This window comes from Adiantum capillus-veneris, chromosome 28 (assembly GCF_014529385.1).
Source record: "Adiantum capillus-veneris isolate H3 chromosome 28, ASM1452938v2, whole genome shotgun sequence".
In the NCBI taxonomy this organism is placed as follows: domain Eukaryota; kingdom Viridiplantae; phylum Streptophyta; class Polypodiopsida; order Polypodiales; family Pteridaceae; genus Adiantum; species Adiantum capillus-veneris.
This window is the reverse complement of record NC_140958.1, coordinates 44,409,008-44,481,096: the sequence shown is the minus strand read 5'-3', so window position 1 is coordinate 44,481,096 and position 72,089 is coordinate 44,409,008. Positions and strand designations below refer to the sequence as shown.

Genomic DNA, 72,089 nt, shown 5'->3' with positions numbered 1-72,089 from the left:
AAACGACAAATGAAAGAATTTCATGACCAACATGCGATAAATAAGGAGTTTCAAAAGGGCGACTATGTGTTAGTCTATACCTTGAAGCAACACTTTAAGAAATTGAAAAAGCAAGGTAATGACCCATCATTTGTGACCAACAACATATCACCTAGTGGTGCTGTAAAATTTGCAACATTAGAGGGAGAGGAGACATCTAACTGGATCAATGGTTTTAGATTAAATAAATACCATCTACCTCTCACCATTGACATGTTGGATAAGATTCATGAAGCAAAGAAAAGGAAGCAAAAAGCTCAAGCCATTTGAGACCAAGCGAAGGAGGAAGCAAGGTTACGGATTCTAAAGCACAAGGACGACATAATCCAACTCCACTTCGGCAAGTAGAAACACCAACTCCTCCTATCAAAGCAGTCCAAAATGAACATAGCTGGCTTGGAGGTAAGGATGTATGCATCAATGTCTAGCTTGCTGATGGAACAATAGAAAGAGCACTTGTCGATACTGGAGCACGCGTTAATGCCATGCGATATTCTCCATATCTCAAATTATTGAAGTCCATAATAGAACCAACAAAGATTAAACTCCGAGTAGCTAACAAAGGAAAAATGGCTAGTTTGGGACAAGCAAATGTCTCAATCAATATTGATGATGACCACTGCCCACATCAATTCCACATCATGGAAGATAAGGATCCGAATGAAGAAGTCATCGTGGGAGTTTCATGGATGTACACTTACAAAGTAGTCCCCAATTGGCAGGATGAAACTCCAAAGTACAACCTCAACATATGTTACACCCTTGGCACAAACAAATCACATTTGGAATGTACAACCAGAGTTTGAGGAGCCAAATCCCACCATCCAGCCACAACAATCTCCAAACATCCAAGGGAGGCACATCAAACAAGTTTAGGTAAAGAAATCCTTATTGGAAACCAAGCCAAAGCAAATATGGATACCCAAAGAATTACTTTCAAGTGAGACTTCTAAATCACATAAACCAAGATTCCAAGGAGAGGAAACCCCTCAGAGCAAGCCAAAACAGTGGATGGATTCCAAACAACAACAAAATGTTTCATTAAGTTCAACCAAGTACAAACCGATTCCCAAATTCATGTCAGAGAAGCCGACAAGCAAAAAACCGTCAACTTGGCAATGGAGACCCAAACAATCAAACCGCCAACCATCTCCGAAGTCTCCACAACCAATCTTCAAGTGGGTATCCAAATTCAAGCCAAGAAAAATCATCAACAAGCCAATAGTACTCACTAAATCAACCATCAAAGAACGGGCGAGTCGTCTTCAAAAGCTTTTGTTTGAAAAATGCAGTTTAGATGAAACCTCGTCAGCGAAAACCACTAACAATCTGTTCAATACCAGCATCTTGCACAACATAGTGTTATCCATTTCATCTCTTCCATAAGCATTATAGGGACACATTCCATGGCCTTGCATAGACATGTTGTTCGCGCATAGGCACATTACACAAACCTTCGTCCAGGACGACTCAAAATGGGAAGGGGGGAGTAACGGTAGCTGGAGCAGCATATTGCAAGATCTTAAGCTGCAAGACGGTGAGATATATAAAGTATGTAAAGTGTGTATTCCCGCTTAATTTTTTTCTTTTGTATCTACTTTTAATTGAATTTGACTCTTATCAGGCATAATAATGAGCCACATTGAAAAATTTTGACGTGTGAGATGCCTAGAGTGAGAGTATATACATATCAGTGTGAGGAATAATTTTGGCAAATTTTTTGGCCGAACAGTAATATTTTTTTGTAATTTTCCTTCCTTTTTAACCTAATAAATATAAAAAATTAATAAACAAAGTCAAAATTCAGGCCAACTTACAATGGACCGGAATTGCAAAATCAAGACCAATTAACGACAAGGTGTTCAAATGATGAGCCGTATGAGCCAAAGGTGGTATGTCATGAGAAATGTGAGCAAGAAAGGTAAGTATGCACATTGCATTCGGGGTAAGTCGGGCACATATAGTTGGGCACATGTAGTCAAGATGGGCAAGTTAGACCTCATTCGCATTCGATCAGTTCACAGAGAGACAGAGAGAGAGAGAGAGAGAGAGAGAGAGAGAGAGAGAGAGAGAGAGAGAGAGAGAGAGAGAGAGAGAGAGAGAGAGAGAGAGAGAGAGAGCACTTCGCTGCGGTCTTGCCTGCTACAACCACACCGGACACCCACACTTCACCGGATTGGACAACTATGATCCTCTTAAGCTCTAAAACACTTGTGGATTATCAAACCACAAATACTTGCACAAAAAAATAGAATCAACCAAATCAGGGAAGGAATTTGTGAAAATTGTGAGAGGGATTTTGGATAGCTTCACGGGAATGATCCATTCACTGACCAAAATTTGTATATGCATTCACAGTTTTCAGATGGGATGGAACATGGATTGTGATCCATGTCCCCCTACCTCAGAATTCAAAAATGAATAATGCAAAATGCTCCCCTTCAAATTGCCAGTACATTCTATGATCATAGATTTGAAATGTTGCTGAACATGGATCGCCATCCATGTCCTCCAACATGCCACTATCAAATGACATGAGAAGACACTCATCAAGCTATGTCATTTATAGGTGGTGGTGGAGGTAGCCAGACTGCCCTTTGATGCTGACGTCACCCAACAGGTGAACACATTTCATGCAGATAAAGGGACATCAATCATAAATGGGGGATCATTGAAGCTGACAATAGGAGAACTGTCTCATGTTTTCAAGATTCCAGATGCAGTCAAACCTATCCAACCATTGTTGATGCAGTGAGTAAGTTTTCAAAAGAAAAAAAATAGGCAAAGAAGAAACAAAAGGATGGTGCATAGGGGATTCTATTAAATATACTAGAATTCACTTCTATATACAAGTTCATTGCAAAAGCAATTAGCTTGAAGAAAAACCCGACATACTTGTTTGAAAAGCTGTTTGCCATGTTATTCGCTAGAATATAAGACCTAGAGGCCAATATAAATATAAGTCAATTTTTGTATACGAGTGTGGTGCAACAAATTGCCAAGGCCAAATCCAAAAACCTCTTCAAGGCTTGATATGTCTGATAGTTTCTCTACTGGGGGCGAACATGGCCCCAGTTCTTCAATCCAATGTTCAGACTGCCACCTGCGATAAGGCAGCAAGGAAGAGAGCACCAAAAATCACTTTGACATTGTCTGGAGATAATGAAACAAAGGACACTAGTGAAGGAAAGGTTGAAAAGACCGAAGATATTGCAACAAAGCCACCGATGGAAGATAAGGGGAAGGGAACAGTACAAACAGGGATTAAGTGGCCATCAACTCAAGATGAGCCAGGGGCATCAAGTAAGAAGCCCAAAACAACTAAATTGTTGAAGATATTCCAAGCCAAAATGAAAAACCGGCTAGCACGATTACTCCACGAGTTGATGCCAATAAAGGACAAACCAGTGCATAGTAGGAGCCTAAGGAGACAATTTGTGGGGTGTCAATTCATGCAACCAGTGCCAAACCAAACATTAAGAAGAATCAGGTATTGGGTAGCATTTTAGAGCCAGATCCAGGTACCAATCCAATGCCAATAGTCGAACTGGACAAGCTCCAACGCCTCTAGAAGCAACCACTAAAGGGAAGACTGGCTAGTTATGAAGAAGCCAGATAGATCTACACTAACATATGCATTCCCTATTACAGTTCATGAGATTGATCAAATTGATCCAGAGATCATCACACAAGGATGTGCTGCAGCAATCCAGTCTGGGTGGAATACAATTGTAAACTCTGTAGGCCCGATGATGGAGGCTCAGGCATATGTTTGCATCACAGAAGTGGATAATCTAAAGAATGAACTACAAAATGGTGCACATAGTGGTTTAGACTATTGTCATGCTTCAACAGTGCAGCATTTCCATGTTAGGCGGGCTTGGTCCCTCTCTCTTGTCGTGAGTGGCAATAAGCAGATCATTAATATTAATGATGAAGGCAGGCCTATTATCCTCAGAAAGGTGAGGGACACAAAACTGAGTTACTAGGGGTGTCTCCCAATCAAAGTGCCCCAGGTCTTCTTGAGCACAATGTCGGTGCCCAACATTACCAATTATCACTTGTATTTTTACTACAGCGCCCAAAAAACCATACCCAGTAAATTGTAGTGAAGATTGACACCATGAGACAAAAAATATATCTTATATCCAAAATAAGTAAATAGCACAAAAAGCACATGGAACTTAAAGTTTCCGATGTGTGCAGGTTTTGGGGGTCTTGATTAGCCCTTTTCTTTGGATTTGGATGATGCACTCCGTCCTCCTGCTATCACTTATGTTTCTTCCTCGGGGTATCTGCAATTACTCATAATGTCTCCACATCCTTTGCGTCCTCCACTTTATACACGGTTTCCAATCCTGGGATCACAATAAGGTTTAGGGGAAAAAGATCAAAATCTGCTTCTTGAACCAAAATGAAACACTACGGATATGCACTTCATTACCTTCGTGGTTGTCGGTTGAGAGCTTGTTGGAGTCATGTCCAATGGTTTCCTTGCCATGGTTCTCAAGCACGAAGGGTTCAGCCTCGGGTCCTCCACTCTATCCCCACTTTTTACAACAGCTTGCCATGCTGAAAACCCTCAGATAGCTCTATATTGTTCTTGTTAAGTTCAAACAGTGTCATAATAATCCATATAATCAATATCTAATTCTCCTAAAAGATTTTCTCATGTTAAACTGATCATTTAATATGGGGAAGTACCAAGGGAGAAAAAGCTAGATTATTGGTTAAGCTGGCAGACCGGCCACAGTAGGGATCCAAAGGGGGCCAACTGCAAAAGAGCAATGTGCAAAAATCGGCTTAATAGACCCTAAGGTTCAGCCCATTAAGACTTCCAAAATGCTAAGGTTCCAAAATTCAAAGGTTGTGTCCAAAGGCCAAACAATAGGGAAATTGGATACTTTGTGTGTGTCACAAAAAGTCTTCATAATCCCTACATAGTAGGGGGTGAGCCTTGCAAGTAGGGGTTGAGAGAGAAACTCTCTCTCTCTCTCACACACACACACACACATGCACACACACACAAGCTCCCTTTACACAAAGGGAATGAGGGACACATGTCAGCTCCCTAGCCCAAATGCCCACAAGGTGTACTCAATTCCTATTGAATGGCCTTGGAGGTGGACCAATGAGAATTAAGCTGTAGTAAATTTAGTTTAATTAATTTAAAAACACTTAATAAAAGAACCAATAAGAATTAAGCTCTCTAGAAGACTATTGGACAGTCTCCCAAGGGGTCCAATGAGCATTCAGCAGCCCAATGGCTTGCCTCATTCCTATTGGCCAGGAGGCAAAGGGTCCAATGAGAGTTTAGTTGAATTAAATAATTACCTAAATCTCTCACAAAAGGGGAAAGGGGGACACATGTCAGAAGGCTATCACTTATGCTGCTTAATTTCCATTGGCTAGGCCTGGGGAGGTCCAATAGGGCTGTAGCATGAGCATTTAGCAAGGGGGGTCGACCAAGAGAGAGAGGGGGATGATTTTTGCAAGGCATTATCACTCACAAAATCTCATGTCTTAAGCAAAGAAGACTCTTTCTCCTTCTCAAGCTTTAATGGAAAGCTTACCACCTACTCCAAGCTTGTGAGAAGGGAGGCCTACATCAACAACTCTTGGCTTTGTGATGCAAATCCAACCAAGAGCCAAGCTTCAATGCATGCTCATCTCCTCTACCATGCTAATTACTAAGCTAAGCTATGCTAATATGAGTGATTATGTGAGGAAATTTACATCTTTCTCGTAACAATACTCCTTCTTCCTCTCAATCTACTCTCATACCCCGCTAGCTCTCACCATCTTCAAAGGTGTGCGAGGTCTTGGGTCTGAGACCGTGAGGGAATTGATGTTGTGTTTGATTAGTTCATGAAGTTTCCATCTTCGTTGCACTAGCTAGTATTGAAGGAACACAAAGTGTTGTATTGTAAAATGTCTCTCTTGATGGGAGAAACCATAATACAAAATGTCTAGTGCATGAAGTTTCCATCTTCATTGCACTAGCTAGTATTGAAGGAACACAAAGTGTTGTATTGTAAAATGTCTCTCTTGATGGGAGAAACCATAATACAAAACCTTTGGAGGGGGGACCGGCTCCATGCAAATCCGGTCCTCAACTGTTGTCAATTGCTTAATTTCTCTCTCTTTTGAAGTATTGTTCATGCTATCTAACTAGGTGTTATGATTTTTGTTGCTCTCTCCACCCAAGCACTCTTGTTATTCTCATTAGGAAGCTATTCTAATGAAATGCTCACTATGTTCATGTTATTTTCCTCTACAGACAAGTTACTAGACCATTAAATGTTACAAACAATTCTGTATTGTCATCGTCAAGTTCAAGAAGACAAGAACTTTTGTTAGCATTGGTTTTTGTGAAGAAAAAAATCATGTTAATGGACTTATCTCATGACAAGTGGATTTAAGTTGAGTACAGTGAACCCACCCTCCGGCTCTCTGTATGCAATTTTGAGTGCCCAGCACTTGGCAATTTCTAGAATCTTTACTGTGCACAATGGGTGAGTGCACTCTGCCATAGTGCCGCATAGAACTGCAAAGCAAAATGAGTAATATTTGTGTTGACATTTCAGCAAGAAGACCCTTGCCATGTGGTCAGCTGATAGGGCTTTCCCACATGCAACACAGTCACCCCTAATACACATAAATGATTTCAAAACAGAGCCTTTAGTCGGCAGTGAAGGGATAATGATGCCTCTGCCTGTGTTAACCCTCACGGATCACGGACACCCCATCACCTACGACGGACGTGTATTATGTATTTGGTAGAGTCAGGTACCGGGTTTGTCGGAACAATAGGAAAAGGGTAAGAGTGATCGCCGATGAGAGGCGCACTCTAACTGGGACATTCAAGGGATTAGTTGGCTAAGCATGGGCGCCCAAGTGTGAATGGGGTGAGCTCATATAAAAGCCAACTAAACCTAAAATTCATTCATTCTCTCATTTGTGCAATAGAAGAGTGCTCTTGCTCCATCTCCATCTCCATCTTCTTCTTCTTCACCTCCTTGTGTGTGTGTGTGTGTGTATGTGGGAGAGAGAGAGAGGGAGAGTGTGTGCGATCGAGCATTACGAAGGCACGACGGCGGCGAAGCGGTTGAGCGCGGCACGACTGCAGCTTCTTCTTCATCGCGGCGAGGAATCCACCACGAAGGCGAGCGTAGAGCGGTGAGTGACACACCCTTTGCTCTCTTGAGCTTGCTAGTTTAGGCTTGTTGTGTGCTTGGAGCCATTTGTGGCTCACACACGGTGTATCGGCAAGTCCCTTGCTTCGACAGTGCGGCAAGGAGCGCACATTTTTGGCGTCACTGCCGGGGAAATGCCCTACACTAAGCTCGGTTAAGCACTTTACGCTTTCTTGTGATACAATTTCAATTGAAGGATTTGTGAAGAAGGAAGGTGTGGTTGTGTGGAGAAGGATTTGTGAAGAAGGAAGGTGTGTGGTTGTGTGGAGAAGATTTTGGTTACACTGTACTGTCTTTTTTGTTTTCTGTAAAGAAGGAGTTACAATTTTTTTGCAATGTACTCTTAGAATTAAGGTATTAGCTATGGAATGTTAGTTTTGTAAGGTTCAATGTTAGTTCTGTAAGGTTAGTTTTGTAGATCTGTTGGCTACTGTAGTACTGTGTAAACAGTGTTAGAGTGTGTGTGGCAGTATCTCTATTAGCTGTAAGTAGATAAGTTAGGTGTAGGTTAAGTGTGTGTGTGAGCGCGCGTGCGCGGCGCGGCCGCGGCGACTTATTTCTTTTTTAATTAACTAAAAAGAAGGATCGGGCTGGGGATCATTCCCCAAGCCTAAGCTCAAACCCAGACCTTAGTCCTCAGTTTTAAAATATAGTTTATACACCTTTTTATATTTAAAAACTATTTTTAGGATTTCGAGGACTATAAAGACTATGTTTAGGATTTCGAGGGCTTCACGTAGCCGAATAGGGAGCTGTAAAGCACGGCACGTTCCTTTAGCCAAAACGCTCGTCTTGAGATATCACACGCCATATTTTGTGGCTTGGGTAAAAAAATAACCAAGAATAACGAAAAACTTGGGTTATAAACACCTTAAAAAAAAAAAAAACTAAGTGAGCGGCCTTCACAGGCCCTCACCAACGTGCTTAGAGTGTGAAAGTCATATGAACCTACGCTCTGGACGAGTGCTAGAGCACGAGTATATTGGTAGTGCCTCCATTTACGTGGGCACCCATTATTCCTCCACCCTAGGTTCTGGACCTTCGGCCGGGACTCAAGGTAGCGCGACCCAAGATCCTCATATCGCGTCTAGTGATTCTTCCTCTGACTACGAAGTCATGGAAGGGTATCCTACACCAAACCCTGATAGTTCAAGTCAAGACATGCATGCCATGGGCCCATGGCCCGGGTCCAGCGTGTTTAGCCGCTTAAAAGAGACCCTTAGTAGAGCTACTCGCTCCGAACATGCGGTTAATGCGGTTAAAAGAGACCCTTAGTAGAGCTACTCACGCCGAACATGCTTCTACCTTAAGAGTAGAAGAGAAAACGATCTACTCTACTCTTAGGAGACGGTTCTTAAAAGAATACATACGAGAGGGAGTACTTTGGGGTGTAGCCTCTCAGCTCCAGAAAGCCCAACGAGAAGAAGGTGAATCCGTGAGAGACTTCATTAGTCGCCTAAAGAATTTGAATTCTCGATGCAATCCAAACGAGCGATTCAACAACAACCAATTGCTCAATAGATTCATTAGAGGACTACGACATGAAAGTATCTATAATGGCCTAGTCATTAGAGGTATCACTACTTGGGAAGCAGTCACCATGAATGCAATCCAATTGGAGGATAATTTAATGATTGCAGGAGAAAGAATGTCTGCTGAGCCGAAGTCTAGTAGCTCGCAAGCATCAGGGCATGAGCCAATGAAGATAAAGCCAATCATGAAAGAGCAAACGATATCTGAGATGACTTTGGCAGATCTCACAAAGGCCATCCAAGAAAGCCTTAGGGGTAATCGTGCTCCACAAAACACTCATATGTATCCAAGAAGGGAGCAACAATGGTGCTCAATTTTCTTGGGCCCACATACTACGAGTGAATGCCCTACTTTCAGAGTAAAGTTTAACGGGACTTGTAACGCGTGTGGTAGGTATGGCCATCAAGAGAAGGATTGCCTAATGCTTAAACACATCATGGAAAATAGACCACCTATAGCTTGGACAGACTCACCTCGAGTTCCTGCATTGATGCCTACCCCACCCATGGAGCAACAGTTGCCATTACAACACATGGTCCCTAGAACCCAAAATGTGGTCCAAACCACACCGTTGCCACCTCCAGTGCTAGGACCGCAACCCCCTCATCCAAGAGTTACACCTATGAACCAAATAGGTTGCGAGTCATCTAGTACTTATGTAGATTGCGAAGAGGACATAGACTCTAGTATCACCTATGGAGTCGACATGCTTGAGGAGTGTCCCATGCACTATATGGAAGACCATTGGGGACAAATCAAACCGGTATATCAAGCTACAGCGCTAGCAGCAAGAGGCCAAAACATTAATAGTTTTGCCAGGAGACCACCTCTTCAGTACTACAAATGTGGTGGACCACATCGAGTAGCTGAGTGCCCCATTAGAATGCAAAAGAATGCTGCACTAATGCAAACAAGTCAAGGGAGTGCATTGGCAATGCCAATACTCATTTGTAATCGTTGTGGCATAGATCATTTGATCGCACAGTGTCCTAACAATCCAAACGCACCAAAAATCACACCATTGAGCATAATAGAGATTGTTGATGCGACACCACCAACTATAAACATAGCACCAGTGAATGCACTCACACGGTCGATGCTCCAAAAGCAAAATTACATCCTCGAAGAGAGAGATGCTGCATCCATTGGCCGAGCGAGAAAGAAGAAAACACGAAGAAAGAAATCCCTTAATGCATCTAGCTCAAAACCTAGTTCAAAGACTAACATAGGGACAGGAGAGGATCCCGTGTATATGAATGACCCTGAGGATGACTCAGATTCGATAGAGACCACGGAGACCAAAACTGTTACTACAAAGAAAAAAGCCAGTGAGGAGGATCACGAGAGGGAATTACGACGAACACCAAAAGAGTATTCAAAGTTAAACCACCCAATTGCGAACCCCCAAGATAAGCCACAAGAGACAAAAAATGAGGATTGCAAGAGAAAGATTGGAACCTATCCAAACCCAACAGTGGAAATTGAACGAGTCCAACAACTAAGGGGTTTGGTGGAAGAAACTCAACGAACATTAGAACCTGAACCCAAACATATCCAGATGTCGGACACAGTGTTTCCCACACAAGTTCAACCTCACAAGAACTACAGGCCGTTAGCTATGCCCAGTATCATTCGGGAAGAGAGTGAGGGTAGGACATCTGAAAGTGGACACACACCTTTCCTACTAGAGAGAATGTTTGGTGAGGGAATGCCCGACCCCCTTGAGGAAGTGGAGATTCCATCTTCACCATTCTCTTTTCAGGGTCCTACGTCCCACAATATGCCATTAAATGTTGCCAAATTGATGGATTTCATGTCTTCAGAAGTTAGAACCACTATCATGTCCAAACTATATGAAGACCCCGAGCTAGTCTCAGCTCTTCGAGCCTTCCTCAATGGAGAATTACATGCCGGATTACCACAATTTGCACATATGAACAAACCTGACTCGGTAATGAATGATGAGGAACATTTAGCACCACCATCTGACCTAGCGGGACATGAATCTGTAATTGAAGTACCCGTTAACAAGCTGGGGCAATACTTTGGAGGTGATGAATCTAATGCTACTCTACCAATCACTACTAAAGGATTAACTGTAAAGGGGGTCCTTGACGGTGGTGCGGGAGTCAGCATGGTGACAAAGAGTTGTTGGGAGTCTATGGGGCGACCTCACCTTGAAGCCACAAGCGTAGTGGTAAAAATGGCTAATGGATCTATTGTTATGCCTATTGGAATGCTAAAGGATCTCAGGATCAAGGTCTTGGGACACAAGGTAAGGTAGACTTTCATTGTTATGGATTTTTCCAAGCATCCTATGTCATTTGAGATGATCTTAGGGCGTCCATTCATGAGGGAAGCAAAAATGGTGCATGACTGGTCCAAAAACCACGTCTACTTACAGTTCCAAGACTCTGTCATTCGAGTTGATCTTTTAAGTGGTCGAACGCATCCTCTAGGAAATAAATTCATCATTGATAATCGATCAGACACAACAATTCACTCAGCTCCATTACAGTATTGTTACACATGTAACGAAGACACGGATATTGGGGAGAACTCTCCTTATATGGATATCCTACCCGGAATGGCTGAGTCAGACAATGTCGATTGGGTGCACCTAGCGGCAACTATAGATACATGGGGAGCTAGAGGAACAACCTGGGTAACACCAGATGGGGAAGAGATACCACACATTGCACCAGTAAACATGTTAGGTGTAGCGCATGTAACATCCGATGATAAGAAAGAGGCACACCTACCTGAGAGTGAAACTGATGATTCCTCAAAGGCTTCAGGCCAATACACATCGGAAACGGAATCTCAGGAAGAAATGGATTCAGAACCTGAAGAAACATCAAGTGAACCAAGTATAGAAACTGAACACTCAAGGCCTAGTACGACCATCTATGGTAATTTATATGAGAGTGAAGAAGATACAAGCGAAGACCTATCAGGCGAGTCGAGTTCAAACATTTACCAAAATCAAAACCTTAACAAGAAACAAAGGTCATATAAGAGACGACGATATCGAGCAAATGTGAGAGCTAGGATAAACAAGGAAAGATCTATTGCAGAATGGCTTAGCTATCTAGGGGCATGTGATGCTCATCGAAAGCTAGTAGACAATTGGGGTGAACATCTCCAGAGTGTCATGTGGTGCAGCCCGCGCCCCATTGACCTCGCTCAATTGGAGGTTACAGAGCCGAAGTTGAGTCGAACTATAAGAAGACGTCAAAACTGAGAGTTAGCTCAACAACAAAAGGAGGCAGAACTAAAAGAAAGGTCTCTGTCAGGACAAGAGCCTGCTGACTTACATACGGCTCCTGAACATTTTAAATCTTATACCACGGGGGAGCGAAAGGTTGTGTATGCCAAAGCCCAATGAATACCTACCAATGGAAGCAGTGGAGTCTATGATGGTCCACCGGTAGTTAAAGAGATAGAATTAGAAGAACCAGGTGAGGAGTCTAAACTAGTCTTTATTGCTCAAGACCTTACCGAAACTGAAGAGGCGGTACTTAAGGAGCTCCTCAAGGAATACAAGGATATATTTGCTTGGACATATCATGACATGAAGGGCGTCCCACCTTCTGTGGTGCAACATACGATTCCCATGATCAACACTGCTAAACCCGTCCAGCAACAACCCTATCCAATGAATCCTAAGTACGCCAAAATTGTACAAGAGGAGATTGAAAAACTCAGAATGGGTTTCTCCAATAGTCATTGTGCCAAAAAAGAATGGGAAACTAAGAGTGTGCGTGGACCTCAAGAAAGTTAATGCAGCCACTAGGAGAGATCATTATCCCTTGCCATATTCAGAACATGTGCTTGAAAGAGTTGCGGGCAAGGAAGCTTATAGCTTTTTAGATGGGTACTCTGGTTACAATCAAATCACAATTGCATTAGAGGACCAAGCTAAAACTGCTTTTATCACAGAGTTTGGAGTGTTTGCATTTCGTGTTATGGCTTTTGGCTTAACGAATGCCCCTGCTACATTCCAACGATTAATAAACACTACGTTTAAAGAATTTATAAGGGAGTTTTGTGAAGCTTTCCTAGACGACCTTTGTGTTTATTCTTCTTGGGACAAGCATTTGTTATATCTACGAAAAATATTTGAAAGGTGCAGATTTTATCGCATCTCATTGAACCCTTTCAAATGCCAATTTTGGGTTAAGCATGGAGTCATTCTAGGGCATATAGTGTCCAAGAACGGGATATCCACAGATGAGAGTAAGATTAAAGCCATTGCCGATTTGCCACCACCTACGCACTATAAAGGAGTTCAAAGATTTATGGGCCATGTTGGTTATTATCGAAGGTTTATTTTAAACTTTGCCGAGATAGCGCGTCCATTGTACAAGCTTCTTATCGAGTTTCACTGGACGGAAGAATGTCATCAATCTTATGAGTTATTAAAGAAGTCCCTAACAAGTGCTCCAATCCTGCGAACACCTGATTGGAATGTACCTTTTCATGTGCATATTGATGCATCAAATTTTGCTATTGGGTGTGTTCTAACTCAACCAGGAGAACATAAATTGGACTACCCTATTAGCTTTGCAAGTCGCCAATTAAATGATGCCGAGATGAACTACACTACTACAGAGCGCGAAGGTCTAGCTATGATTTACGCAGTAAAGAAATTTCGCTATTACCTTCTTGCTACCAAGTTTGTGTTTTATGTTGATCATCAAGCATTGATATATTTGGTAAACAAGCCGTGTTCCACAGGTCGAATTACACGATGGTTGTTAATTCTTCTTGAGTTTGACTTCACCGTTGTTGTGAGGCCTGGGAGGAAACATGTCATGGCGGATCATTTATCTCGTATCCCTAATGGCGAAGCTCCTATGGGGGTTGATGATGAATTGCCAGATACTCCTTTGTTCATTGTTGAGACAATGCCTGAATGGAGTGAAAAGATTGTTAACTTCTTAGTTAATGGTTTTCCACCCAAAGAACTGTGAAAAGATATAGCTCGAAAATTAATCAAGGAATGCGAACCCTATTGCTTATTGGCTGGAACTCTCTATAAGAGAGGAAAAGATGATGTTCTTATATGCTGTGCCCGCGAGGATGAGTATTTATATATTCTACAAGAGGCACACATGGACGTAGCTAGTGGTCACTTTTCAGGAAACTTGACTTCCCGAAAGATCTTACAGTCAGGCTATTGGTGGCCCACTCTGTTTAAGAATGCATCACTTTTTGCAAAGGGATGTGATAAATGCCAACGCTTCAAGAAGCCACAAAGAAGTGATAGGATGCCTCTACATCCCATCAAGGTAACCCAACCATTTGAAAAGTGGGGCTTAGACTTTGTAGGACCGATTAGTCCGGCTGCACGTAACACGCAATCACGATATATCATTGTGGCTACCGACTATGTAACCAAATGGGCTGAAGCAAAAGCAACACGGAAGGCGGATGCAAAAACAATAGATAAGTTCCTCTTTGAGAACATTATCACACGTTTTGGATGCCCCTTTGAACTTGTGAGTGACAATGGAACTCATTTTATAAATGAAGTAATAAAAGAACTCACATCAAACTTCATGATATCTCACCACAAGTCTACACCCTATTATCCCCAAGCAAATGGCCAAGCTGAGAGTACCAACAAAACTCTCATCTCCATTTTGACAAACACAGTTGAGGCTAATCGCACTGATTGGGACCTAAAGCTTACATCAGCTTTATGGGCTTATCGTACTGCGTATAAAGTTGCTATTAATTGCGCACCGTTTAGAATGGTGTATGGCCAAGAAGCAGTTATGCCATGGGAGTTTGTCATTCCTAGTCTTCGAGTAGCTTCTCAAGAAGGTTGGGATGGTAACCCCTTAGTTGAGCGATTATATATCCTGGAAAGGCTAGATGAAGAGAGACAATTAGCTGTGCGAAATGCTCTAGTGGAGAAGGATAGGAGAAAGAAGTGGTTTGATAGCCATTTAAAGGATAAAGACATCAAGGTTGGTGATAAAGTTCTTATGTACAGGGTACGTAATGAAAAGAAGAAATTGAAATACGCTGGTAAGGGACCATATCGAGTGTGTGGAATTACCCCGCAAGGTACCATTCGTGTGGAGACTCTAGATGGAGTTGAAACCATTGGATTCCTTAATGGGAGTAAATTCAAAAGATATTATGATCCTCTAAGCCAGGAAGAGTTGCAAGCCATCCATCAAAAGAAGGCTGCCAAGAAACAAGCAGAGCTTTAAAAAATCCAAGCAAGAGTTGAGGCTCAAGAACGACAACAACGTCTTAGATGCCAACGAGAGGCTAATCTGGGAATCACGCAAGCATTTTTTGAGGACACAGATGACGACTCATTAGAATCTGAGCCACCCCTACGATACCCAATTGAGCTAAATAGCCCCTATGGGAAAGTACTATACAATGCCTTATTAGATATGGGAGCTAAACACAATTTGTTATCCTATGGAGTTTGGTGTCAATTAGGGAAACCGACCCTATTCCCGAGTACGATGCAAGTCAAGGGCATTAATAAAAAGAAAACTGCTATTTTTGGAGTCCTTCAGACCCCTATTGTCTATGACAATGGAAGCATAGTGCAGAGGTTTCTAGTCATGCCCGCGGGAGCTATGGAAGGCAACGTAAACCTGGGACGCACGTAGATGTTGGCATCCAAATGCACTATTGATTGGGATACTGGTAGTGTCACGACGCGACCACTGACTCTTACCCCTATCATTCAAGCAAAGTCACCTGCGTTGCAAACTCTAGCAAAGTTGAAGGATAGCCAACATTCACAAGCCAAGGTGGTTAACTCGTCTTTGCCAGCTACCCATGAACCTAGCACTTCAACACTTGTAGTTGCAGCAAGCAGTAATATTGCAAGTACTCAACCTGCACGACCTAAGAGTACATATCGATGGGTCCCCAAGGCCTTACTTCCAACTACCTCAACCCTCCCATCCATTCCAAGAAAAAATTTCCCCGGAAAACCAAGAGCGCACCCTAGGAGAGTCAAGACCAAATCACAATGGATTCCAAAACAACTATTAGAAGCCCAAGGCTACTATGATGGAAATGAGCAAATTTGGGTACCTAAACGTAAAATGTGTCCTTCCCTATCGACAACAAACCCATATGAGTCAAACACTGTAACACTAAAGCCAATGGCAGACCGTGGGAAGGGAAAGATCACAGAATGCTACACACCTAGTCCAGAGCTAGTTTGGGCTCCAAGGCAAAATCAATTTATTCCACCTAGATCAGGAAGGGGGGAGTTCCATGAAGCTTCTAGCTCCTCATGTAATACATCCATAGAGGTAAAAGCTTCTACACAGCCTCCATCTATAGTAGTGGACCTCCATGAAGCTACAAAAGAATCCACACCTCCCAGTGTTCAAGAATCACCTGATGAACCACTTCAAGTTCGATCCTGGGAGAGTACCTTACCACCCTTGCAACTTGACGAGGCACCTAGGGTAATAGAAAACTACTGGCAAAAATCCTCACCTATTACCAACTGGAACAATTGGTTTCAAAGGGTGACGACATCATTTCAAACGGTATGATCTACCCAAGGAAGGGGGGAGTGTTTGTGGACATCCATTATTCACTTGCTTCCCTCTCAACCTTTCTCCCTGACCTCTTAATCTCCAATCTTAGGGAATGTATATATAAAGCCTTATACTCACAAAAACAACATAAAAAAGTAAAAGAGCAAGAGGCATAACACAAAATCATAAAAACAAATTATGCACAAGAACACGCCCCTTGTAATATTTGCACTCTAACCATCATCTATTTGCGTGTACAGATATGGCTAGTACGCTAGAGTCATCCACTCCTGCCTTGGGTGAGAGGTACCCTCGTTACTTTTCACAAATATTTCACATGGTCTTTCCAATGCTTGCATGTGAATGGGATTTGATAGGTACGCTAGCATGTGAGAGGAATTTTGAGGAGTTAGAATGGCTGATACGTCTCTTGACCACGTCTGATCCATACTTAGTAGAGAGCGTTTCTCCCATTGCACAAGCCTACCCTTTTGACCAAGATGACTATAGGCGTATAGTGACCTTCTTAGTAAACATGGGCACCTATGATGAAGAAGAAAATTTACAGGACTACACGGATGGCACATATGGTCTCATGGATGATGACTTTGTTTATCTCGACGACGAGGATAGGGGTTTAGCCTTAGGGTTTCCCCCCAACCTCTACAATATTCTATTCCCTTGACTCTCTAGGGGGAGTGCAAATAATTAGGTTAGGGTTCCTTATGTTTTTTGTTGTGTTCAATAAGTGTTGGTACCTTTTCCCACTAACGTGCCTCCTGGAGGTATTCCTTTTGTTTCCTAGTGTGTACAGGAGCGTGTTGCTATTGATAGGATTTGGAGCTTCATGGAATCTTTATCTCGACTCACTCTTCAAATCAAGCGCGACCATCGACACAAACAGGTGTTTCTTGTCCATTAGCATTGCCCTTTATCTTTTTTGCATCTATGATTGTTTGCTTTAATTGTGATTGGTAGCCTAATATTCACCGCATTTGCTTAGTATCAAACATTTAATTCAATGTAATTTTTTGTCATAATCACTTGTCTAGGTTTAAAAATCAAGCAGTCCGACTAAGCTAGTTTGACCAAGTTAGGTGTTAGAGATCTTCTCTTAATACCATGGGGAATGCCTTCCTAATAATCAATGGTTACTTAGGTTCTTAATCCGATTTAGGCAGCATTGTGTGAAATGTACTAGGGCTTTCTAGTGGGCTTGACCCTATTGACCTTTAGCTTAAGTATTATAAAGGGAGTTTACTAGTGTGATGAGCCTGGGGAGGTGTATCAGTGTTATATGACCCCCCAAAGTTACAAAATTAAAATGCTGAAAATGAACAAACAAAAAATCAAAGTGCCACACTGTAAAATCTTAAGCTGGAAGAGAAATCTCAGCTTGATTTGGTACTTCACTCACATGTATTGCCTATGGTACTAGAGCCCTAGAGGTTCCCAGTGTGGGCGCTTTTCCTTGAAAAGCAAAAAACCAAAGGCATACAAAATAAGCACACACATCAAATTGAATCACTGTGAAAAGACTTTGGGGGGTCAAAGAAAAAGTAATTAGTCCGGCGATGATTTCATGAGAAATTCCTTTTATGGTAGCTTAACTACAAGGTCTTCTAGATATAGCCTCTAGTCAGCCCTCGAACATGAATACTTGGCTCTCGCGATTAAACAACTTAATTGACCACAGAAAATTAAGAAGCTTACCCATGGTATTAATATTCGATCTCTAGTGCCTTTCGACCGTCAAATTAGCGACCCCATACTTGTTTAATTTTTTACCTTTACATCTGTTTATGCATTTGATTACATTGCAATTTAATGTCCATTGCCAACAAATTGTTTGAAATTCTTTTACCAATCAATTTGTTTACCTAAAACTGCATATGCTTTTTAATCACTTATGAGAATGCAATTACTGTGCCAATGTTGTTTGATTTTGCAGTGACTGAAGAAGGCTAAGGACATTCATCTCAAATGCTCTTCCACCTCGACGAACGAGCTTCAACTCAATAGCTTCCGAGGACGGAATCTACATCAGGAAGGGGGGCATGTTAACCCTCACGGCTCACGGACACCCCATCACCTACGACGGACGTGTATTATGTATTTGGTAGAGTCAGGTACCGGGTTTGTCAGACCAATAGGAAAAATGTAAGAGTGATCGCCGATGAGAGGCGCACTCTAATTGGGACATTCAAGGGATTAGTTGGCTAAGCATGGGTGCCCAAGTGTGAATGGGGTGAGCTCATATAAAAGCCAACTAAACCTAAAATTCATTCATTCTCTCATTTGTGCAATAGAAGAGTGCTCTTGCTCCATCTCCATCTCCATCTCCATCTTCTTCTTCTTCACCTCCTTGTGTGTGTGTGTATGTGTGAGAGAGAGAGAGAGAGAGAGAGAGAGAGAGAGAGGGAGAGTGTGTGTGCGATCGAGCATTACAAAGGCACGACGGCGGTGAAGCGGTTGAGCGCGGCACGACTGCAGCTTCTTCTTCATCGCGGCGAGGAATCCACCACGAAGGCGAGCGTAGAGCGGTGAGTGACACACCCTTTGCTCTCTTGAGCTTGCTATTTTAGGCTTGTTGTGTGCTTGGAGCCATTTGTGGCTCGCACACGGTGTATCGGCAAGTCCCTTGCTTCGACAGTGCGGCAAGGAGCGCACAGCCTGATTGGATGGATGTATCCATAAATGCTCTTTGAAATGTCAAGGCTTCTAATTCAAATTCCAAAGCCATATTCCTTTGCTCCCAACCATAGCATAAACAACATCGGAGAGTAAGATCATTTCGTGCTTGGATGGACTTAAGTTCACAAGCTTGAATGCTTCTATTCAAATTCTTCTAAAGAATTCAAAGCAAATTAAAAAATGCTTGACAAATCTTATCAAAACACTTTTTAGGCATTTCTAAGCGTTTTCTAACCACTTGTTTAGCACTTTTTAACCACCTATTGAGCACCATTGAGCACTTCACAGCACTTTCTAACCACTTGGTCACCACTTTCTAAGCACCTAGTTACCACTTTCTTGGCAACATAAAGCATTTCAAATCACTTTCTAGGAACCTATTTAGCAACATTCAGCACTTCAAAGCACTTTCTTACCACCAAGTCACCAATTTGTACTCCTTGTGAGCAAAGAAAGAGCTTCAGAGTACAGATTGGTTCCTTGAAAGAACTTTGAAGTACTTTCTAAGCACCATTCCACATTGTGGAGCACTTCAAATCAGTCTCTTCTCTCAATCTTTACCACTTGGTATAACCACCTAGTAAGCAGTTAAGAGCTGTGTCAAAGTACTTTCAAGGACTCTTTCAGCACTTTCTCACCACTTTCTGACCACCTATTAAGCCCTTTTAAGCATATTGTAGGCACCATTGAGCACTTTAAAGCACTTTCTTAGCACCTGGTTACCACTTTCTTGGCACCATAAAGCATTTCAAATCACTTCTGACCACCTATTGAGCACTTTCTTACCACCTAGTCACCACTTTTACTCCTTGTGAGCAGTTAAAGTGCTTCAGATTGTAGATTGGTTCCTTGAAAGCACTTTGAAGTACTTTCTAAGCGCCATTCAGTATTATGGAGCACTTCAAATCAGTCTCTTCACTCGATCCTTTTCACTTGGTCAAAACTTTATAACCACCTAGTAAATAGTATAAAGCTATGTCAAAGCACTTCAAAGTACATTCAAGGACCCTTTCAACACTTTCTCAACACATTTTAAGCACTTTCAAGCATATTTTAGGCACCATTGAGTATTTCAGAGCACTTTCTAACCACCTAGTTACCACTTTTTTTGCACCATAAAGCATTTCAAATCACTTTCTGACCACCTGTTAAGAAACATTGAGCACTTCAAAGCACTTTCTTACCACCTAGTCACCACTATGTGCTCCTTGTGAGGAGTTTAAGTGCTTCAAAGTGCTGATTGCTTCCTTGAGAGCACTTTGAAGTACCTTCTAAGCACCATTCGGCATTGTGGAGCACTTCAAAGCAGTCTCTTCACTCAATCCGTACCACTTGGTCAAAACTTCATAACCACCTAGTAAGCAGTATAGAGCTATATCAAAGCACTTCAAAGTAATTTGAAGGACCCTTTCAGCACTTTGAAACACTTTTCTTACCACCTATCAAGCATTTTCAAGCATATTGTAGGCACCATTCAGCACTTCAAAGCACTTTTAGGTGCTTTTAAGGAATTTGTAAGCACTTTCTAGGCACCAGTGAGCACTATGAAGCTTTTTCTAACCACTTGGTCAACACTTCCTACTCCAAGTAAGCAGTTTAGGCCTATCTCAAAGCACTTCATAACATGAAGCACTTCTACTCTGAAGTCTAACCACTCAGTCAACACATTCTACTTATCTATCGAGCAATTTAAATTTATCACAAAGCACTTCTAGGCTCTTTTAGCAACAAGCTTGCCTGCAAGGAGTCTAAATATTCTTTAAGCCGGCCCGAATCACTAGTGGCACTTGCCTTGGATAGCATCTTGGTGATAGTTATGACCTCTGCCTCTTTGCAGTCTACCTCCCGTGGATCAGAATCGGGTGAGGTCTTGAGCACCTCTAGCTCCTTGTTTAGTTGGTCCAATTTTCTAAAAAAGTCACAATAAGCAAAAAAATGCCCCTCATTTCTAAGCCACGGGTCCCTCTTTTCCTACAGATGCACTTTCACCTTGCCCAACAGCCTTTTTTGCTCATTCTCCGGGCCACTAAGTCCCTCTGCCATGCTCATCACCAGCTGAATATACATTGGCGTCTCTATTGCCTAAAATGGCTGCAGCTTGCAATGACACCTGTCAAGTCATAATTGGTGCGGAACTTGTTGATCTTCCGCTCCGAACCCCCTTTTTGCATCTTGCAATTTTCAAGGACATTGCCACCAACCTTGCCCATGCAATCCAATGTCCAATCGGATCACTCACTACTATTGGACACCTCTCATCCACAAGACTCCCTGCAAATTTTGCTAGAAGCTCACCATTGGATGGGGTTGCTTGATATAGCTTCTGTTACAAAAGCCGGTACTTGTCAACGAACTCATCCCTCACATGGTTGAAAAATAGCTTTGTGCTTTTCTTGTACAAGCACTTGAAGACACTCCTCATCGGGGATATATTTATATGTGAGCTCTTTAGGTAGCTTCCCCTCTAGGCTGAGCCCATACTCCTCATGCAGTTCCTCGGCCGAGAAGCAAAATCTTGATAGCCGCAGCTCCAATGCTGCAAGCACCAGAAAATAGAGCTTGTTGAAAGACCAGCTTTGCAAACACTCAAGAAAAAAACAATGCAAAACATACACATGCATACCTTTCGATGTCTTTGTTGACACCTTCGAGTTGGATGCAATGCATTCCAAAGTGCCAGGCATAACCTTTACCTCCACTTTTGATGGATTGCTTCGCGTCGCTTGCTCATTGGGTGGAGGGGTTTGCTATTGAAGCTCAAGTTCGGACATTGTGCCCTTCCCGGTCTTGTGCCTTGGTAAACCGCGTGCAGGTGATTTTATCTTGCAGCCTATAGCTTGATTGTACAGTAAAGAGGATGAGCTTATGAGCACGCAGATAAAGACTAATGCCTACAGCTCCAAGTGCTACAATATGATGCATGCAAAGCTTGACTTCGGTAAAGCAGAAAGGCAAAACGGGACATGCAGACAGGTAAGCCTCAGCAGTTGTAACATTTAATGTCCTAAAAACTTGTGTGTAGCGGAAATTAGCATGAACATAGTGGGCATTTCACTAGAATAGATTCCTAATGAGAATTACAAGAGTGCTTGGGTGGAGAGAGCAACAAAAAGCATAACACCTAGTTAGATAGCATGAACAATACTTTCAAAATAGAGAGAAATTAAGCTATTGACAACAGTTGAGGACCGGATTTGCATGGAGCCGGTCCCCCCTCCAAAAGGCTTTGTATTATGGTTTCTCCCATCAAGAGAGACATTGTACAATACAATTCTTTGTGTTCCTTCAAGACTAGCTAGTGCAATGAAGATGAAAGCTTCATGCACTAAGCAAAACACTTAGCAAACACAACATTAATTATCCCCGTTCTCAAACCCAAGACCTCACACACCTTTGAAGATGGTGAGAGCTAGCAAGGTATGAGAGTAGATTGAGAGGAAGAAGGAGTATCTTACGAGAAAGATGTACATCTCCTCACATAATCACTCATATTAGCATAGCTTAGCTTAGTAATTAGCATGGTAGAGGAGATGAGCATGAATTGAAGCTTGGCTCTTGGTTGGATTTGCATCCACATGCCAAGAGTGTGTTGATGTAGGCTTCTATCTCACAAGCCTGGAGTAGGTGATGAGCTCTCCATTAAAGCTTGGGAAGAGATAGTCTTTTTCTTGCTTCTCACATAGACTATGTGAGAGTGTGTGTGTGATAATGCCTTGCAAAAATCAGCCCCCTCTCTCTCTTGGGCGAGCCCTCTTGCTAATTGCTCTTGCTATCCTCCCATTGGACCTCCCCAGGGCTACTAGCCAATGACTATTAAGCAGCATAAGTGATAGCCTTCTGACATGTGTTCCCCTTTCCCCTTTTGTGAGAGCTTTAGGTATTTTAATAATTCAACTAAACTCTCATTGGACCCCTTTGCCTCCTGGCCAATAGGAATCAGGCAAGCCATTGGGCTGCTGAATGCTCATTGGACCCTTTGGGAGACTGTCCAATAGTCATCCAGGAGACTTAATTTTCATTGGTTCTTTTTATTAAGTGTTTTTAAATTAATTAAACTAGATTTACTCTAGCCTAATTCTCATTGGTCCACCTCCAAGGCCATCCAATAGGAATTGGGTACACCTTGTGGGCATCTGGGCTAGGGAGCTGACATGTGTCCCTCATTCCCTTTGTGTGTGTGTGTGTGTGGCTTTCTCTCTCATCCCCTACATGCAAGGCTCGCCCCCTCCCAAGTAGGGATTGCAAAGACTTTTTTGTACACACACAAAGCATCCAATTCCCTTAAGGTTGACCTTTGGACACAACCTTTGAATTTTGGAACCTTAGCATTTTGGAAGTCTTAATGGGATGAACCTTAGGGTCTTTCTAGCCCATTGTTGCACATGGCTCTTTTTCAGATGCCCCCCCCCTTTGGATCCCTATTGTGGCCGGTCTACTAGCATATTCTAGCTTTTTCTCCCCTCTCTCTTGAAATCATAGTCGTCCTCGACTATGGTGTAGAGAAGATAAAGCATATTCATGAGTCCTTTTCTTAGAGGGTAGAGGATCCCTATGTTACCCTACGACATCATTCCACAATGGATGACTAGTCCATTTGGCGCTTGAGAGCCTGAGGCTGCCGCAAGCATGTCTGCACATTAGTCCTATCAATCTTCCATAGTAGAGTGACAAGCTCTACTTGGTGTTTGGGAGACGTCGTCTCCGCAAACTTGATCTAAGCATGCATACTAGTTCATTTTTGGGCACAATAAAGAAAAGAGAGTCTAATAAGACAAAAACTTTGTTCATTTTTAACATTTTGTACATTTGCTTACTCATGGGAAGCATTGTAAGCATTGACAAGGTTTAGGTTATCCTTTAATTGTATGCCTTGAATCCATCTAGCATCTTCAAAAGGATAATTCTTAAACTTAATAAGATATCGTCGGATAGTCTTACCGCCTCTTAGTACCTTGTCTTCATGTCGGAGAATGGACTCGGGCTGCATCACCTCCTCTTGGTCCTCGATCTCCGGTGGGTCTTCAATAGTTGGTTCTTGAGGTGGCTCTCCTTTGTAAGGCTTTAATAGGCTCACATGGAAAGGATTGTGTATGAGCCAATGATTGGGCAACTTGAGTTGATAGGCCATCTCATTGATTGGCCTAAGAATCTGGAATGGACCATAGTACCTTTTTGCTAGTTTAGCATAGTACTTTTGGTGTCCCGTAGGATTCTTGCCTGTCGTGTGCTTTATTCGAGCCTTGGGAAACTTAAATAAGACCCAATCATTTTCTTTAAAGGCTTGGGCTCTTCTGTGCTTGTCAGCAGCAACCTTTTGCCTTTGCTGTGAGATAGAGATAGCATCCTTAATCTTTCAAAAATATTCTTGTAGGTCTCGGCTATACTCATCTGCAGCGAAGATCTTCCCATGTACCTTAAGTAGCAAGGGACTTTTTGATCTTCCCTCAATTACCTCAAAAGGTGCTTTTCTCGTGGAAGTATGTACAGTGTTATTGTAAGCATACTCCACTAAGGGTAAGTACTTCTCCCATTGGGATCTTTGATCTAATTCTGTTACATAGGCTTTTAGTAGATCGAGAATTGTTAGGTTACCTATTTCACTTTGGCCATCCGTTTGTGGATGATAGGCCGAAGAGAAGTTTAGCCTTGTCCCTAAATTCTCAAAGAGACCCTTCCAGAAATTACTACTCATTCTAGGGTCTCTATCCGACACTATGGACATTGGCAAGCCATGGTACTTGAAAATTTGTGAAATGAAGAGGGTTGCCATTTGATGGGCTTTGATAGTCTTTTTGACAGGTATAAAATGAGCTTGTTTACTGAACCTGTCTACTATCGTCCATATTCCCGTATTCCCATGGATAGACTTAGGCAATCCAAAGATAAAATCCATGGATATGCTCTCCCATGGTGAATTAGGGATTGGCAAGGATTGAAGCAATCCAAGTTGCTTCCCTCTATCAAATTTTGTCTTTTGGCATACCACACATTTAGAAACATACTCTTGTATGCTCACTTTCATGGTAGGCCAATTGAAATATGTTTCAATTCCCTTTAAGGTAGACCGAATCCCTCTATACCCCTCATAAGGTGGAGCATGAGATTCATACATTACTTTCTCACGTAGTGAGTTAGTAATGCATAGTCTATTGCCATCGAGAAGATAACCATCTTGTAAAGTAAATGGTTCTTGTTTCTTCCCTAATGCAAGGGCTGAAATCACATCTCTAAAATCGGAATCAATAGCGTACTCATCTATCATTGAAGATAGATCATTGTGAGTTGCTATGGAAACCGCATTCACTCTCGGTCATCTTGAGAGTGCATCAACTACTTGATTATGCTTGCCAGCAATGTGAGCAATATGAAAATGAAATTGCGAAAGGAAATTTGCCCACCTCATTTGTTTGTCAGAGAGCTTGGTCTGCGTCATGAAGTACTTAAGACTTTGGTGATCCGTTCGCAGAATGAAAGGAGTCCCCAATAAATAGTGCTTCCATGAGTCTAAGGCATGTAGAACTGCAAGGAGTTCCTTTTCATAAATGCCTAGAGCTTGCTCAACAGGGTCGAGCCTTCGACTTTCATAGCCTATGGCGTACCCTTCTTGAAGCAAAACAGCTCCAAGGCAATCACCACAAGCATCACATTGGACCTCAAATGGTTTTGAGAGATCTGGTAGTGTAAGCACAGGTTGAGAGATAAGCTTTTCTCTAAGCTTTTCGAAAGCATTGTTCTCCTTAGCAGACCATGTATACCTAACTCTTTTCTTTGTTAGGTCATGTAATGGTCCCGCAATTTGTGAGAACTTTTCTATGAAGCGTCTATAGTGTGCACACATACCTATAAAGCTTCTTAGTTCATGAAGATTCCTTGGTTTAGGCCATCCTTTTATTACCTCCAACTTTGATGGATCCATTTGGATGCCATCTTGAGAGATAATGTGACCTAAATACTAAATCTCTTGCAAGAAAAAATCACTTTTCTTTCGATTAACATAAAGTTTATTCTCTCTTAAAACTTGAAATATTACCTGGAGGTGTTTTTTGTGTTCGTCTAATGAATTAGAGTAGATGATAATATCATCAAAGAACACTCCAGTGAAGGTTCGATGAGGCCTGAACAGCTTCTCCATCAAGCGGTTGAATGTGGCTGGTGCATTGGTCAAGCCAAAAGGCATGACAATGTATTCGTAAAGACCAAATGTGGTGTGAAATGCAGTCTTTACAATGTCTTGATCAACTATCCTTATTTGATGATAGCCACTGTTTAGGTCAATCCTACTAAAGTAGGTCGATCCTTGTAGCTTATCAAATAGGTCTTCTACCCGTGGAACGGGAAACCTATTCTTGATAGTGATCCTATTTAGTGCTCTATAGTCCACACACATACGATATGTGCCGTCTTTCTTTTGCACTAATAGCACAGGTGAGCAAAATGGAGATGAGCTAGGCCTAACCATGCCCTTCTCAACTAACTCATGCACTTGCCGCATAATCTCCTCTTGTTGAGCTTGAGAAACTCTATAAGGAGGTTTGTTAGGCGGTGAACTTCCTGGAAGAAGTTCAATTGCATGGTCATCATTACCTCGTTTAGGAGGTAGCTCACAAGGGATGTCGTCAATAAAAACATCTTGAAACCCCTTGAGAAAATTGGATAACTCTAATTCCTTTTGGTTGCTTTTATTTTCTTTTGCTAAAGCATTAGGTTCATTTTGAGAATCTTTAACAAAAATCATGTACACGGAAATAGAGATCTTTATTGACTTGTTGAAAGCTGGTGTATGTACAATGGGGATAGTGTTACCCATTTCCTTAGCATCTATATACATGTCTTTTTCCCTGAACTTAGAGGAGATTCTCCTTTCAGAAAATTTAACATTGGCAGCCAGGCGGTCAAACCATGGTGCCCCTAGTATTACATCCTCATGCTTGAGAGGAGAGATAAAGAAGTCCTCTTTGTCCACATAGCCTTGGACATGAAGCCTCAATTTCCCAATTAAGGGAGTAACTGAAGCTTCTTGCCCCTTGAAGGCACTGTCTGCGGGTAGGACATCTCCCATCTCGTAAGCTTGTATGCCTAGCTTGGTGGCCAACTCTATAGATATAAAATTGTGAGTAGAACCAGGGTCAAAGAGAATAAAAGCATCATGTTCTCTTACCTTTCCCCAAGCATGGCATAGAGGAGATTCTTTGTGGTGAGTTTGGTGAGTCTCCTCCTCTTGGATTTCAACCAAGGAAGCTCTAGGAGGATCTTGTTGGTTGTTCTTTTGGGGACAAGCGCGGTACGCATGCCCTTGTTCGCCGCACTTGAAACACCGATTATCTTGTGATAACGCTCAAGCTCTTCAGGAGAGAGTTTGTTTTTACCTTTGTAAACTCCCTTCTCTTTAGCTTTGTTGGAGTTGACCTTAGGAGACTTTTGGACATTGTCCTTCCCCTTAGGCTCGTTGGAACCCTTGTTTTCCGTGGGCTTATTATTTCTTTTAGCCCCCATTTGGAAATTGATTCGAGAGGCCACCATAGTATGGTTTATTACTGCCGATATGGTACGTGGCCTTTGGGAGTTGACATACTCCGCCATTTCTTTGGTTAAGCCCGCACAAAATTGTTGCTTTTGCTCTCCAAAATCCAACTTTTTGAAGACAGTGGCTTTGAGTTGTAGGTCCCAAAACTTGTCTACATATTTGTGGATGGATTGATAGGGAGAGAGCTTTAAGCTTCGCCATTCGGTGAGTACTTTGTCTTTGGCATCGGTGGCCAAATACTGTTTCATAATGGAAGCTCTTTAAGCTTTCCATGTTCGTGGAGCTTCACCGTTGGCTCGTAGGCTAGACCACCATTGCCTGACGGACTTTTGAAAGTGCATAGCTACATGGCGTAGCTTAGAGGACTCCGTGAAGCCCTCATCTCCAAACGCCGCATCAAACTGTTGGATAAAGTCCAAGACTTTGTCCGTAGCACCAAAGGATCCATCATAGGTAAGGAAAGAGATGCTCTTCCCTCCCTCTTTGAACTTCTTCAGCTTGGATGACCTCTTCCATGCAGCATAGGATTTCCTATGGCCTCTTCTTTTTGATGGTTCAAAGGTTGCACCATCACTTTCTTCAGAAGGTGAAGAAGTTGAAGAAGGTGGAGAAGAGGGTGACCTCTTTCTCGGCTTTTTCTTGTCTTGATCTTCGTCGTCTTCACCATCACTTTCATAAGAGGAAGAGGATGAAGAAGATGGAGAAGAGGGTGTCCTCTTTCTCATCTTTTTCTTCTCTTGCTTTTTATCATTCCTCTTTGAATTATGGTGTGGAGAAGAGTGTGTTGGTCTTCTCCGCTTTGGTGGTGATGGAGAGCGTTTAGCCCGCCGTCTTCGTGGAGCCATCTCCGCCGAGGTGGCGGGAGACTCACTTCTTTCTCGTTCCTTTGGTGGAGGCTCTTGAGTTCTCCTTTGAGAAGGAGATGCATCATCAAGAAGTAAATTCTTGAGCCCTTCGTATGGATTCTCTTCTTCTTCCCGAATCGGAGAGAGACCCCTTTTGGGACTCTCACAAGGAGGCTTCCTAGGTGTTCTCTCGTCATGGTGATGAGCTTGGAGAATCCCGTGAGCACAGGTTCCTCTTTTCCTACAGCTGCACTTTCACCTTGCCCAACAGCCTTTTTTGCTCATTATCCTGGCCACTAAGTCCCTCCGCCATGCTCATCACCAGCTGAATATACATTGGCGACTCTACTGTCTAAAATGGTTGCAACTTGCAATGACACCTGTCAAGTCATAATCAGTGCGGAACTTGTTGATCTTCCGCTCCAAACCCCCTTTTTGCATCTTGCAATTTTCAAGGACATTGCCACCAACCTTGCCCATGCAATCCAATGTCCAATCGGATCACTCACTACTATTGGACACCTCTCATCCACAAAACTCCCTGCAAATTTTGCTAGAAGCTCACCATTGGATGGGGTTGCTTGATATAGCCGGTACTTGTCAACGAACTCATCCCTCACATGGTTGAAAAATAGCTTTGTGCTTTTCTTGTACAAGCACTTGAAGACACTCCTCATCGGGGATATATTTATATGTGAGCTCTTTAGGTAGCTTCCCCTCTAGGCTGAGCCCATACTCCTCATGCAGTTCCTCGGCCGAGAAGCAAAATCTTGATAGCCGCAGCTCCAATGCTGCAAGCACCAGAAAATAGAGCTTGTTGAAAGACCAGCTTTGCAAACACTCAAGAAAAAAACAATGCAAAACATACACATGCATACCTTTAGATGTCTTTGTTGACAGCTTCGAGTTGGATGCAATGCATTCCAAAGTGCCAGGCATAGCCTTTACCTCCACTTTTGATGGATTGCTTCGCGTCGCTTGCTCATTGGGTGGAGGGGTTTGATCTTGAAGCTCAAGTTCAGACATTGTGCCCTTCTCGGTCTTGTGCCTTGGTAAACTGCGTGCAGGTGATTTTATCTTGCAGCCTATAGCTTGATTATACAGTAAAGAGGATGAGCTTATGAGCACGCAGAGAAAGACTAATGCCTACAGCTCCAAGTGCTACAATATGATGCATGCAAAGCTTGACTTCGGTAAAGCAGAAAGGCAAAACGGGACATGCAGACAGGTAAGCCTCAGCAGTTGTAACATTTAATGGCCTAAAAACTTGTGTGTAGCGGAAATTAGCATGAACATAGTGGGCATTTCATTAGAATAGATTCCTAATGAGAATTACAAGAGTGCTTGGGTGGAGAGAGCAACAAAAAGCATAACACCTAGTTAGATAGCATGAACAATACTTTCAAAATAAAGAGAAATTAAGCTATTGACAATAGTTGAGGACCGGATTTGCATGGATCCGGTCCCCCCTCCAAAAGGCTTTGTATTATGGTTTCTCCCATCAAGAGAGACATTGTACAATACAATTCTTTGTGTTCCTTCAAGACTAGCTAGTGCAATGAAGATGAAAGCTTCATGCACTAAGAAAAACACTTAGCAAAAACAACATTAATTATCCCCGTTCTCAGACCCAAGACCTTACACACCTTCGAAGATGGTGAGAGCTAGCAGGGTATGAGAGTAGATTGAGAGGAAGAAGGAGTATCTTACGAGAAAGATGTACATCTCCTCACATAATCACTCATATTAGCATAGCTTAGCTTAGTAATTAGCATGGTAGAGGAGATGAGCATGAATTGAAGCTTGGCTCTTGGTTGGATTTGCATCCACATGCCAAGAGTGTGTTGATGTAGGCTTCTATCTCACAAGCTTGGAGTAGGTGATGAGCTCTCCATTAAAGCTTGGGAAGAGATAGTCTTTTTCTTGCTTCTCACATAGACTGTGTGAGAGAGTGTGTGTGTGTGTGTGTGTGTGATAATGCCCTGCAAAAATCAGCCCCCTCTCTCTCTTGGGCGAGCCCTCTTGCTAATTGCTTTTGCTATCCTCCCATTGGACCTCCCCAGGGCTACTAGCCAATGACTATTAAGCAGCATAAGTGATAGCCTTCTGACATGTGTTCCCCTTTCCCCTTTTGTGAGAGCTTTAGGTATTTTAATAATTCAACTAAACTCTCATTGGACCCCTTTGCCTCCTGGACAATAGGAATCAGGCAAGCCATTGGGCTGCTGAATGCTCATTGGACCCTTTGGGAGACTGTCCAATAGTCATCCAGGAGACTTAATTTTCATTGGTTCTTTTTATTAAGTGTTTTTAAATTAATTAAACTAGATTTACTCTAGCCTAATTCTCATTGGTCCACCTCCAAGGCCATCCAATAGGAATTGGGTACACCTTGTGGGCATCTGGGTTAGGGAGCTGACATGTGTCCCTCATTCCCTTTGTGTGTGTGTGTGTGTGTGTGGCTTTCTCTCTCATCCCCTACATGCAAGGCTCGCACCCTCCCAAGTAGGGATTGCAAAGACTTTTTTGTACACACACAAAGCATCCAATTCCCTTAAGGTTGACCTTTGGACACAACCTTTGAATTTTGGAACCTTAGCATTTTGGAAGTCTTAATGGGCTGAACCTTAGGGTCTTTTTAGCCCATTGTTGCACATGGCTCTTTTGCAGATGCCCCCCCCCTTTGGATCCCTATTTTCCCTCCTTTGGATCCCTACTGTGGCTGGTCTACTAGCATGTTCTAGCTTTTTCTCCCCTGGCACTTCCCCATATTAAATGATCAATTTAACATGAGAAAATCATTTAGGAGAATTAGATATTGATTATTATGACAACAGTTCAAAATTGTCTATGAGCACGGCTAGCGACCTCTGTTTGCAAAAAGGATGCATGTCTTATAAGCAGAGGAGAAAGACTAATGCATGCATACAACTCCAAGTGCTACAGTATTTATGATGCATGCAAAGCTTCACTTCAAAAGCAGGAGAAAAAACGGCACATGCAGACATGGAAACCTCAGCAGTTCAAAACAACAGTAGGGTTTACCTTCTCAGTCCGGCAGAGCAAAGGCGAGAGTGAATGAGATGAGCGTTTGAGTTTCGAAGCTCAAGGAGATCACCTGGCACGCGGGAAGAATCTATCAAAAGTTGACATCGTCCTATGACAAGTCACATCACGCATATTCTTGAAATGATGACTGAGCCACCCCTCCCTACAATCAGTTGGCCCTTCCAACTACTAAGGCCATTAACATTTCAAAATTCTCCTTTTCTTTTTTGAATTTATCACAAATTCCTTTCCAAAGTAGTCTCTTGGTGGTACCCCAAAAAGTAAAACAGTGGTACCACCAATACATGCTTAGACCCATATAGTCTTTTGAGGGCCCTTCCCATAGGCCATTAGTGGGCCTATAAGGGGGAGCCCTCTTACGTGATTTTTGTTGCTAGATGATGAAGTTGGTCACTAGCGTTTTGAGACCATTGTAAGGTGGCATCTTACTTCTTCACCTTAAGTTTCCTTGAATTTTGAGTGAAATATTTGTGTCGCCACTACAATGCACTACATGATTAACTATGGTTTTAGACCGTATGCACTAGTTGTGAAAGCTAGAGTCATCAGTATTACTTTAAAGTTTGGCAAATAGATCATAGGTAAATTGTATTTTGAATGAGCAAGGGTTGGACCTCTAGTCTTACTCACAAGTTATCTAAAGAGACCCATGAAGACTTTTCATATAGTGGATTGAAGGTAGTCCTAGCTCAAGGTTGTGACAATTGGATACTCATTTGGTTTTAGGATTATTATAATAGGAAAGGACTTGCTTTAGGTACATCTTTCCAAACACACAACAAATACTATGGATAAGAATTTTGAGTGATTGAAAGCTAGATCATTTTGGTCGCGCTCACATATGCCCAATAGCAGTCAGCAGTCATCCCCCTTGCGAGCTCCCTCTCGTGTCATTTCCAAATGATTATCTCCCTTCATTTCTCTCTCACAAAAGTGGAAACTAGTAACTGCCGGTGCAGAAGGCGCATGCCAACTTTAAAAGGTGGCCATATTACGCCCTTGTAAACAGCTCTTGGAATTAAAACCACAAAGAAAAGCAAAAAGATCCAAATTTTGAATACATCATCTAACTATAAGTATCTCTATCACACATTATCTTTTGTGTTTTGCCTTCACTCTCTTAAACGACCCCTTAGAAGTGTCTGTAGAGACATGAAGTGCATGGAGTCTACAAAGAAATTTCAATTTCTTAGATTTAGCTTCCTCATCCTGCCTGATCAACTTAACAGCTTGGACTATATCTTGAAGCTGTTTAAAACTCAAATCCTACTGACAAGCTAGTAAGGTCAATGAGTGAGTTGCCTTTTCAGACTATACTCTATGGGAAAAGTTTCAGCATCTCTTTTCCCCAAATCCTTGATATTTTTTTTGCATCCTTGCATAGAAATGTAACCATGCTAAGAGAGGAAGTTTACATCGGTGAATACGCACAACCATATGCACTTGTTAAAGCATAACAAGTTGTCATATGAGCTTCCGATCTTGTGTACCCTTATCTCTCTTTAATCACAAACCACTGTTGTGGCAATGGAATTTTTTTCAAGGTGAGCTCATAATCTAGCCTGAATTTTTTACTTTTAGCCGGTTGAAAATCCACTAAGCCCAGTGTTATTTTGCAAACAATGAGATCCACGACCCTCTTAGGCTACATTCAAGGACAGTTGACACATGTCAGGAAAAAAATCCTATAAATACCTCGGATTTGGCCATAAATATTGATTATCTCATTAAGTTTACCTTGAATGATAAAGACATGAAAATAGCTCTTCTTGAGGACCACACTCAAATGATTAATCACAAGACTTTGGAAGGTTGGATGCTTAGCCCTAGGACCAAATTCATTATATTGGAACAAGGATGGTCCCAAGAGGAGGTTTGAGTGAAAAAATTGAGTTGGATTTCTATGCCATGCTAACATGCTTGGTCCTAAGGCCATGCTAACATGCAAAGAGTGGGCATGGTTGGTCCCAAGATTTTTGTCCCAAGGGCATGGTTGCATGCTTGATCCAAAGGCCAATTTTGAATGATTCATCCCACGATGATGCTTGAACTTGAACGCGCAAATTTTCCATGGTCCCATGTGACAAAATTCAAAAAATAGAATGGTTGATATGAAAAATCTATATGATGCACTTGTGAAGAACAATACTTGGTCCTTATGTGACTTGCCTCCTAGCAAAAAGGCCTTTTGTATAAAGTGGATTTATAAGGTGAAATATAGGTCGGATGGTGTTATTGATCACTACAAGGTGAGGCTTGTTGCAAAAGGTTATGCTCAACAAAAGGACATTGATTATGAAGAAACTTTTGCTCCCAATTGTCATATGAATATTGTTCGTATCATTTGTGCATTGATTCTGGATGGGATGTATATCAATTGGACATTAAAATAGTTTTTTGAATGGTGACTTGTATGATGAGAAGCATGCAATGTAGCCTCACATTTTTGTCAAGAAAGGACAAGAAAAGAAAATATGTATGTGTAAGCAAGCATAGTATGGTTTAAAGCAATTTTCTTGTGCTTGATATGAAAAGGTGCATAATCATTCAACTGCTCACTGTCTAAATGAGACATATATTGTTCAATTTAAGGTTGATTTGGATACCACATTTGAGACATCAAATTTGGGGCTTTTGCATTATTATTTGTGCATTCAGGTTAAGCAATATGATGAAGGTATTACATTATATTAGATAAAGTATGTGCAAAATTTTCTAAGTTGATTTGGACTTGATGATTGCAAGCCAATTGTCACTCCTATGGAAACAAATGTGAAGTTGCCTACATGATGTTGGAGATTTTTCATATGTTACACAATTGTTATTTGCCTCATTCATATATGTATGACAAGGCCAAATATTGTTAGTAGTCTCACAAGTGAGCAGATTTATGCATAGCCCAAGGTCTAAGCATTGGCAGACAATGAAGAAAATCTTCCACTATTTGAGTGTAACTATACACCTTGAATGGTTATATCCCGAGGGAGGTTCATCGAATGCCAAATTTACATGCTTTTTGTAACTTGAATTGGGCTAGTTGCTATGACACACGTGTCCCCACAATTGGTTCTTGTTTCATGCTCGACAATTCATGCATATCTTGGTTGAGCAAGAAGTAATCTACTGTGGCCACCTCTAGTCATGAGGTTCAATACATGGCAGCTTTCACAACTATTGTTGTGTGTGGTTCAAATGACTTATCGCTGATTTGGGAGTTCGACAAGAGTCTCATCTACATTGACAATCAGAGTGCATTGGTAGTTGTGAGGAACAAGTCTTTCATGCTCGCATAAAGCACATTGAGGTGCATTATTAGTATGTTAGGGATAGACTCTCAGCTAGAGAGATTCGCTCGGCTCATAAGCTGACACAAGACAACATTGTAGATCTATTCACAAACGCATTGCCTTGTGAGAAGTTCGAAGCTTTTTGTAAAGATTTGGGCTTGCTTCCCTTTGTGGACTGATCATGTCCATAGGGCATGACTTCTTTGGAATCTATGTGTCAACTCTTGTTCTAACCGTATCAGTCCCAAGGGAGAATTTTTGCCGTGTATATGGTAGTGATGTGTGTGAACACACCTAGGAACGTCGGGCCACTTTTATCCCTCATCAGGAGGTTCTTTTCCCTCGTGCTTAGTATATACACCCATCACTCTATGGCTAACGTAATAGATTCTCTATTGTGTTCCTTGAAATTTCTCTCCGTCCCCAAGCTAAGTGTGCATTCTTGCAACCCTAACTCCAAAGTTTCCCTTGGTTTTCTTTAGTCGTTTCCTTGGATATAATTATGATTCATATTAGGAATCATTTTGTTTTGATATGGGTCTCATATAAGTGCAAATGTGTTGATTGGAACACCAAATTATATGGCCATTGATACAAGTACGACTTCTATCTGTTTTCCCTCAAGGATAGCTACGTGTGAGTGCCTCATGTTCTAGACTCCTCTTGTATCTTACAGTCGCTTGCCATGTGGCACGATCAAATACAAGTGTATTAATTTTTTCACTCACTACCAGCATGGTAACTCTATGTTTTGGTTGGAGCATTGGTAGGTTTCCATGCTTTTTTCTTCTGCATTCTAGAAAACATATGATTTAATTTCTTTCTTTCTTACAATGAATTTAAGCCATCAAGATGGAACCGTCCTCTACGTTTTCCCTCCCGATTCGGAATTGGATATCCTAGTATTCTAGACCTTAGCATTTAAGCTTGTTGATTGACTACAAAACCCTCTATTCCGAGGGATAATGAACCGAAGTATGTGTTTTTATTAGTGGACAAGATGTTTCCTTATCCTAGTTGTACATTGAATTGTAACACTAGATTGGATTCAATAAACATAAAGTGCAACTTCTCAGATCTTCCTTGCGTACCGTTCTTCTAATCCTAAGTTCAAGTATTAGATGCTATGAAAATTGTATGTCACATACACTCACCTTGAAAAACACACAAACCATTGCTTAGTACATCAAAACAAAATAAAAAGTCAAAATGGCCTATACATATGAGGGTGAGAAAAGTGTAGAGACTCATTTCCCCTCTTCGTTGAAATAGGAAAACAAAGGTCAAGTATCTTTTCCAAGAGATAAAAAAAGCTTGCCATCATTAACTTTCCATGCAGTGCTAATGATAGGCTTATCCAATGCACCACAATTGCCCCCAAGAGTTCACTGAGGTAAAGAAGTCATTGAATTTCACCCATCGAGCACAACACAGGCGTCGAACCCTCAATCTTCGTGTTACATTATGAGGGCTTGACAAATTTTTCAGAGAGATACCTACAACTTGAATTAACAACTCACACCCCCGACTCCATGAGGTGGAGCATCCTGCTGGATAAGGTAGGCCAACCCATCATATAGACTTGGGGAACAGCCCATAAGGGCTACGTGTCACACGAGCTGTCAAGGGGGTCTGAACCCAAGACCTCGGACACAACAAGCTCTTGCTCTATCAACTGAGCTAGCACTCGTTGACCCTCAGGGCTCAACCAATTGAGCTGTGTTCTTGGGAGTAAAATAAAATAAAATTGGCATCTTTAATGTGAAGAGCAATTACTATCAGGAACAGGAAGATGGAGAAGATAATCCACAAAACTTAAAATGTTGGAATGAGATGGTCCATGAGCAATGGTCTCTCTAGCCACTTGCTTGAAATGAAGGGCCCTCTCCTTCACCTCTTCGTTTCCCATCACGTCCTTGATTGCCTTCTGCACTGCCTCTGTTGTGAAGGTACCATCATCCTCCCTCTGCATCTCCACTCCAAACTTCCACACCTTCACAATAAGCTTTGCGTTGCACCTCTGATCTGCTGCTCGAGGACACGCCACCATGGGCACCCCCTCCCACACACTCTCCAATGTGGAGTTCCAGCCGCAATGTGAGATGAAGGCACACACAGCAACATGCTTCAGCACGTCCATCTGTGGCGCCCATGTCACGATGATACCCTTACCCTGGGACACGGTCCTCTCCATGAAACCCTCTGGCAAGCTTTCTCGTAAACTGCTGCCATGAAGAGACTTTATCTGAATGACCCAAAGAAACCGCCGACCGCTCACTTCAAGCCCTAGAGCCAAGGAATGCATCTCCTGTAAGCTAAGCTTTGCAATGGTCCCAAATGATATATACACCACAGATGCTGGGCCTTGCTTGTCAAGCCACTCTAGGCATTGATCCCTTCGACAGACTGCAGAATCAGACGTGGCATCATTCAATAGTGGGCCTACAGGATAGATGGGGAAGCCTCGCGTGTGCATTGACTCATACACATGGCTCTCCATCTCATACAAAGAATGGACCAGGATTCTCTTCGCATCTTTGGCACATGCAAAAGCTTTGAGCATAAATTGAAACCTGAAATTTGAGACATCTGTTGCCTCGAGCAGCTCCCTTGGAAGTTCAGTTAAGTGGAACGCGGGAAGTCCAGGAATGAAATCAACCAAAGGAGCATCCACAATCCATTTATCTCCAACACCCTCTGTTTAGACACAAGCAAAGAGATCAACATGAGTACAGCAGTAGCTATGAAGGTTATCCTGATTCAGTTGCCACTGACTTAAAACATATTCAATCACATATGAATACCCATTGGAACGCTTTGCCAAAATTGCCACGTCATCACTTTGTGACATATCCCCCTCTTGAGAGAATTGTGATCATCCTCGATTACCCCTGGAAAATGGACACAGGACAAAAAGTACCGACATACTAGACCACATATATCCAGCACTTTCACAAAGACGACAATCACATCACTTTCACATCACTATCCCCGTCAAGATCTTAGATGAGAATCATGATCATTGTAACTTATTTAGCAATCACATCCAGACCGCGCTAATCTTTGACACGTCTTGATTGACTAAATCTCGTTACTATCATATCCACAGCACCCCTCAGGTGAACAAGACGAAAATGTTGCAACCATTTCGTCTTTCAAACATACACTCAAACAATATACACATAAGAGAGCACATGTAACAAATTCATTTTTAGGGTTTCCATTTGAAAGTAGTTTACATAAAGTCATTCAGCAGAATACTGTTAGCCCATCAATATCCCTCAAATCTCAAAAAGAAATCAGTGACTTTAATTCATCGAGGTAACCTGTGACAAAGGAGCGGAGTAACTCCCCTCTTGTGCGGTCTGCACCACACCAGATTCAACCTGTTGCTTCATAAGTAACTTTTGGAATAGTCGGTGTTAAACCAAAAGCTTCAAGGTAAAGCTCTAAAATTTGAGGAGTACCTGCTAGGTCCTCCATACACTTGGGATCCAAAGCCGGGTAGTTCCTGAACTTAACTAAATACCGGTGTGTTAGCTTACCTTTTAATTTTTACAAATTTAAAGGCCCTTGGCCTATGAAAAGCAGTTACCTGAAACGCTTCAAACTCAAAAGCAATTGGTCCAAAAGCAACTAGTCCAAAAGCTATCAGCGCATTTTGTGAAAATCCGTACAGGTGCCACGTCAACATGTTTTGCAGGCGATCCGTACAGCTCCTACCACGTCATCAATTTTATATGCAATTCTTTTGTGTGTGTGCCTTGGTCTTCCTTGATTTTAATGTCTTTAGGTCACTTGGGCCCCACTAGACGGGGTCCCATCAGTTGGTGGGAACCTCTTTTAAAAAAAGGCCACTCAGCAAGACTTTGCAAGTTGGTAAAACTTCTTCTACTGCTTCTGCTTGTTCTACTGCTTTAGGACTTAGGCCTCTCAGTTGGGATCCGAAGGTTGGCTCCGTTGTTTAGTGGCTTGACACGTCAGCAGTTTGTTACATGCCATGTTGAGGGATCTCCTTCTTCCCTGATCGCCGATTATGATATAAATCTACTTTCAGCTAGCGAATTCAATGTGTTGTCTCATGATTCCAATGTGTAACTTGCAGTTCGTTGGGTTAAAGATTTTGTTGTTAATTTCCCGTCTCAACGTCATTCTCTTCTTTCAAAAAGTGATATTATTGCATCGGAAACTTCTGAGCTCTCTTCTCTCATTGCAATGTAACTGTTAAGCATTATTTGGATTCTCTTTTAGCTGAATTTGCGGACGTCTTTCCGTTGGCTTTACCATATGGGCTTCCAGTGTCTCGTGGGCATGGTCTCGTAGCTATCCCGTCTCTTGACAACCTTATATGTTCAGCCCGAGAGAGGAAGACGAGATAGCTAGGCAGCTTCAAGCCTATCTTGCCAAAGGTTTTATTGAACCTAGTAAATCTCCGTGGGGCGCTCCGGTTCTTCTCGCCAAAAAGGAGGACGATGAGATGCACTTCTGCGTGGATTACAAAGGTCTCAATAAAGTCACCGTAAAGAATAAGAGCTGTTACCTCGCATCGACAATCTTATGGATCGACTCTCAAGTGCCCGTTATTTCACCAAAACGATCTACATTCCGGGTACTGTCACAAGATGGGCACCACGTGCCAATAGAAAAGAACACACTGAACAGACTTTTAGGGTTTCAATAACAACTGAATAGAGAGAGAGAGACGACACGCGACACAGTGGCGAAATTCCACCCCAGAGAGTATTGGCCCCAAACCTTGGCGCCCCTTTCGGTATTTCTTTATATTGCATCAACTCAGTACAAGCCGGTACTTCAGACTCTGCACCTTCTCCAAGAAGCATGCCAGAGAATGAGCCCTTAGCACATATTTAAAGGCCCTTGGCCTATGAAAAGCAGTTTAAATGAAAAGCATTCAAACTCAAAAGCTTCTAGTCCAAAAGCAATGCCAAAAAGCTGCCAACGTAAATCACGAAATTTTGTACAACAGTCGACGCAAAACACGGAAATCCGTACAACCTGCTACGTCATCATGTCAACGCAATTTTTGAAAATCTGCCACGTCATCAGTTCACGTGTGTGTGCGGGTCTTGCTTTATTTTAATCCTTTATGTTACTTGGGGCCCCATCGGACGGGGTCCCCATAAGTTGGTAGGACGTCTTCTTCTGATACTTGTTCTTCTTAGGGTTTAGGCCCCTCGGCCGACATCTACAAGTTGGCTCCCTTCTTCAGGGCTTTGACACGTCAGCAGTTTGTGACATCTCCCCTTCTTGAAAGAGAGTAATCGTCCGCGATTACAGCATATCTGCAAAACAACTCAAGTTAGCTCAATAAAAAATTCCCAGGGACTTTTTGTTTGCTCTTTTTGTTAAGGAGTTAGCTTCTCCTTTTCGCTCTTTTGATCAAGGAGTTAGCCTCCTTTCGTCCAGATCGAAACTCTTGATATTCTGGCGTAGTAAAATTAGCCATCACACCCAGATCGTACTGATCTTCCACGGATGTCTTGATGCACTAAAATTACGTACCCAAGCAATCTCATCCAATTAGGAATATTCAGTGTTTGGCACATCACAATGCAACACAAATGCTCACATATGCATGTTACAAGACATAGAAGCATAAAGCCGCCGATGAACCCCCCCCCCCCCGGGCAAATAACCATCTAGGTCCGGGCCATGAGCTGTTCAACGACTCCCTCATCACTCCTCCCGCAAATAACCTAAAAAGGTCCGGGCCATGAGATATAGAGGCCTTTTACAACCAAACGCCCCCCAGACCGCAGCCTGCGTCGTTTGGAGGTGCTGAGAGTAACCACTGCTCGGACTTCTTCATACTCCTCCCGCATAACCATCCAGGTCCGGGCCATGAGTAACAACAATAATACTCCCCCCGTAAATAACCACAAGGGTCCGGGCCATGAGTAAAAACAACAATTTTCAATCATTCAACACTCCCCCCGCAAATAACCACAAGAATCCGGGCCAAGAGTATCAACAAGCATTTTCAAACATCATTTCTCACTACTCCACCCGGGAGTAAAATCACCAATCATTGAAACCAGCATTAAAACCAGAGTCAAACAATTACAATCGGCTCCAAGACAGATTCAAAACAGATACCATCCATTTCAAAAAAATTCCAAACAGGATCACCAAACAAGTTCTCAAACAGATTTCAAACTTAAAAAGCAATCTCGACACTTCTAGAGCTCGAAAAGTCGACCGACATTCCATCCTGAAACCTGCACCAAAAATTAAGGTTAGGTTCATTTCATAAGGTCGTAGCCGAGCACAACATGGTCCATCAGCTCCTGGACAGACAATGTCTCTTTGGTGGCGATGGTAGTCCCACGATAGCAATCACACTGGACCTCCAAGGTCATCTGCTTGTGAAGAGACATCTACTAGGAGATGTAGAGAAATTTCGATTTATAATCTACTAGGGTTTCCATGGCAAGCATTTCAGGATACCCCACTCTACCAGAAGTTGCACTCCGAAGGAAGATGTGAGAAACCATATAACTTCAGGCAAAAATTTTCTTGAAAGCTTGCCAAGTCCTTGGAGTATGCTACTTGGTAGCTGTAGACATCAACATCTGCATGGCATTGTCTCTGAGAAAAATAGTGACTCAAAACAAATCTTGGATCCTTCTTTTGCAAGTGATCTTAAGGGCTTATGCCTTGTAAGATATGAGCGGTGAAGACGGGAGCGCGTCCAATGCGCGATGAAGTAAGGATTAGAGTGGCTAATAAGTCCGGGTTGGAGGGCGAAGATACCTCGAATAAATTCCAGAAGTCTCTGGTTTGCTCTGTCTGCTCTTTTGTGAGACCGGTATGCTTTCAGAAAATCACACGCCTGATGCTCCGATACCACTGTCACAAGACGAACACCACGTACCAATAGAAAAGAACAGACTGAAAAAAAATTTAGGGTTTCAATAACAATTGAATTGAGAGAGAGAGAGAGAGAGAGAGAGAGAGAGAGAGACGACACGCGACACGGAGTGGCGAAATTCCACCCGAGAGAGTATTGGCCCCAAAACTTGGCGTCGCTTTCGGTATTTCTTTACATTGCATCAACTCAGTACAAGCCGGTACTTCAGACTCTGCACCTTTTCCAGGAAGCATGCCAGAGAATGAGCCCTTTAGCACATATTTAAAGGCCCTTGGCCTATGAAAAGCAGTTTACATGAAAAGCCTTCAAGCTCAAAAGCTTTTGGTCCAAAAGCAATGCCAAAAAGCTGTCAGCGTAAATCACGGAATTCCGTACAAGTCAACGCAAAACACGAAAATCCGTACAACCTGCCACGTCATCATACCAACACAATTTTTGAAAATTTGCCACGTCATCAGTTTGCGTGTATGTGCGGGTCTTGCTTTATTTTAATCCTTTATGTTACTTGGGGCCCCATCGGACGGGGTCCTCATAAGTTGGTAGGACTTCTTCTTTTGTTACTTGTTCTTCTTAGGGTTTAGGCCCCTCGGCCGACATCTACAAGTTGGCTCCCTTCTTCAGGGCTTTGACACATCAACAATTTGTGACATCTCCCCTTCTTGAAAAAGAGTAATCGTCCGCGATTACAGCATATCTGCAAAACAACTAAAGTTAGCTCAATAAAAAATGCTCAAAAAAAAATTCCGAGGGACTTTTTGTTTGCTTATTTTGTTAAGGAGTTAGCTTCTCCTTTCCGCTCTTTTGATCAAGGAGTTAGCTTCTCCTTTCGTCCAGATCGAAACTCTTGATATTCCGGCGTAGTAAAATTAGCCATCGCACCCAGACCGTATTGATCTTCCACGGGTGTCTTGATGCACTAAAATTACGTACCCAGGCAATCTCATCCAATTAGGAATATTCAACGTTTGGCACATCACAATGCAACACAAATGCTCACATATGCATGTTACAAGACATAGAAACATAAAGCCACCGATGAACACTCCCCCTGCAAATAACCATCCAGGTCCGGGCCATGAGCTGTTTAACGACTATATCACAAGATGGGCACCACGTGCTAATAGAAAAGAACAGACTGAACAACTTTAAGCACTTCAAATAACAACTGAACTGAGAGAGAGAGAGAGAGAGAGAGAGAGAGAGAGAGAGAGAGAGAGACAACACGCGACACAGAGTGACGGAATTCCACCTCAGAGAGTATTGGCCCCAAACCTTGGCGCCCCTTTCGGTATTTCTTTATATTGCATCAACACAGTACAAGCCGGTACTCTAGACTCTGCAGCTTCTCCAAGAAGCATGCCAAAGAATGAGCCCTAGCCTCATATTTAAAGCATAGTTACCAGGAACGAGAAACCGGAACGGTAACGGGGAACCGGAACGCGGAACAAAATGCCATTCCCTGTTACGGGTACTCACGTTTGAAACATGGAACGGGGATTCGGGACGGGAACTTGGAATGGAAACGGGGAACGGAGACCTGAAAACGGCCATTCCCTGTTACTATGGTTTAAAGGCCCTTGGCCTGAAAAGCAGTTACAGTAAAAAGCCTTTAAAACTCAAAAGCTTCTGGTCCAAAAAGCAATGCCAAAAGCTGCAAGCATAATTTACGGAAATCCGTACATCCTGCCACATCATCAGCCAGCGCAAAACGCAGAAATCCGTACAACCTGCCACGTCATCATGCCAACGGAATTTTCGAAAATCTGCCACATCATCAGTTTTTGCGTGTGTCCGGATCCTGCTTTATTTTCTTCCTTTATGTCACTTGGGCCCCATCGAACGGGGTCCCCATAAGTTGGTAGGACTTCTTCTGTTACTTGTTCTTCTTAGGGTTTAGGCCCCTCGGCCACATCTGTAAGTTGGCTCCATTCTTTAGGCTTTGACACGTCAGTAGTTTGTTGCATCTCCCCCTCTTGAAAGAGAGTAATCATCCGCGATTACAGCATATCTGCAAAACGACTCAAGTTAGCTCAAAAATTTCCAAGGGTCATTCCGAGGGACAATCAATTTGCTCTTTTTATTAAGGAGTTAGCTTCTCCTTTCTGCTCTTTTGATCAAGGAGTTAGCTTCTCCTTTCGGCTGTTTTGATCAAGGGGTTAGCTTCTCCTTTCTGCTCTTTTTATTAAGGAGTTAGCTTCTTCTTTCGGTTGTTTTGATCAAGGAGTTGGCTTCTCCTTTCTACTCTTTTGATCAAGGAGTTAGCTTCTCCTTTCGTCCAAATCGGAACTCTTGATATTCCGGCGTAGTAAAATTAGCCATCACACCCAGACCGTACTGACCTTCCACGGGTGTCTTGATGCACTAAAATTATATACCCAGGCAATCTCATCCAATTAGGAGTATTCAGTAATTGGCACATCACAATGCAACCTAAATGCTTACAAATGCATGTTACAAGACACAATAAATAGTGCCGCTGAGCACTCCCCCGAGACAAATGGTCTGCGGTATGAAGCCACTCAACGACTACCTCGTCACTCCCCCCGCAAATAACCTAAAAAGGTTCGGGCCAAACCCTCCCCAGGCATCGACCTACGTAGTTCGAAGGTTTTCTACCATACAACACAACGCTCCCCAGGCATCGGCCTACGTCGTTCCGAGGTTCAAACAATACCAAAACAGTATTTCTCACTTCTCCACCCGGGAGTAAAATCACCAATCATTGAAACTAGTATCAAACCAAAGTCAACAATTCAAATCGGCACCAAAACAGGTTCAAAACAGATACCATCCATTTCAAAAAAATTCCAAACACGATCACAAACAAGATCAAACAGAACTTAAACTTAAAAAGCAATCTCGACATAAGTCGAGCTCGAAAAGTCGACTGACTTTCCATCTTGAAACCTGCACCAAAAATTAGGGTTAGGTTCCTTCCATGAGGTTGTAGCCAAGCACAGCATGGTCCATCAGCTCTTGGACAGACAGTGTTTCTTTGGCGGCGATGGTAGTCCCAAGAGATAGCAATCACACCGAACCTCCAAGCTCATCTACTCGTGAAGAGACATCTACTGAGAGATGTCGAGAAATTTCAAGTTATAATCTGCTAGGGTTTCCATGGCAAGCATTTTAGTATACCCACTCTGCTAGAAGTTGCACTCCAAAGGAAGATGTCAGAAACCATATAACTTCGGACAAATTTTCTTCTTGAAAGCTTGCCAAGTACTTGGAGTGTGCGGCTTGGTAGCTATAGACATCAACATCTGCATGGCACTGCTTTTGAGAAAAACAGTGACTCGAAACAAATATCGGATCCTTCTTTGCAAGTAATCTTAATGGCTTATGCCCTGTAAGACATGAGCGGTGAAGACGAGAGCGCGCCCGATGCGCGATGAAGTAAGGGTGGGAGTGGCTAATAAGTCCGGGTTGGAGACCGAAGATACCTCAACTAAAATTCCAATAGCTCTGTCTGCTCTTTTGTAGGACCGGTATGTTTTCAGAAAAGCACACGCTTGATGCTCTGATACCACTATCACAAGACGAGCACCACGTGCCAATAGAAAAGAACAGACTGAACAACTTTAAGCACTTCAAATAACAACTGAACTGAAAGAGAGAGAGAGAGAGAGAGAGAGACAACATGCAACACGGAGTGGCGGAATTCCACCCCAAAGAGTATTGGCCCCAAACCTTGGCGCCCCTTTCGATATTTCTTTATATTGCATCGACACAGTACAAGCCGGTACTCCAGACTCTGCACCTTCTCCAGGAAGCATGCCAGAGAATGAGCCCTAGCCTCATATTTAAAGGCGCTTGGCCTGAAAAGCAGTTACAATAAAAAGTGCTGAGTGCAGGGAGTGTGTAAGAGCAGGAGGAGATGGGCACACAATGCAGGAAGAAGGATGCGCAGCAGATCGAAAGAGAGAGAGAGAAGGCTCAAACGTAAGAAACCCACTATTGTGTTTTGTGAGGGTTCTTTGTTTTATTAAGTACACTTATAAGTTGTCCGGCCAAAGTGGCCGGACACTTAATAAAAATGTGTGTACTCACTTATAAGTGAGTTTTGAGTATAAGTATGTGTACACTATACAAGAGGGGGGCCACAGGGGGCCTTTATCCCCAACAACCTCCCACTTAAAGGCCCAATGTGGTACCTTTAAGCAACTCCCACTAAGCGTATGCAATGCTCATGTTGAGACTTTGCAAGACTCTTAGTGAGGACATCTGCAGGGTTGTCTTGTGTTTTGATCTTTGTCAGTGAGACAAGACCATCATCCAAGACTTGTCGTATAAAGTGGTACCGCACATCTATGTGTTTGGTACGAGCATGAAACATGGCATTCTTAGCCAGGCATACAGCACTCTGACTATCACAACCAAGCACTGAAGCATGTGCAAGAAGACCAAAATCCCTGACCAACCTGCCAAGCCATATGGCTTCCTTAGAAGCCTCTGCGGCTGAAATATATTCAGCCTCTGTAGTGCTCAGTGCCACAATCTTTTGCAACCTTGAACACCAAGAAATAGCACCTCCGGCAAGTGTGAAGACATACCCACTGGTAGATTTCCTAGTGTCAAGATCACCTGCCATGTCCGAATCACAATAACCCCGCAGCGCAAGTGTACTCCCACCATAGCATATACATATGTCCTGTGTACCTTTCAAATATCTAAAGATGCATTTCACTGCCTCCCAATGTGGTTTGCCAGGGTTGGACATAAACCGGCTAACAACTCCCACTGCATGAGCAATGTCTGGACGTGTAGCAACCATGGTATACATCAAAGAACCACACGCGGATGCATAAGGAATCCCTTTCATGACTTGTTTGGCAGCATCATCTTTTGGGCAATCAAGCTTGCTAAGCTTTGAGTGTGGCGGTTAAGGCACACCACGAGGCTTAGCATCAGCCATATGAAAACGTTCAAGTACCTTCTTAGGTTATGGAGATGAAGGTGAAATGGGATATAGAGTTTGGATTCGGGGGTCACATAAGGTAATTCGCAGTCGGGATGTGGTATTTAATGAACCTAAGCTGCTGAAAAATGCCACATCCAGTGACTTTGATAAGAAAAAGGTGAAATTTCAGCATGATCAGTCACTTCCACAGCCATTTTCTACTGAAAATTCAGCTCCTTTTGATGCTGGTCATGAGGGTCAGCGTGTTATCATTGAGCCAAATGATAATGGACAGCAAGAGGATGCTGAAATTCAGCCTGAGGGTCAAAATCAGCATGCTGAAAATCAATTACTGCAGCGTATAAATGCTGAAAATCAGCCTTTAATTGATGGGGTTAATGTTCCGCATGATGTAGAACCCTTGCCGGTTAATGTAGATCATTGGATGAGGCGGTCTACACGTGTAAGAAGACACCCTTTGAGGTTTCAGCCCTCTTTGGATTGTGTCTTGTTGACGGATGAGGATATCACAAAACGGGAGCGTACACGAGCACTTGAAAATCTGAAAATTAAAATACTTTGCAAATGTGAGAGAAGGGAGAAGATCGACACAATATTGGGGACCAGAAGATGGGCTGGTCCCCCCCGTTAAGAGTATTCTTTTATTCAAGGAGAATTCGTATACAAGCACGAGAACCCGAGGAAACCCCTCCGTTCTGTAATCTTAGACCCGAAGGTCGTGCTTTCCCGTAAAGGGCTTGGGCACAAGGCCGTTCCTTCCTGTAAGGGACTTAGGCGCGAAGCCGTACTTTCCCGTAAGGGACTTAGGCGTGAAGCCGTACTTCCCGTGAAGGGCCTTCCCGTAAGACGGGAGATTCCTGCAAAACAAACCACACAAACACGCGACAACAATTCGTATGGCGAATCCACAATAGATACCTGTCGTTCTTGCGCAGGAAAAGCGACTTCCGTGCTTCGTAGTCTCGCGATCTCTTGCAGCAGAGTCTTCTCTTGCTGATGTTGGTACCCCCCGTGAGTGAGGGCATGTGGTGCTTTTATAGCTCCCTGACCACGGCACGAATAACTGCTCGCGCAGAGATCGCGGCCGGTTTTTTTTTTTTTTTTTTCCGCTGTTCTACCCGAAATAGGGAGAGAGAATTCGCTGGCTGGTTTTGTTGCTTTATCTTCTAAGTGGCTGCCCACTTATTAAGTGGGCGGCCGGTATATTTTAAAATTGGTCTAAACCTGCCCAAAAACTCAATAAAACCTTATAAGTTAAAACCAATGCATTTAACAACACTTCCCAGGCGTCCCTGGATGCAACCACCACATGCACGAAACATAGATTCCTCGCGGGAAAGCGTCTGCCTTCCCGCGATTGTTCCTGCTTTTTGTAAAAAGCTTCATTGAACCCATCTTTATTCTTGTGCTTGCGTTCTTACGCCTATTTTCTTACTCAGTTCGGATTTCCTCCTTAGCCTACGGGATGCCCCCTTACTGATGCACCCGTCACCCATCATGTGACGCATCAAAGGCACTCGAAACCCGGCCCTTTCCACCGAACTTACGAAAACTCCTTCGCGATGTTTACCGTCACCCATCAAATGACACATCAGAGTTGTCCGTTCCTGATGGCAGTTCCTGTAGCTATAATCTTTTAACAGTTCTTAGTGCACATAATAAAATATCATAAAAAGAAAAGATTAATAATAAGAAAATAGTCCAATTAGCAACAGAGGGAGAGCCTCTTACATACAAAGAGGCCCAGTCCTGTGAAGACAAGAATAAGTGGGAGCTTGCTATGAAATCTGAGATGCAATCACTGTATGCAAATAATACATGGGAGCGTGTGCCTTTGCCCAAAGGAAGGAAGGCTATTCCTAACAAGTGGGTTTATAAGGTCAAATGTGTTGATGACAAACCCAAGTACAAAGCACGTCTAGTTGCTAAGGGTTATGCACAGAAGGAATTTTCAGTAGAAAATGGCTGTGGAAGTGACTGATCATGCTGAAATTTCACCTTTTTCTTATCAAAGTCACTGGATGTGGCATTTTTCAGTAGCTTAGGTTCATTAAATACCACATCCTGGCTGCGAATTACCTTATGTGACCCCGGAATCCAAACTCTATATCCCATTTCACCTTCATCTCCATAACCCAAGAAGATGCCTTTCAAGGATTTCATATCGAGTTTGGTCCTCAAGTCAACAGGCACATGTACATAGCATTCACAACCAAAGACTTTCAAGTGGTCATATGAAGCCGGTTTGCCAGACCAAACCTCTTCACGGATACCACCATCAAGTGATGTGGAGATCGGTTGCATATATGCACTGCGGTTTTAAGTGCCTCTCCCCAAAACAATTGCGAGAGATTAGTTGTAGACAGCATGCACCGAATCTTCTCACATAGCGTGCGATTCATACGCTCAGCCACACCATTTGAAGATGGATTATAAGGGGCAGTAAGCTCCCTTTTAATCCCATTCTCACCACAAAAAACATTAAAGTCTTTAGAAACATACTCCCCCCCATTATCTGTACGTATGCATTTAAGTTTCAAACCCTTTTGAGTACAAACAAAGGCATAGAACTTTTTAAATGCATTTAAAACCTCACTCTTATCCTTAAGCAAATAAACCCATAGTTTACATGAACAATCATCAATGAAAGACACAAAGTAACGAGAACCACCATGAGTTTTTATTGGCATTGTGCATACATCAGAATGTACAAGATCCAAAATACTAGCCTTTTTAGAGGCTCCATGAGAGTAAGAAGCTTTTACATGCTTCCCAAGTACACAATCATCACAAAAATCAAGTTTAGAGCCTTTTACATCAATCCTACCAAGGGAGGAAAGAGTCTGCAATCCCTTATGACTCATATGTCCAAGACGCTTATGCCAAAGCTCCATGTGTGACTGCACTTCTACAATTGCGACAAAACGACCAGGTAATGCCTTGCAATGCATATAATATAAAGTACCCTTCTTACTGCCTCCAGTAATAAGCATAGATCCCTTTTGGATCTTCCACATGCCACCACCAAATGTAGTGAAGAAGCCTCTGCTATCCAACTGCCCAACTAAAAGCAAACTCTTCTTGATACCAGGCACATATCTAACATCATGAAGAGTGAGTTCCTGGCCATTATCAAGTGCAAGGTGTATGATGCCAACTCCCTCAATGTCACAAACATAGTTATTGCCCAAATACACTTTTCCAAGGTTTCCTGCAATGTATGAGGCAAAACACTCCAAAGAGGGAGTTACATGAAAAGAGGCACCACTGTCAACAATCCAAGATTGTGACAGGCCATCATGAGTAGAAAGCAAAGCATCTATCACATCATGCTTAGTGATATGCATATCCTCAACAATCATGACATGTGGATCTAAAGATGCAACACAAAGATCACTAGTGTCTTCATTTTCATCAATCTCTTTAATGACAACACTAGAGATCACATTTGCCTTTTCAGACTCACTTTCCTTAAGGGTAGAGTTGCCCTCTTTGTCATTTTTCTTGCCTTTTGCATTCATTTGCTTCTTGCGCTCCCGCTCTTTCTTAAAATACCTGCAATCGGGCTTTTTATGCCCCTTTCTTCCGCATTGATAGCAAGTGATGTCTTGTTGTTTTTCCTTGCTTTTGCTGCGATTTCTTTGCTTATTTGCAACATTTTGCCTTTTTTCATTGCGTCCACGCACATTATAGGCTGATCCACTGCCACTTCCACTTGACTTGCGTCTAATCTCCTCATTGAGGATAGAACCACGCACACCATCATAGGTCAAGTTGGGATTGTTACTCAAAGAAACAACCAATGCTTCCCAAGACTCTGGCAATGTCATAAGTAGAAAGATAGCCTTGAGCTTATCATCCTCAAAAGCCTGCAAACCTGAATCACTCAACTGACTCAAAATCCCACCAAAGGCATTCAAGTGATCAGAGACACATTTGGACTCATCAAGCTCTAAGCTTACAAGCTTCCTCATGAGATGGACCTGATTTACAGGAGTCGTATTCTCATAAGTTGCTTTAAGCTTATCCCACACAGCCATAGCTGTGTCAAGTCCCTTGATATCAACAAGGATATCATCAGTCACAGCCATCTTGATGTAAGTAATGGCTTTCCTGTTAAGCTTAGTCCAATCTGCATCTGACATACCCTCTGGCTTATTTGTAGACAATGCATCATCGCACTCTTTCAAGAAAAGAATGCCCTGTATGCGATCCTTCCACAGATCAAAACCTGTACCATCAAACCTACGGATCTCAAAGAGGCTCTTAGAGTCCGAGGATGACGAAGTGTCAGCCATAATGAGGCAAAACAAAAGCTGATAATTTTCAGCCAAGAAATACAATCACTGTACCGCAAAAGCAAATGCAAATATACACTGTAAAAGTGCCTGCAAGAGCAAATATAATGCTGTAATTTATTTACTTCAAAAGTAAAATTTTCAGCAAGATGACATATTGAGCATGTCAAACTCAACGCATAGAACAACCTCACATCAAGTATACATCACCAAATGCATTTGCAGTGACCCCAATGTTGTACATGCCACAGTTTCACTGCATAAAGTACATTTGGCAATACACATAAGAGGTGAAAGTTGCTCAAATAATTGAATAAACACCTGTGGGCTCCACAAGCCTCAATCTCTCTGCTCAAATTGACCACAAATGTAAGTACATAAGTGAAATTTTGCCGAATTTTTCAAAATTCAGCAAAAGCCCCAAATTCTCACTGCTCAATTCTCCACTGTAGCTTCGCCACCTCCACTTGTAAGGAGTAAACTTGATAGTTTTTGCTCAAATTAGCAAAAGCCCCACGTTTTGTCGCCAATAATTGCTGAAATTTGACAAATTTCAGCAAAGTGGTAGAAAGCCCCAATTCCAAACGTGAAATTGGGTTCCCCAAAGTGCCCTGTGACAGCCTGTAAACCTGTTTTTGTTGTTTATACACCTGAATATGCAGAAAATGGCCTGTTTTTAGCCAAAAACACCTGTTTTGGACCTGTAATTCCCTGTTTTCAGCGTATAAGCAATGGTAGTCGACGTACCGTACTTGGAGAAGAGAGAGAAAACTGCTGCGCTGCTGTTTCTAGAGAGAGAAAATCTGCGCAGGAGAGAGAAACTCCTTCCTACGCGCGAAAGATTCGCCCAAGGCACGTAGCCTTGCTCTGATACCAGTTTGCTGAGTGCACGGAGTGTGTAAGAGCAGGAGGAGATGGGCACACAATGCAGGAAGAAGGATGCGCAACAGATCGAAAGAGAGAGAGAGAAGACTCAAACGTAAGAAACCCACTATTGTGTTTTGTGAGGGTTCTTTGTTTTATTAAGTACACTTATAAGTTATCCGGCCAAAGTGGCCGGACACTTAATAAAAATGTGTGTACTCACTTATAAGTGAGTTTTGAGTATAAGTATGTGTACACTATACAAGAGGGGGGCCACAGGGGGCCTTTATCCCCAACAAAAAGTCTTTAAAACTCAAAAGCTTCTCGTCCAAAAAGCAATGCCAAAAGCTGCCAGTGTAATTTACGGAAATCTGTACAGCCTGCCACGTCATCATGCCAACGCAATTTTTCGGAAATCTGCCACATCATCAGTTTTTGCGTGTGTCCGGATCCTTCTTTATTTTCTTCCTTTATGTCACTTGGGGCCCCATCGAACGGGGTTCCCATAAGTTGATAGGACTTCTTCTGTTACTTGTTCTTCTTAGGGTTTAGGCCCCTCAGCCACATCTGTAAGTTGGCTCCATTCTTTAGACGTTGACACGTCAGCAGTTTGTTACAGACTCCCTCATCACTCCTCTCGCAAATAACCTAAAAAGGTCCGGGCCATTAGATATAGAGGCCTTTTACAACCAAACGCCCCCCAGACCGCAGCCTGCGTCGATTGGAGGTGCTGAGAGTAACCACTACTTAGACTTCTTACTACTACTCCTGCATAACCATCCAGGTCCGGGCCATGAGTAACAACAACAATACTCCACCCGTAAATAACCACAAGGGTCCGGGCCATGAGTAAAAACAGCACTTTTCAATCATTCAATGCTCCCCCCGCAAATAACCACAAGGATCCAGGCCATGAGTATGAACAAGCATTCTCAAATATCATTTCTCACTACTCCACCCGGGAGTAAAATCACCAATCATTGAAACCAGTATTAAAACCAGAGTCAAACAATTCAAATCGGATAGGTTCAAAACAGATACCATCCATTTCAAACAAATTCCAAACAGGATCACCAAACAAGTTCTCAAATAGATTTCAAACTTAAAAAGCACTCGACACTTCTAGAGCTCGAAAAGTCGACCGACTTCCCATCCTGAAACCTGCACCAAAAATTAAGGTTAGGTTCATTTTATAAGGTCGTAGCCGAGCACAACATGGTCCATCAGCTCCTGGACAGACAATGTCTCTTTGGCGGCGATGGTACTCCCACGATAGCAATCACATTGGACCTCCAAGGTCATCTGCTCGTGAAGAGACATCTACTAGGAGATGTAGAGAAATTTCAAGTTATAATCTACTAGGGTTTCCATGGCAAGCATTTCAGGATACCCCACTCTGCCAGAAGTTGCACTCCGAAGGAAGATGTGAGAAACCATATAACTTCGGGCAAAATTTTTCTTGAAAGCTTGCCAAGTCCTCGGAGTGTGTTGCTTGGTAGCTGCAGACATCAACATCTGCATGGCACTGCCTCTGAGAAAAATAGTGACTCAAAACAAATCTTGGATCCTTCTTTTGCAAGTGATCTTAATGGCTTATGCCTTGTAAGACATCAGCGGTGAAGACGGGAGCGCGCCCGATGCGCGATGAAGTAAGGGTTAGAGTGGCTAATAAGTCCGGGTTGGAGGGTGAAGATACCTCAAATAAATTCGAGAAGTCTCTGGTTTGCTCTGTTGTGGGACCGGTATGCTTTCAGAAAAGCACACGCCTGATGCTCTGATACCACTGTCACAAGACGGGCACCACATACCAATAGAAAAGAACAGACTAAACAGACTTTTAGGGTTTCAATAACAACTGAATTGAGAGAGAGAGAGAGAGAGAGAGAGACGACACGCGACACGTAGTGGCGAAATTCCAACCCAGAGAGTATTGGCCCCAAACCTTAGCGCCCCTTTCGGTATTTCTTTATATTGCATCAACTCAGTACAAGCCGGTACTTCAGACTCTGCACCTTCTCCAGGAAGCATGCCAGAGAATGAGCCCTTAGCACATATTTAAAGGCCCTTGGCCTATGAAAAGCAGTTTACATGAAAAGCCTTCAAGCTCAAAAGCTTCTGATCCAAAAGCAATGCCAAAAAGCTGCCAACATAAATCACGGAATCCCGTACAACAGTCAACGCAAAACGCGCAAATCCGTACAGCCTGCCACATCATCATGTCAACGCAATTTTCGAAAATCTGCCACGTCATCAGTTTGCGTGTGTGTGCGGGTCCTGCTTTATTTTAATCCTTTATGTTACTTGGGGCCCATTGGACGGGGTCCCCATAAGTTGGTCGGACTTCTTCTTTTGTTACTTGTTCTTCTGAGGGTTTAAGCTCCTCGGCTGACATTTGCAAGTTGGCTCCCTTCTTCAGGGCTTTGACACGTCAGCAGTTTGTGACAGGTACCATCCATCAGATTATGGATACATCGCGTGATGTCTCGATAACCACGTTTCGTACACGACATGGACATTGCCGGTTTTCGGTGTTACCCTTTGGGTTGGCCAACGCTCCTGCCACTTTCCAACAAATGATGAATGATCTCTTTTGTCTGTATTCGGGAAAGTGGATTGTTGTTTTCCTCGATAATATCTTGATTTTCAGCAAAATACTAGAGGAGCACCTGCAACACCTTCGTCTCGTCTTATGTGTTTTGAGACGAGAAAAATTATATGCGAAGCAAAGCAAGTGCGATTTTTTTCGCACGGAATTGTTGTATCTAGGTCATGTCATCTCGGTCAATGGCATATGCATTGACCCCCAAGATACGTGTTGTGCTGGATTGACACATTCTTCGCACGATCAGGCAAGTGAAATCCTTTTTGGGTTTTACGGTTTTCTTTCGGAAGTTTATCAAGGACTACTCGTATTGCCGAACCCTTTTACTCGTTTGCAAAAGGGCGTCCAAAGCAAAAAGCATAGTGTTAGTCCGTCGATCACTGATGAGCTCGACCAATGTTTCCAAACATTGAAGCGGCTTGTTACTATTGCACCAATGTTGCCAATAGTGGACCCGAACAAACCCTTTGTGGTGGAAACGGATGCCAGCGATTATGCAATTAGCATTGTCCTATATCAGGATGAGCGGCCTGTAGCTTTTGAGGGCCATAAGCGCAAACACGTTATTCCACACAGGAGAAGAAATTGTTGGTGGTCATTCATGCCTTGAAAATTTGGCGTCATTACTTCTTTGGTGCCCGCTTCGTGGTATGGACGGACCACCATTCTTTGAAATATCTCTATGATCAGCCCGACCTTCATGGTCGGAAGGCAAGGTAGACCGAACTCATGCAAGAGTTCGACTTCGAGATACACTACCGTAAGGTGCTACCAATATGGTAGCTGACGCCCTTAGTAGAATTCCGGAGGTCACTACTCTTTCGTTTGCTGAAATTTCGACTGACTTCTTTCTCTCAAAGGGCGTTGCCAAAACAATCGTCACTTTGGTGCAATTTGGCAACGAGTCCAAGAGGGAATATGTAACCCGGAAAGCTACGGTGATACGGACGCCTCTGAGCTGGCTACGGAGAGAAAGGTAGCGGAGAAGTCTTCCATTCGTAATGGATTACTTTTCAAGCAAAACAAAGTGTGTGTGCCCGTTAATGAGGATACCCGCAAGCAGATTTTGTTCGTGTAATGATGTACCCAGTGCAGGACACCCTGGCATACATCGTACTTTGGCCTTGGTTGGCCGGTATTTTTATTGGCCGCACATGAAAGCTTTTGTTGAAAAGTATATGAGGGAATGCGCGCAATGTCAGCTCAACAAAGCTGAACAACAAAAACACATTGGGTTATTACATCCTTTGCAAATTCCTAATAGCAAATGGACGAGCATTTCTATGAATTTCGTGATTGGATTACCTCGAACCAATGGTGGGCACGATGCCGTTTGGGTCGTCGTCGATCGACTCACAAAAATTGCACAATTTATCCCTATATGTTCCACCATAAAGAGCCACGAATTAGCTCAGCTCTTTGTGGAACATTTATACAAATTATATTAATTGCCTGACGAAATTGTCAGTGCAGAATTCACAAATAATTTTTGGCAAACGGTCTTCCAGAAATTGGAGACCCGTCTATGCAAGATTATCTTGAAATTGATGGACAGATCGAACGCATAAATCAAACTATGGAGGGCATGCTACGAGCGTATGTCTCCAGACGTCAATCTGATTGGGAACGTTCTCCCACAAATTGAGTTTGCCTCTAACAGTACAAAGCACTCGGCTACTGGCTATAGCCCGTTTAAGCTTATGTACCGTTATGAGCCGAAACCACCAACTGCCATTGGATTCAAGGGGATCAAGATGCGAACGGTAGCTGATTTCTTACATGATATGCAAGAAATGCTCCATATCGCAAAAGAAAGCATCAAGATGGCACAAGATCGTGCCGCTTTTTACGCTAATCAACATCAGCAACCCCGCGAACTCCAAGAGGGCATGTGAGTGTACCTTAGAGTGCCGAAGGATTCCGAAACGATCCGAACTGCTTCATGCTCGAAATTATATTCTCGTTAGTGTGGTCCGTTTCAGATCACAAATAAGATAAGTGGGGTTTTTTATAAGTTGGACTTGCCTCAAGGCATTACTATACATCCCGTGTTCCACGTAAGCCGTCTAAAATAACGGCTAGCGCAGGATGATTTAGTGATTCCTTCTGAGCAAGTCCCAAACTTGCAAGATACCACCCGTTACGCCCCACTCGAACCTGAATCGGTTCTTAATCAAGGGTTCGTAAGTCTTGCAAGACTTCGTATCCTGAACATTTGATCAAGTGGAAGCATTGTCCTGAATCCCAAGCCACTTTGGAGTTGGTTAGATAGTTAAGGAATCGTTTCCTCGGTTTTATAACATGTAGGCATTTTGTGCCACGTGAACCACCTCTTAGTTGGGTCACTTAATTAATAAGTGACTTTAATAGAATCGTGAGGGCTGCCTTGAGCCTGTTCGACCAACTTTCTGGCATCTATAAAAGGGGGCAGCCTTAGCACTTGTAGAAGCAGAGAACTCGGGGAAAGTGGCGGTGCACCAAACCGTGCACCAAGACAGCCAGCAGCCCAGCGTTTTCTCAATAAGCAAGCCAGCATTTTCAGATTTGCATGAACCAGCGTTTTCAACTTGCATGAACAGCGTTTTCAGCTTTGCAAGGCCAGCGTTTTGCAAATTCCCGCACTAGCTTCGTCGTGGTTGCAGTTCCCTTTACCATCAACACAATTAGCAGTTCTGCATTCAGCCATAGCCTCGTCGCCGTTGTCATCGTCTTCGCCATAGAACCAGTACTACCCAGTATCAGTAGCATCAATACCCAGCATCAGTACCCATTAGCATCAGCATCTCAATATTCAGTCATTGATTGAGCATTTGTGCAAGAATAAAGAAAGTACTTGCTCTGGCAATAGAGCAAGGGGGCCCTTGAGGGTTGGGACCCAACATCCCTGTGTCGTCTCTTTTCCACTCTCTTGTCTCTCTCTTTCTTTCAATTCAGTCCTTTCAAGCGAAGTAAAGTGTCCCTTGTGTTTGTGCGGAGTTCTAAATCCGAGCTAAATCCATAAGCACATCCGCTGCACCTGGCATTGGTATCAGAGCTCTGTGCGTGCTTCGGCTTCGCGAACTCAAGGGAAGAACGACCAAGAACCCAAGAACCCAAGAACCAAGAACCCAAAAACCTCGAACCATCAAGAACCAAAGAACCCTAAGTACCCAAGCAGAATCCAAAGAACCTCTCCTAGTTTTTTTTCTTGAAAGAATCTTCGAATCCCAATCGTGGGCTCATTAGCTCCCATCCTCATTGCCATGTCTTTGAAGGAATCTCCACATCAAATACACGAAAATCCAAATCTTGAGTACCAAGATCTACTTGCCTTGTATGCGGATATGGAAGTTGTTGAAGAAAAGATCCATGACCATTCTGCATTCACATTCATATGTAGCGTGCACCCATTTTCGTGGACAAGGAACCCTTGGAATTACCTCAGAGCACCCTTGCCTTTCAGCTTCACCCACAATGCTTTCATGACAAGACTATTCGAGTGGTTGTACTTGCTCGCAAGGCAGAGTCAGCATGAAGACTGGTATTCTACGACAATAGTAAGGCTACCTGATAACTCGTATGGTAGGTGTTCACATCGCACCAGATCTACATTCGCATCATCCAATCGTTTGGAGGAGTTTTCATCGATCGATGCATCCACATGCATCAGAAGCATTCAGCATCAGCAGTAGAGATAGAAGTTCGGTAGTTGTGCCTCACCTTTAACAAGGGGGGAGGGGGATGTCACGTGCGCACTTCACTTGCGCTACGTGGACATGCTTCTATTACAATCTAGCATGACTCATTAGCTTACGAATGAGTCAGGCACCTTTGTTAGCCTCTAGCAAGATGTGCATGCCCAGGCCGGTCACAGTTGCATACCCTCTCTTGCACAGAACAATCATTTTTAGCATGTAGGCATTTTGTGCCGCATAAACCACCTCTTAGTTGGGTCACTTAATTAATAAGTGACTTTAGCCATTTAATAGAATCGTGAGGGCTGCCTTGAGCCCGTTCGACCAGCTTTCTGGCATCTATAAAAGGGGGCAGCCTTAGCACTTGTAGAAGGCAAAGAACCCGGGGAAAGTGGCGGTGCACCTGACCGTGCAGCAAGACAGCCAGCAGCCCAGTGTTTTCAGATTTGTATGAACCAGTGTTTTCAGCTTGCATGAACAGCATTTTCAGATTTGCAAAACCAGCGTTTTCAGCTTTGCAAGGCCAGCGTTTTGCAGATTCCCGCACTAGCTTCGTCATGGTTGCACTTCCCTTTAGCATCGACACAGTTAGCAGCTCGGTATTCAGCCATAGCCTCATCGTCGTCGTCGACTTCCCTGCATCAGTACACATTAGCATCAACATCTCGGCATTCAATCATTGTATGAGCATTTGTGCAAGAATAAAGAAAGTACTTGCTCTAGCAACAGAGCAAGGGGGCCCTTGAGGGTTGGGACCCAACATCCCTGCGTCATCTCTTTTCCACTCTCTTGTCTCTCTCTTTCTTTCAGTTCAGTTCAGTTCTTTCAAGCGAAGTAAAGTGTCCCTTGTGTTTGTGCAGAGTACTAGATCCGAGCTAAATCCATAAACCATCTGCTGCACTTGACAATGTCTTTGAAGGAAGATCGACATCGGATACACGACAACCCAGATCTTGAGTACCAGGATCTACTTGCCTCTTATGCGGATATGGAAGGACTTGGAGACAAGATCCCCTAAACCTCTTCAACATTCGCATTCGCATGTAGCGTGCATCCACTTCCGTCAACATGAAACCCTTGGAATTACCTCCGAGCACCCTTACCTTTCAGCTTCACCTGCAATGTTTTTACGACAAGACTATTCGAGTGGTCGTACTTGCTCGCAAGGCAGAGTCAGCAGGAAGAGTCGGCAGGAAGGCTGGTATCCTGCGACAATAATAAGGCTACCTAGAAACTCGTATGGTAGGTGTTTACATCGCACCAGATCTACATCCGTAATACCCACCCGTTTGGAGGAATCTTCATTGGTTATGCATCCACATGCATCAAAAGCAATTAGCATCAAAACTACAAACAAAGGTTCGACAGTTGTGCCTCACCTTTAGAAGGGTGGGATGTCACGTGCGCGCTTCACTTGCGCTACGTGGACATGTTCTGTAACAAACTGCTGACATGTCAAAGCCCTAACGAATGGAGCCAACTTACAGATGCTGGCCAAGGGGCCTAAACCCTAAGAAGACAAGTAACGGAAGAAGAAGTCCTACCAACTTATGGGGACCCCATCCGATGGGACCCCAAGTGACATAAAGATTAAAATAAAGCAGGACCCGCAACTGATGACGTGGCAGTTTCTGGGGCCAATACTCTCTGGGGTGGAATTCCGCCACTCCATGTCGCTTGTCAGCTCTCTTTCAGTTCAGTTGTTATTGAAGTGCTAAAAGTCTGTTCAGTCTGTTCTTTTCTATTCGCACGTGGTGCCCGTCTTGTGACATGTTCTGCCACAATCTAGCATGACCAGGCCAGTCACAGTTGCACACCCTTTCTTGCACAGGACAGCAATTTCAGCATATAGGCTTTTGACCGTGTGAACCACCTCTTATTTGACTTAATTTATTAAGTCATTTCAGCATCCTTTTTGCAAAGTCGTGGGACTGCCTATTAGTTTGCTCGACCCAGCCTCTATGGATATATAGGCTACAAGGGGGCAGCGCTTGTAGGGTAGGAAGCAGAGGAGGAGAAGTACCTACAGTTTCTCCGCCTCTTGGGCATTTTCAACCAGATCACCAACCCCTCCTCAAAGTCCCATCAACGTTTTTGTTTAGCAGCAAGACTTGGCGCTTGTAGAGGAGAAGACCCGAGGACGTGGCGGTACACAGACCATGCAGCAAGACAGCCAGCAGCTCAGCGTTTTCTGAGAAGACTAGGCAACAAATCAAGATCAGCGTTTTCAGCTCACGATCGCCATCATCAGATCTCAGCCATCAGCCAGTAGATTCAACCTAGCCACGTCGTGGTAATCAATAACATCAGAGCATCAGTACCCATTAGCATCAGCATCTACCATCTCGGCATTCAATCAATGTATGAGCATTTGTGCAAGAATAAAGAAAGTACTTGCTCTGGCTACAAAGCAAGGGGGCCCTTGAGGGTTGGGACCCGACATCCCTATGTCGTCTCTTTTCTCTCTCGTCTCTCTTTCTTTCAATTCAGTTCAGTTCAGTTCAAGTGAAGTAAAGTTAAAGTGTCCCTCGTGTTTGTGCACAGTACGAGATCCAAGCCAAATCCATAAACACTTCCACTACACCTAACATATTGAGTCTTCTGATGCGAAATGTAGATTTTCAACAAATCTAAAACCACTGGGTTGACTATCCCCGATTGCCCGTCTGTCTGTGGATGGAACGAGGACGAGAACTGCAACCACGTGCCAATGTTCTCCCAGATTGCCCTCCAAAATAAACTAGTGAATCGGGGATCTCTGTCCGATTCAAGCATACAATGTAACCTGAAAATCTGTAAGAAAAACAGTTTCGCCAAATGATCGGGCTTAACTGTTTTCTTTACCGGAATGAAGTGAGCCTGCTTATTGAATCTATCGATGACTGACCAAATGCCATCATGCCCACTCTCAGTCTTTGGGAAGATCAAAAATAAAATACATAGCAATGCTTTCCCAGGGACAGGATGGTATAGGTAGAGGTTGTAGGAGACTTTATTGCCTTATGCCTATCAAACTTGACCTTTTGGCATACTAAGCAACTGCGAACAAACTTGTCCACATCCTTTTTGGGCCTTGGCCCATAGAAGTAACACTCAACACCTTTCAAGTTGGTATCTATGCCACGGTGGCCCGAAAAAGATGGACAATGGCACTCTGTCAAAACCTTTTCCCTCAAAGGCTGTGTAACACACAACATCCTTTCCGCATCAAATAACCGTCCCGTATTGAATAGCCTGCAACTGTCTCCCCACTCTGCGACCGCTGAAAGAGGTCTGCAAAACCAGGATCGGTGGCATTACTGATCGACCATATCCTCGAAGCTTCTATGATGAATCGCGGAAATAGCGAGAACTAAGGACAACGCGTCGCCACTAAATTCTTATGTCCCTGAACATGGACAATCTGGAAATGAAATTGTGACAAAATGTTAGCCCACCTCATCTGCTTTTCCAAAAGCAACTTCTAAGGTAAAAAGTAGGGTAAACTCTGATGATCAGTGAGTACAGTGAAATCGGCTCCGAGTAGAAAATGTCGCCACTGAGTCAGAGCATGAATGATTGCCAATAGCTCTTTCTCATAAATCTGAGCAACCCGGTCAAGATGTAAAATTATCCTGCTCTCGTAAGATATAACATGGCCATCCTGCATCAAGACTATCCCAAACTGCGATCACAAGCATCACAAACTACAGTAAACTTCAAAGGGCTTTTGCAAGTCTAGCAAAACTAATACTTGACCCGTTGACAACTTTTCCTTGAGAGTCTGAAAGGCTGCAATCTCTTACGGTCCCCAAGTAAAAAGAACCCCTTTCTGAGTCAACACATGCAATGGAGAAGCTATCTCTACAGATTTTCGAATGAACCGTCGATAATATGAGCATAAACCCAAGAAGCTTCGAACTTCATGAACATTCTTCAAATCGGACCAATCACGAATGGTTTCAACTTTGGTCGGGTTCATCTTTACACCTTTCACTGACACGATGTGTCCCAAAAAGTATATCTCTGGCAAAAAAAACTCGCTCTTTTTCACGTTTACTACCAATCTATGTTGCCGCAATGCCTTAAAAACCTGTAACAAATGGTGTCTATGCTCTGCCTCGCTCTTGGAGACGACGACGATGTCGTCGAAAAAGGTGTCCACATGTAAGCTGCAGCGGAATGAATGTTCTTCTTTCTCAAGATGAGTGCTCCATAATGTGCTCAAGGTTCCTTTTGGTTCTTATGGAAGGGAGAGCCTTCCGTCTTTAATGAGAGTGCAATGATCACGAACAAAGTGAGTGGACACTGTGAGTGCAAGTGTATGAGACTGAGAGATAAGAGAGAGAAGAGAATACGACACCAGAGACGTTGTAAAACCCTCCTCCAAAGGACCCACTCTCATCGGCGAGAGTGGTCTACTATTGATTGCACAATCTGGTACAAAGTGAATGCATGTGACTGATGCAAGTCTAGGCTAGATCGATGACGACGACAGGGATGGCGAGACCGATCTAAGGGCTGAAAACTGAGGCTTTCTATCTGCTGTCCAAAAACGTTGATAGGCTGAATTCTGCTGGCTGAAATCTGCTCCTAAAAACGCTGATATGGCTGGTTCTTCATTGCTGAATTTCTGCTCCTAAAAACACTGATATGGCTCGTCTTCATTGCTGAACTCTGTTGGTCTTTAACTGCTGAAAAACGCCAGCAAAAAGGGGGGCGATTTGGGTCTAGAAAACGCTAGGACTGTGGGTCTTCTTGCAGTGTAGCTTGCTGATGAAAACGCTACTGATGAGAGGCTATGGCAAAGGAGTCCTTCTGTTGGAAACGCTAGCCAAGGGGGAAATCTGTGGCGATGGATCTTGATGAAAAACGCTAGGAGATGGGGGATCTTGCTTGGAGGAGAAAACGCCACCAAGGTTCTTGCTGAGAAGTTGCCTGTTAAGCAATGGTGCTCCTACTGCCTCTGAAACCGGCCTGTTCAATCCAAAAAGGGCGGTAGACCTTAGACTTAAACCTCATTTGCTTTCACCCATTTAATTCGTCGCCCACTTTACTTGTACTTTCAAGACACAACAAAGGGGAGAGGGATACAGGCTGCTAGATTGCACCTGTATGAGAAGACCGACACCAGACTGGCCCCTAAATTAGGCGCCCCTTTCGGTATTTCTTTATTCTTTAACACAGGGAATAAAAGCTGTGGTTCCCTACAAGCTGCCCCACACAACCTTGGCTGAATTTCAACTGTTCTGGCCCGATTTCGGCAACATAATTATACTAGGACCCTTCACAGTCAGTATTCCCACGCATTGGATGACTTTCCCGACGCATACGGACACTTTGCAAAACCTGGCGAGAATCTGCAGCACGCTGAATTCTCTGTTTTCGGCCCCGAAAATGCGCCAGATCACTTGTACAGCGGTCCCCTTGCGTCCTCGAACCTCGTGGGGGTATTATTGTCTGTTTAGGGCCAAAACCCTAAACCTGCAAAAATACACAGCAGGCTGTAATTTACTGTTTCGGGTTCCGTTTCGCGTGCCGGTCGCATCCGTAGCAAGTCCTCGAGCTCCCGCACCTGTAGGGCTACTTGCCCTTTGAATCGGACGAGATTTCACACGTGAAACCTCTTCGAATCACCTGTACCTGCGGGGGATTAGCCGCTAGCTAATCCAGTACCTGTGCAAGAGGCTCTTGCCTCGGCAATCGCGCATGAACCCACACAACTGTACATTGGTCAATTGAAAATCCCACTAGGGGGGCATAACATACTGCCATAGGGGGGAGAGAGAGCAATGCGTAGCGTGCAGGGCATCACTCCTGGCACCGCACTGTACATAAGAGGGAAAGGAAGCACTCCATAGCTCTTAACCCGTGACAGACTCTCAAAGAAGCATCCTCCCAGTATAAATCAAGCGCCCCCTCTTCTGCCCTTGACCTGTAATGTATCTGTGAACAAATAGATGCAAAAAGGGGAAGATTTTCATGGCTGTCAAAACCTGTGTATCGCTGAAAACGCAACAAAACAGCCCTGTAAACACGCATCTGATGCCTTCCAATGCTGAAAATGAGCTCCTTGGTCCTAGGTAAAGTCATGGGAAGCTCAAAAATGGAGAGAAATGGCTGAAAATCACAGTTATCAGCCTCCAAAACTGCTCCAGAAAGTCAGTTACGGATTCTCTTCTCCCAAACTTGGTAAATTGACCAAAAAGTGCCACTTGGCACTCATACATGCAATTTCCCCACATTGGGCTTCCTGCTTAAAAATCTCTCAATTGGTGCATCAATTGACTTTGCAGCAGAGTGATAAAATGTTCCCCTGGTCATTCCGGATGTAATGACGTGGACACATTTTCAGGTCCCAAAATAGCAGTTCCCTAAATTTTAGGAGATGCTGCCATTGTATCTTTCTAGGTCATCCGACCCTCTTTGTACACTGCAGCCACACCAAGAACTAAAATGTAGCCTCTGTAGCAAAGGATTCCACTTTGGCTAGTCAATGACCCCACTTTGGCTAACCATAGTCCTTGTCCAACCTTAGTGCTCTCTTGCCCTCAGGACTGGACTCCCTCTTAACAGTTCCACACTAGCTATGCAATGCAGGGCAGTTAGATTTCTCAAGGGGTGTTTCCAAAAAGTGAAAATGAATAAATAATAAGAAAGAAATCAACAAAAAGGATAGATAGTAGTCACACGCTGGTGACATACCCCCCTCTTGAAATCTCAAATGTCCTCGTTTGCATCTATGTCGTACATGCTCACAGTCAACACTGATGTATTCAACACCTGTAGACACATGTACGACACCTGTAGTGGTAGCTTCGCACTGTGCCATTGCTTTGAGTCATTAACTTTCCAATGACAAAATGGTAGCTACGCATTTTGCCACTGTCTTTTAGTACACGTTGGATCCAGTAACACTTTCGAGCAGACCCAAACCGACAGTTTAAGAATGCAGTTACACATGTACCCTTTAACAGAAGCAATTATTGTATCCTTGACAAACTGACAAGAAATACTCACTTCTATAGCACTAACCAAAGTTTTGGACTTTCCATAAGAGCAATTGCCAAATTGACAATCTGTACAGCTCTAACATTCATGTAACATGTATTTGATTTACATCATTTGTTTTAGAAGCCATTGTCACACTGACAATCCATGTAGCTTTGAAACTCAAGGGATCAAGGTAGGTTGCAAATCGAAGGCTTCAAGGTAAAGTGATAACACAATTGGTGACTCTGCAAGTTCACCTTCTTCCATCCACTTAGCATCCATTGGTGGATAGTTTCTGAACTTCACCAAGTAACGCCTAGCAACCTTGCCTTTCACTTTTCTTTCTTTATGTGCTAGAATCTGTCCCGGGACCAAAATCTCGTCAAGTTCCTCGACCTCCGGCTGATCTTCAGCTGACATATCCTCTAGCACATCACCCACATAGGGTCTGAGAAGACTCACATGAAACGCATTGTGAATCTTCCAACTCTTAGGCAATTTCAGCCTATATGCAACATCACTAATTATGTCGCATACTTGAAAAGGCCCAAAGTAACGCATGCTGAGCTTTGGAAACAGTCTTTCCTTGCCCTTCATCTTCTTTAACCTTGCCTTTTCAAAGCGTAGAAGCACCCAATCACTAAGTGAAAATACCACTTCACGACGGTGACGATCAGCTGCTTTCTTTTGCTTTGCCTGAGTCTTTTCTAAGGCCACTTTGACCTTCTTGTACATTTCATCCATGTCCTGAACATACTTATCTGCTTCAAATATCTTGTCCTTTGTATGCAGTATGGGAGGAACTTTCTTGCCACCTTCAACTATCTCAAAAGGTACCTTGCCAGTTGATGAATGCACTGTATTATTGTATGCATACTCCACCAATGGCAAATACTGCTCCCACTTTCCTTTATGCTCTGACACGTAGCACTTTAGCAGATCTAGGACACTAGAATTTGCCTCTTCGGACTGCCCATCTGTTTGATGATGAAATGACGAAGAGAATTTGAGCATTGTGCCCATATTCTCAAACAAGCCTCTCCAGAACAAACTTGTCATGCGTGAATCACGGTCGCTAACAATCGACTGTGGCATGCCATGGTACTTGAAAATATTGCTCATAAACAAGCGTGCCATCTGATCTGGCTTTACCTTCTTCCTGACAGGAATAAAATGAGCCTGCTTGCTGAATATGCAAATGATGGTCCAAATACCATCGTTTCCTGTCTACGTTCTCGAAAGATCAAAGATAAAATCCATAGCAATACTTTCCCATGGTTTATCTAGAATAGGTAGTGGTTGCAATAACCCTGGTGCCTTTTGCCTGTCAAACTTGACCTTCTAGCTTTACCTTGAAAACTGAGGGAAAGACAAGACCGACAGGGATGGCAAGACCGATCTAAGGGCTGAAAACTGAGGCTTTCTATCTGCTGTCCAAACATGCTGATAGGCTGAATTCTGCTAGTTGAAATCTGCTCCTAAAAACGCTGATGTGGCTGGTTCTTCATTGCTGAATTTCTAATCCTAAAAACGCTGATATGGGTGGTCTTCATTGCTGAAATCTGTTGGTCTTTACCTGCTGAAAAACGCCAGCAAAAAGGAGGGCGATTTGGGTCTAGAAAACGCTAGGACTGTGGGTCTTCTTATGGTATAGCTTGCTGATGAAAACGCTACTGATGAGAGGCTATGGCGATGGAGTCCTCCTGTTGGAAACGCTAGCCAAGGGGGGAATCTGTGGCGATTCTTGATGAAAAACGCTAGGAGATGGGGGATCTTGCTTGGAGGAGAAAACGCCACCAAGGTTCTTGCTGAGAAGTTGCCTGTTGAGCAATGGTGCTCTTGCTGCCTCTTCTGCCAATTAGTGCTAGTTTAGGTTTGCTTATATACAAACTTACTCAATTTGCCCTACCTACTTTCCAACAAAAGTCACTTAAAAATAATAAGTGAAAAATGTCAAAAATAGGAAAAATAGGCTAAATGCACTGGAAAATTCCCCTGAAGAATTCTAATGGATTCTGATGGGAATGCTTATGATCATGCTGTGCGCAACCGGAGGATATGCATCTACTCTAAGTGTCTGGGCATGCACGGTCTGCGAACAGACTCACAAAAGTGCCAGATCACTTCTAAATCTAGATTGACTGGGCTGACTGAACCCTTGTCGTGTTGTAGCTTGTCCACGGACACAGGGTTGGATGTGTCACGTGACATCACAAATGATTGGTACTCTCGGAAAAACCTATCCATCATGCGGTTGAATGTAGCCGGAGCATTCGTGAGACCAAAGGGCATCACCAAGTACTCGTACAAACCAAAGTCGTCCTGAAAGCTATCTTGTAGACATCCCCAGGAGCATCTCGGATCTGATGATAACCACTCTTCAAATCAATTCTGCTAAACTGAAGTTTGTCATGTATATCATCGATCCTCGGGATAGGGACTCTGTTCTTGATGGTGATTTTATTGAGAGGGTGTACACAATTCCATCGCGACAAATTGCGAAAACAGAGAGTTTTCTCGCTTGAAAACTTGTCCAAACTTCAGAGAAACTATCCCATTGCGTGTGGGGGTTGCTGAGACACACGTCAACATGTTTGCTTCGCTCAAAACGATCCAAAACAAAGAGTTACAGCCTCCTGTTTTTATTCGCAGGTATAGGATTTCGCACCTAAACTAAAAGATAACACCAAGGGAACCTCGAGAAAGCCTTGGGATGCTTGTACAGGGTTTTGGGCACCTAACACTGACCAAAATAGGAAATTACAGCATGCTGAAATTGACCTGCAGCTCACAGGAAGGCTTCTAAAATGCAAGGGAAACCTTCCTAGACGTGTACTTTTGATTTACAAGGGTTTTGGCACCGTTATACTGCCGAAATTGGGTCGAAAACCTGCAACTTCAGCCCTTGACAGGTTTGGACGGCTTGGTGAGAGTTATATGAAAGTGTTCGGGTTGTTTATTTGCAATAAGAATAAAGAAATACCAAAAGGGGCACCAGTCCTTGGGGCCAAGAGGGTGTCGTTGTCTACTTGGGAGCTCTCTAGCTACCAAGTCGCGGATTGCTTTGAAGTAGTGAATTCTAGTTACACGTTTATTTGTGAAGTCACTTTGTGTCATAAAGTACAAGTAAAGTTAAATAGCGCATAGATTGGGTGAAAATTTACCTCCTGTTAGTAAGGTTATAGGCCGGTTTCAGTGTTGGATCAAGAGGATCAATAAAACGGAGCTATAGACTAAGAGGGGGCTTTGAGGTCTTGATTGGACAGTCACCCAAAACATCGCAGAAGCCAAAACAACAAAAGGATGAAAGTTCAAGCTCTAGTGGAGATTCCAAGAAGGTGATTAATCACAAGTGTGGTGGCCCAAGCCATATTCAGAGGAATTGCCCGACAAAGTTTCAATCTGCTAGTGTCGCATCAGATTTGGTCCCAATCAGCGGCAGCTTGTGTCACTCATGTTGCAGCTTTTACTCGCTTTCCTTATCGACATCTAACTTCACTCAATACACTCAAAGAGTTGTGGATGAATGGCATTCTTACTCGATTTCATTATAAGTAACAAGCTCAGGCAGTTACTCCTTCCTTGCTAGAGCATGTAGGACCGATCGAGTCTCTGAAGGGTGCTATGGGGAATGGCACGAGGTTGCTGATCTATGTGACCCTTGATCACAGGACACTTGTGCGTTGGCTTCTGGCATTGAAAGCCGGTTTCTCGAGGAGGTTGAAACTTGACTCAACTCATTCCCGGGTGAGCTGATCTCCTACCTGTCTTTCTAGAAACTATAGCTATTGATCACATGCCATCCCAATAAAGTGTAGTTGGTGGAGCTTTACCTATCAAGTGATGGATTACACTAATCAGAGATACCTAGGGCTTTTCTTGCTAGAGTCAAGCAAGCACATGCATGGTTTATTATGGAGTTCTACACACTTTAGCAAAGGACCTATTCGAAGGCAGGCGACAAATTTCTTCAAGAGTAGCAGCCCTAAGCATAACCTCAAGACATGTTCACTTTCCAATTTATGGGACTCTTCTAGAAAGAGCTACAGAGATTCGGATATCTCGGCACCCTTGTCTCTCTCACAAATTATGTCAACTTTCAATATACCACCATCGCATCCAGGCCATTCTTGAGAAGTATAGACCAGCTCCTAGGAGGTTCTTTACAAAGGAGGAGATTGATGCCATGCCTATTCAGGAGATGAAGCTTTGGAAAACATGCTACCAGCTGGCTCTACTGGCTCTACTGGCTCTACTGGTTCACTTATTTTGTATACATTTCTAGCAGTTGTTACCTTATTCTTTTGTATTGGACATATTAGATCATGTGACAATAATGTGATTCTTAGAGCTTGGATTAACCAGGGAGGCTTGAGGTTGATGCTAATGCAAATTCCCCCATCCTAATTAATGTTTTCTGCACACCCCTAGTTAGCAACAAGAATACAAACATACGTGCACATTGGCACACGTGCAAGCAAGCACTTCTTCAATTTCAAACATAAACAAGAAAAGGTAAGAGAGCAAATACATACAAAAAAGAGAGTAAGAGCCAACAGTGGTTGTTAACTCATTCTTAACAATCAAAGTCAGTTAAAGGCAGAATACCCAGTCAAAAGCTCAGCGTCCTACAGTATCTAGTGTATGTTTGCCATTATAGAGAAACTATGTGCCATGGTCTTTTAATACCCTTGGTCTATATGTATGGAACACTCATTCTCTGGAACTTAGGACGAACATACTTGAATGGGCTTCCGGCAGAATGCTTCATGTGCACTTACCAGGTAGTGGAAGAAGCCCTCTTGCTGTTATTTCTGGAAGATGAACAACCATGTCGTAGATGGTGGCATTGCAAGTCCAGAAATCAACTCTTGGAATACAAAATTTGTCAGCCAAGCCCTGCGATCCGGGCAAAAACGTGTCCGAGATGATGCAACAGATGGGGGGCCATGTCAATGAGGTAGAAGACCCGTTCTCAGATACTAGACTAAAAGCTTCATTATTTCTGAGAGCCTGCATATTTGCTGTCGCAAGATATTGCTGGAGAATGATTTCTATGCCATCACGCATGAGTTGGACAGAGCCTTCAAAATGGCTCCCGGTGGTCAATTCATGTTCCGCCAAGGGGTAGCCATCGTTGATGACATGCACACGCAGGGAGGAAGGGAGCGCAGAGAGTTTGTTGCGCTTGAGAGCAAGGGCATGGGGGCGGGCAGGGTAACCGAAGGAGACGAGGAGACCCCGCTGGGCGAGCAAGAGAGCAAAGCTGAGCAGGCTATTGACATGGCCCTCTGGGACGGCGGGTACCACGAGCACATGGCGATGAGCAGCATCCTGCGCCCTTTCCGCCTGATCTGCCATTAAGGCTTCCACCTGGCACCGAGAGGCGGCAGCAAGTGATTTATCAACTCCGATTATTCTTTCTCTCTGTGGACGGGATGGCTGAGCAGAACGACTTCAAAAACCGCCTCAGAGATAAACCTTGGCCCTACTCCTTCCTCGTTAAGCAAGGGAGTGTGCAGTCAGCCACACGGGATCTGTGCTTCTTCCAAGTTTCACGCACGAGAAAATGTGGAACTAGCCAGTGTTCACAGAAAACGCGTCTTACCAGAAGGCGAGCGACTATTTCTGAGCAAGCAACTATTCCGAGCAAAGAAACATACATACACACACACTTACTTTTGGGTCTATTGGAATGCATGAATGCAACGTAGGACAACAAAGGTAGGCCTAGGGAGCTATGGGGGAGCATTTTATGCAAATATACTCCGACTTTCTTCTTGCAAATTCATTGTCATCAATTTCACTTTTAGGACCAAAATTCTACCAAGGAGTGGCCAAGGAAGTTTTGGATTGTTTTGAATGAAGGTTTTCTTCCTGCAAATTCATTGTCATCAATTTCACTTTTAGGACCAAAGTTCTACCAAGGAGTGGCCAAGGAAGTTTTGGATTGTTTTTAATGAAGGCTCTGCAGAAGAGGGCTTTTTGAATCTACTGTAACCCATAGTTTCGGCTTCTCCAACATGATAGAGGGCCTTTTACTTTTCATACGATCGATGTGATCCAATATAACCAAGAAGATGATTTTACAAAAAAACACCAAAAAATCTGTCGTAGCATCACCAGCTAATCCCGCCACAACATTGCTTGGATCCATCGTCGTCGGTAACGATACCCTCTCCGTCTTTAAACCAGTTTGCATCAACACAGATTGGTTTTGACTAGTTTGGCCAAGTCAAATGCGCTTGCTAGAGCCAATTTTGTTCAAAAAATGAAAATTTACCAAAATATTCCTCTAATTTGTGGAAATTCCCAAAATACCAAAAATTCCAAAAAAAACTTCTATCTATTTTGGTTGGATTGTTCAAGATTTTATAATATTTATTGCTTTTTGACAGCTGAGATTCGTTTTTGAGTGCTTAACATGTAATTTTGCCACAAATTACCTCGCAAAAAAGGGCAATTATGTCTAAAAGTAATGAAGCAATTCATCTCCAAAGCCTACATAACCAACTCAAATTCTAGTTTTAGCATCTTGTATTGATAGACAACCATGCTTCTTATGAAAAGCTACATTTTTTTTAAATCTTTGGACAAATTTAATTTTCTAACCAAGCGTAATTTGGGAATTTTGAAAAACTTGAAGGGCAATTTGGAAATTTATGACAAAATATTGGGGGAATTTTGAGATTTCTTGAAATTTGAGGGGTATTTTGAGAATTTCCACAAATTAGAGGGATATTTTGATAATTTTCCCTAGGAGAGAAACAAAATGAACTACTTTGTATTGCGTGATGATGAGCTCGCTAAAACCTGTTGGAACCAGTCCACGTCTGTGCTGACTAGTTTCGTCAGGTTTCAAAGGGGCTTTGAATGAGCTATATGCGCCTCTCATCCCCCCTCCCCTGGTATCGCAAGCTTGCTTTGCATTATCATGTACAAATCTTCCATGTTTCACGCATTTACCCAATGACCGAGGTGACGAGAAAATGTGGAACTAGCCAGTGTTCACAGGCGAGCGACTATTTCCTAGCAAGCAACTATTCCGAGCAAAGAAACACACACACACACACACACACACACACACACACACACTTTTGGGTCTATTGGAATGCATGAATGCAACGTAGGACAACAAAGGTAG

At 43.1% G+C, this 72,089-nt stretch overlaps 1 protein-coding gene across 2 annotated transcripts; it reads right to left on the bottom strand.

Annotated features, from left to right (window-relative positions):
* Positions 1-35,951: 35,951 nt before the first annotated feature.
* On the bottom strand, positions 35,952-70,603 carry LOC147420353 (UDP-glycosyltransferase 76E1-like). 2 transcript variants are annotated; one of them, XM_086504065.1, is made up of 3 exons: positions 69,727-70,603; positions 37,527-37,613; positions 35,952-37,419 (listed from the first exon to the last, which is right to left on the bottom strand). In XM_086504065.1, the coding sequence occupies exons 1-3, from the start codon at positions 70,304-70,306 to the stop codon at positions 36,479-36,481; spliced, it is 1,608 nt and encodes a 535-aa protein (XP_086360191.1). In that variant the 5' UTR covers positions 70,307-70,603; the 3' UTR covers positions 35,952-36,478. The 2 variants fall into 2 exon arrangements, with proteins under 2 accessions (XP_086360191.1, XP_086360192.1); XM_086504066.1 differs by lacking the exon at positions 37,527-37,613 and having other exon boundaries at positions 69,727-70,598.
* Between the last annotated feature and the right edge of the window lie 1,486 nt (positions 70,604-72,089).

Bases quoted from the DNA above. Each gene is read 5' to 3' on its own strand.
- LOC147420353 (XM_086504065.1), bottom strand. From the start codon at position 70,306: ATGGCAGATCAGGCGGAAAGGGCGCAGGATGCTGCTCATCGCCATGTG. The intron at 37,614-69,726 runs GTAAGTGCACAT...TCCATTTTCCAG, and splicing joins AGGGCTTCTTCCACTACCTG to GGGTAATCGAGGATGATCAC. The intron at 37,420-37,526 runs GTATTCATATGT...GTGTCTAAACAG, and splicing joins TTGGCAAAGCGTTCCAATGG to AGGGTGTTGGAGATAAATGG.